The sequence below is a fragment of the Pezoporus flaviventris genome, unplaced genomic scaffold (genome assembly GCF_033815535.1).
Source record: "Pezoporus flaviventris isolate CSIRO_AGI_PZ_B2104156 unplaced genomic scaffold, CSIRO_AGI_Pfla_v1 ptg000066l, whole genome shotgun sequence".
Classification (NCBI taxonomy): Eukaryota; Metazoa; Chordata; class Aves; order Psittaciformes; family Psittacidae; genus Pezoporus; species Pezoporus flaviventris.
Window position 1 is genome coordinate 28393461 of NW_026892614.1, and position 68906 is coordinate 28462366.

Genomic DNA, 68906 nt, shown 5'->3' on the forward strand with positions numbered 1-68906 from the left:
CCACCTTGCCTGGTCTCTCAGAAGATCCCTCTGCTGTGGGGTTGCTGAAAGTTGAAGAACAACAAGTGCCAATTGCGACCACAACAGTGCACCGGCGGCAATATCGCACCAACCGAGACTCCCTGATTCCCATCCATCAGCTGATCCGTAGACTGGAGAGTCAGGGGGTGATCAGCAGGACCCGCTCACCCTTCAATAGCCCCATATGGCCAGTGCGAAAGTCTAATGGAGAATGGAGACTAACAGTAGACTATCGTGGCCTGAATGAAGTCACACCACCATTGAGTGCTGCCGTACCGGACATGCTAGAACTTCAGTATGAGCTAGAGTCAAAAGCAGCCAAGTGGTATGCCACGATTGATATTGCCAATGCATTTTTCTCCATTCCTTTGGCAGCAGAGTGCAGGCCACAGTTTGCTTTTACTTGGAGGGGTGTCCAGTTCACTTGGAACCGACTGCCCCAGGGGTGGAAACACAGCCCTACCATTTGCCATGGACTGATCCAGACTGCACTGGAACAGGGGCAAGCTCCAGAACACCTGCAATACATTGATGACATTATTGTGTGGGGCGATACAGCGGAAGAAGTCTTTGAGAAAGGGAGGAAAATAATCCAAATCCTGCTGAAAGCCGGTTTTGCCATAAAACGGAGTAAGGTCAAGGGACCTGCACAGGAGATACAATTTTTGGGAATAAAATGGCAAGATGGACGTAGACAGATCCCCACAGATGTGATCAACAAGATAACAGCAATGTCTCCACCAACTAATAAGAAAGAAACGCAAGCTTTCTTGGGTGCAGTGGGGTTCTGGAGAATGCACATCCCAAATTACAGTTCGATTGTAAGCCCTCTCTATCATGTGACCCGGAAGAAGAATGATTTTAAATGGGGCCCTGAGCAGCAACAAGCCTTTGAGCAAATTAAACGCGAGATAGTTCATGCAGTAGCCCTTGGACCAGTCCGAACCGGACCAGATGTAAAAAATGTGCTGTACACTGCAGCTGGGGAGAACGGTCCTACCTGGAGCCTCTGGCAGAAAGCTCCAGGGGAGACTCGAGGTCGACCCCTCGGCTTTTGGAGTCGGGGATACAAAGGATCTGAGGCCAGCTATACCCCAACTGAGAAAGAGATACTGGCAGCCTATGAAGGGGTTCGAGCTGCTTCGGAAGTGATTGGCACTGAAGCACAGCTCCTCCTGGCACCCCGGCTGCCCGTGCTGGGCTGGATGTTCAAAGGCAGGGTCTCCTCTACACATCATGCAACTGATGCTACATGGAGTAAATGGGCTGCACTAATTACACAACGAACTCGAATAGGAAATCCCAGTCGTCCAGGCATTCTAGAAGTCATCATGGACTGGCCAGAGGGCAAAGATTTCGGAATGTCACCAGAGGAGGAGGTGGTGTGTGCTGAAGAGGCCCCACCATATAATAAACTGTCAGAAAGTGAAAAGCAGTATGCCTTGTTTACTGATGGCTCTTGCCGTATTGTGGGAAAGCATCGGAGATGGAAGGCAGCTGTATGGAGTCCTGGACGACAAGTTGCAGAAACTGCTGAAGGAGAGGGTGAATCGAGTCAATTTGCCGAGGTGAAAGCCATCCAGCTGGCCCTGGACATTGCTGAACGAGAAAAGTGGCCAGTACTTTATCTCTATACTGACTCATGGATGGTGGCAAATGCCCTGTGGGGGTGGTTGAAGCAATGGAAGCAGAGCAACTGGCAACGCAGAGGTAAACCCATCTGGGCTGCTGCACTGTGGAAAGATATTGCTGCCCGGGTGCAGAACCTGGTGGTGAAGGTACGTCATGTAGATGCCCATGTACCCAAGAGTCGGGCCACTGAGGAACACCAGAACAACCAACAAGTGGATAAAGCGGCTAAGATTGAAGTGGCTCAGATGGACTTAGATTGGCAACATAAAGGTGAATTATTTTTGGCCCGGTGGGCCCATGACACTTCAGGCCATCAAGGCAGAGATGCAACATATAGATGGGCCCGTGACCGAGGGGTGGACTTAACAATGGACACTATTGCCCAGGTTATTCATGAGTGTGAAACATGTGCTGCAATTAAACAAGCCAAGCGGTTAAAGCCTCTTTGGTATGGAGGACGATGGTTGAAGTATAAATATGGGGAGGCCTGGCAGATTGACTATATCACACTGCCACCAACCCGCCAAGGCAAGCGCCATGTGCTTACCATGGTGGAAGCAACCACCGGGTGGCTGGAAACATACGCTGTGCCCCATGCCACTGCCCGGAACACCATCCTGGGCCTTGAGAAACAGATTTTGTGGCGACACGGCACCCCAGAGAGAATTGAGTCAGACAATGGGACTCATTTCCGGAATAACCTTATAGATATTTGGGCCAAAGAGCATGGCATTGAGTGGGTATATCACATCCCCTACCATGCACCAGCCTCTGGGAAAATCGAACGGTACAATGGGCTGTTAAAAACTACACTGAGAGCGATGGGTGGGGGAACTTTCAAGCATTGGGATACACATTTACCAAAGGCCACCTGGTTGGTCAACACCAGAGGATCTGCCAACAGGGCCGGCCCAGCCCAGTCAGAACTTTTACATATTGTAGAGGGGGACAAAGTTCCCGTGGTGCATATGAAGAATTTGCTGGGGAAGACAGTCTGGGTTATTCCTGCTTCAGGTAAAGGCAAACCCACTCGTGGGATTGCTTTTGCTCAGGGACCTGGATATACTTGGTGGGTAATGCGGGAAGATGGGGAAGTCCGATGTATACCTCAAGGGGATTTGATTTTAGGGGAAAACAGCCAGTGAACTCAATTGTATGCTGTTGCCTGCTGTGTAATGCTTTTATAGCCCATCAACTAGATGTCTCCAGGTCACCAGCGACTGGCCCTGACTTCCCTCCAGCCATCATCCCAACAGAGAATGAACTTGGAACATCATGGACCGAATGGACTCGGCAGCATTATAGGGATTGGTCCATGCACTAAGAAAATGATTTTTTTCCTCTTGGTCTGTATGTATATGGATGTATATATGTGGGAGAGCGATGGTGTATTGAAAATGTGGGATCTGAGCACGACGTGAATGGTATGGAATAAGGGGTGGATAATGTCCTGGGTTCAGCAGTAGCAGTCATGTTTTTTTTCTTTGTGTTAGCTGGTGCAGTGCTGTGTTTTGACTTCTAGTTTTGAGAACAGCGTTGGTGAAGCCGATGTTTTCGGTTGTTGCTAAGTGATGTTTACCCTGACCAAGGACTCTGTGAGGCTCATGCTCTGCCAGGGAGGAGGGGAAGCTGTGAGGAAGCAGAGACGGGGCGCCTGACCCGGGCTAGCCGGGGAGGTATTCCATACCACAGCACGTCATGCCCGGGGTGGGGGGTAACTGGGAGTTACCCGGAAGGACAGGAGCTTCCGGGTGGAACTCGTTTTCTTGGCCGGTGGTATCGTATTCTCTTCCCTTGTTATTTTCCCTTATCATTGTTTTAGCTGATAGTAGCAGTGGTGATTTGTTGCTGGACTGTTCTTGTCTCAACCCGTAGGAGTTGCACTCTCTCGATCCTCCTCCCCGTTCCTCCGGGAGCGGGGAAGGGGAGAGCCCCGGTGCAGGGAGGGGGGGGGGAGACGAACACGGACCTTGATTGTTGTCAGCTTGGCACCACTCACTGGGAGTGAGTGAACAAGTTACCTGACTGGGTTTAAACCACGACACCAACTTTCTGTATAGTTAGAAAGTTTGTTAAGAAAAGTCTTGACAACAGAAATAGCAGCTTGACATAGAGTAAGGAAGAGATGGATCTGCCATCATGAGAGATATCTCACTCAGCAGCAGCCCTCTGCATCTGCCTCTGTCAACTCCTTCCTCTCCATCTATCATTATCTGCACCATTAAGTACACCCACAACATATAGATTAATATAACTGCAATTTACCGACTTGGTACACAACAGCCTCCTATATTCTGCCAGCTCCCCAGAAAGGAGATCGGACTTCTCCTTTGATAAAAGATCACGTTTACTTTGTGTGTGCAGAACAGTGGCTGCCATTAACCCACCCAGGCTTTCTGCATCTTCAGTTTATTATGTTTGTTATTATCTGTTTCTATGTCTCTGTTACACATATACTAGTAAGGATTCTTGCTGGAAGTGTTCTCCACAGCTACCAGTGAATTAACGTATACCATACTAATATTTTAATTATATATTAATGTAAGATGTCATATGATGTGGCATGTTCTGTTACAGCTGTGAAGTACACAGACTTACAGAGCTGTAGTAAGGCATTTTGATGGTGTAAGCTTTGTAACACCACAGCTGCAGGAACACCCTGTAACAAAGCTGCTCTGCTTGCTGGCCTTCTCCCCCAGGAAGAGGAGCTGGGATCCTTGCTGCATCCCGGACGAATGAATGATCTTTCTGCCTCATCTTTCCGCATGTAAAATTTGGGTAGTGAGCATAGTTGTGAGTTATTTTGAGTGCAAGCAACATTTACATCTCAGTGAGATTAACAGCTTTCATCTAATTTAAAATGCCATAAAAATTATAATCATAGAATGTTTTATGTTGATGGGGACCTCTAGAGGCCACCTTGCCTTCCTAAGGGGGGCAGGGCCCATTTCGAAGTTACATCATGTTGCTCAGGTCCTGTCACTTTTGACTATTTCCAAAGGTAGAGATTACACACCTCTGGGTACTTGTTCCCATGCCTGATTACCTTCACAGTGAATTTTTTTTGTTCTATCTAAGCTTCCTTCATGCAGCCAATGTCCTTGGCCTCTCACCTCGCCACTGTGTATCACTGTCTTCTCCATAGCCTCCCATCATTAGTTAAAGACATCAGTTCATTCCCCCCAGCTGGGATGAATAGCTCATTCCCTCCCCTAGGCTGAATAAACTCAGCTCTTCTTCTGTTGCAATGACACTGGGACACACCTATTTCAGGACAATAGAGCCCAGTACATGCTTAACTGTAGCAGTGAGTTCCCTGCCTGCTTGAGCTGCTAGGATCCAAGTGAAGCAGCCACCACTTCCCATTTATCCCCTAGTCTTTCCAGTACCTCACCATGAACTCCACCACAGCTTACCCCTTCACTGATTTTGCCAGTGTACCAGCTCATGTACTCATTTCCTAAACCAGCCTGGTGAAAATACATCAGGAAGCTTTAGATTTAGTTGGGAAAATGCTCAAGCAAACCAGGTCATTTTGACATGTCTTTGCTCAGAGGATGACTATGTAGGCAGCTGTGCCAGCTGAGTGGAGGAGCAACTGTTGGCAAACAGGTGGGTTTATCCAGATCCTCTGGAAATCCTCACTCCCCCTGCAGGTGCAGCTCCAACTGGATGTGTGACACAGCATCAGCTACTTGAGCATACCACCTATAAGCTCAGGTTCCTATGCTTAATAAAGTTGTTCTCCTGATGCTTTGGCAAATCTGTCCAACTCTTCAGCAGAGCAGTACTTGATGATAATAACGTTTACACAGCTGTGTGAACTTTCTGTATATACTGCTCCTACTTGCCAGGCAAAATGTTATAAGGATCAATAAGAAGAAAAATGCAGCACCATGAGAACTTGATTAAAGCACTCGTGTGTTGCATTCAACCAGAGAAAACAAAATAAGCAGAAGTCTTTTCTAATCCTTAAAGGCTGAGAAGCTTAAGTCAGTCTTGCAAAGATGTCTTGTCATACCAGCCTACACTGAAAAGCCAGAGTAGAATAGAATGGAATGAAATGGAGCAGAACTAGACAGCTTCAGTTAAAAGGGACCTACAACAATCATCTAGTGCAACTGCCTGACCACTTCAGGGCTGACCAACAGCAACTTCTACAGGGAGGTTGGAGCAAGGAGATGGCTGGTGTCTTCTTCCAGGTAACAAGTGATAGGACAAGAGGAAACAACATCAAGCTGTGCCAAGGGAAGTTTAGATGGGATATAAGGAAAAAAATAATTACCAAAAGGTTGGTCAGGCACTGGAACAGGCTGCCCAGGGAACTGCTGGAATCACCATCCCTGGAAGTGTTCAAAACCCATGTAGATGAGGCCCTCAGTGACATGGTTTAGTGGTGGCCTTGGCAGTGCTGGGGGAATTGTTAGACTTGGTGATCTTAAAGGTCTTTTCCAACCAAGTTGATTCTGCGATTCTATGATTCTATGAAAGTTTAAATCATGTTGTGAAGGGCATTGGACAAATGTCTCTTAAACACTGACAGTTTTGGGGCATCGACCACCTCCCTGGGAAGCCCATTCTTCTGTGTGACCACCATCTCAGTGAATAAATCCGTCCTAACGTCCAGTCCAAACCTCCCCTGGTGCAGCTTTGAACCTGTCTGAAATATCTTCCCCTGTGCTGGTGCAGTATGTGCCTGTGGCAGTCAGAGGGAGTGACAGTACTATGGAGGAAAGTCAGGCTTATTTTGGGGTCCTCACTACCACACTGCAGGTTTTCAAAAGTGCAATACAGATGGGTTTGGGTCTTGTTCATGCCTATCCATTTTCAAATTGATGCAGTTAAACCAGTGCAAGATCTTACATGCACATTTATTGTGCCCTGACCTCTGCCACAACAGTCAGAATTAAATGCGGGTTCGCAGATTATACACACCCACTTCAAAATCTGTCCATCTCTCTCTGGCTGGGCTCACAAAACTACGTTTCCACTAATCAGCAGCTGAGCACAAGGCGGGAGAGAGGATTCAGTAATAATATGGCCTGAGAAGTCCAGCTGCTTTAGGGTTTTCAGCTGCTCTGTGTTTGCACAGAGGTGGCAGTGAAGTGGCAAAAACAGAGCAGCCGTGCTCTCAGTGCAGGAGCAGAGCAGTGCTGGGCCCTCCCATGCTCCTCTCCTGCCAGCACATTTTCATCAGAGAAGGTCAGACACAGACCATGCCAAAATGCACAAAAATAACAAACCTCCAGCAAGGCCATGACAACACCGCCATCCCCACCAAGGAGAGGGTCAGTGCTCAGACACAATCCTCAGCAAAAGCTCAGTGCAACCCTCAGACTCTGTTCTCAAGGTGTTCTTGCATTGGGCTGTACCCAGTACTACTCATATTAACTCCTAACCACTGTGGTGACAGTCATAGCAAGAGACACCAAAGGAAGTCTTTTGTACTTGAAGTTTCCCCTAAGCCGTATTTTGTGTTGCAGGTAAACCAAACTAGCCATAGAACACCTTGATTGAAGGTCTCCCCATCTTCACCAAAATGCTAATTCTGCCTTTTCTCCAGTCTGTTGTGTCAGGATACTCCTCTCTTCTACCATGCTCTGCTCTACGCTCTCTAGAAGGGGGGTGGTTAGTAGGTGAAGAGAGGTCCTCCTTCCCCTCTACTCTGCCCTGGTGAGACTGCATCTGGAATATTGTGTCCAGTTCTGGGCCCCTCAGTTCAAGAAGGACAGGGAGCTGCTGGAGAGAGTCCAGCGCAGGGCAACGAAGATGATTAGGGGAGTGGAGCATCTCCCTTATGAGGAAAGACTGAGGGAGCTGGGCCTCTATAGTTTGGAGAAGAGGAGACTGAGGGGTGACCTTATTAGTGTATATAAAGGGGGAGTGTCACGAGGAAGGAGCCAGGCTCTACTCAGTGGCAAACAATGATAGGACAAGGGGTAATGGGTACAAACTGGAACACAAGAGGTTCCACTTAAACTTGAGAGAAACTTCTTCTCAGTGAGGGTGACAGAACACTGGAACAGGCTGCCCAGGGAGGTTGTGGAGTCTCCTTCCCTGGAGACATTCAAAACCCGCCTGGACACATTCCTGTGTAACATTATCTAGGTGTTCCTGCTCCGGCAGGGGGATTGGACTAGATGATCTTTTGAGGTCCCTTCCAATCTCTAGCATACTGTGTACTGTGTGTACTGTGTAGAGGGGAAGTGAGATCTTCATTCTCCCATCACCTCTTTCATGCCTTCAGCCAAATGTCCTCACCTTACTAAGTCAGATTTCTGATTTTCTTCCCATGAAAAGGATTCGGAGGGTAATTCCTCATTAATAAGAAAATCACAATTCTTATTAAGAAGTCCTTGCTAATGAGAGATCTGCCAAACACTAGACTAATTTATACAGCACTTGTTCTCAGCAGTACCTATACTCTGAATTTCTGATGTCCAGCAATTATCTATCTGAAGCACTAGTACAAATCTTCTTAGGGCATAAACAGGCACACCACCATTTCCATGGTCTTCAGGAAACAGAGGACAGCTAAAAAAATCCCGGCTTGGCTTCCCTGCTCCCTTGAAGCTACTCTTTTCTCATTTATTCGTGTCACAGATAGGTAGCTCCTGAAAGCTCCTTCTATCAGAATCTTCCCCAAGAGCAGAAAGATGGCTGGGTGATCTTGCTGCACCTGCTGTGTAGCTGCACCACCTCCATAGGCATAATGCCTCGCACTAAGCAGTCACATCACAATGGTAACAGTATGTCCCCGGCATTCTCCAGAAAATGAGTAATGAAGCAAGGACCCTCATGACACATCTATGTGGTGCAAGGAACTTGAGCAAACTCAAGATGCTTGATGCTCCCCTGAGCAATAGGTATGCCACTGACATGCAGCAGCAGGGGCTGTTAAGTGACATTCTTTTTCCCCTTCCTTTTCCATGCGAACCTTTAAGACAAATAGCCCTCAGAAGCAGGTCACAAGCATATTATAGATGAGGGAGGCAGAACACAGAGGCAAAATAATTCAGTTCAGTCATACCCACAGTGGCCCTCTCCAGGACTGGCTTCAGCCTCTCCACGTTGCATCTCTTACCAAGCACTGAGGTGCAGAGCTAGAGTCGTGGTTTAAGCACGGTAACTCAGAACCACACAGCTGCTCAATCACTCCCCGACCTTCTTCTTCCCCACACTCCCAGAGGGATGAGAATCGAAAGACTGTAACTAACGGGTTGAGATAAGAACAGTCCAGTAACTAAGGTATAACACAAACCACTCCTGCTACCACCAGTAATAATAAGGGAAATAACAAGGGAAGAGAATACAACTGCTCACCACCGACCGACCGATACTCAGCCCAGCCCAGCACTGATCTGGCCCTTCTGGGTAACTGCCTCCAGTTTATATACTGGGCATGATGTGCTGTGGTATGGAATACCCCTTTGGTCAGTTTGGGTCAGGTGTCCTGTCTCTGCTTCCTCTGAACTTCCCCTCCTCCCTGGCAGACCATGAGACTCAGAAAGCCCTTGGTCAGAGTAAACATTACTTAGCAACAACTAAAACCCTCGGTGTTATCAGCGCTATTCCCAGGCTGAAAGTCAAAATCACAGCACTGCACCAGCTACTAAGAACGAGAAAAATGACTGCTACTGCTGAACCCAGGACAGCCAGCTTAGTGGGTCTGGAAGTAACCAGGTCCATATTCCCCTGACTGTGAGCATCCCTTCAGCCCCAGCACGAGTGACAGGGAAGAGGTGAAGAAGCAGAACAGGGACTTCCAGCCAGAGCTACAGGAAGTTAAATTCAGCAAGTTACAAGCACTGACAATTTTTAAGTGAGGACTGCGTACAAAAACACCAGGAAAAACTGTCATAAAACTTTTGTCATGAAATGCCCCTTACTCTGCAGTTAATTTGTACTCCAACCAGCCTGGCTGCCATATGGCCTTCAGCAGTGAATTACAGCTTACATAGCATTTTGCTACCAGCCAGTTGGTTCCCATGTCCTCCCCGGCTCTACGCTAAGGTCTGTAGCCTGCTCCCTTTTCCTCAGTGGCCCAGCCAGCCAACTAGAGCTGACTGCACTGAATGGAAACGCTGCCCCATGGCAAGGAAAGACTCCCATGTAGTTCAATATATTCTTTGGCAGAAAATGAGATTAAAAAGCAGGCTAAATTACTATTTGTGTAACTGGAGTATCCTGGTTACAGAGCTTGTAACCGTAACAACCATTTAAACAAAGCTTTAAAGAAAACATTTCCTCATTATTAAAATGTTGATCCTCAATTCTTATTCAGTTTCTTGATCTTCCTCTCGTCTCTGATCTCAGAGCACATCTGCCTCCAAGTCTTATAGAAGATGTAGGAAAGGAAAAGCTGTTCTCAGAACCGTTGAGTAACCTCAACTAGTACTTGTGTCCTGTGCCAATAGAATGATGCTTCCTAAACACACGAATACAAAAAGGATCAGTTTGTCATGTGGGGATTTAGAGGCCTGTGAACATTATACATCAGCTAGCAGGGATGTTTCTTAGAACAAGTCCCAAACAATTAAACTGAGCCTGCTATTAATCACATGCCAAACACAAGGTATTACTTAGGTTGGAGCCAAACTCATTTGAAAGCTCAGGCACTGAAGGAAAGTCAGAAGTATTTGGCAATTTAGTTTATTACTTAAGTCTCCCCAATTTTATGGCTGGATTACCTTCTATCTCCAAAGAATCCGTTCCACAGTTACGACTGTTGTGTTAGTAAGAGTCATGCAGGCATCACACAAAGGCAGCATTGATTTGTTATTCTGTAACTGGATAACCAGATTTTTATTTTGAAAAGATCCTGCTGGAGCTTTTTATTTTTTTCAACTGCTTGTTAAATGAGAGTGTAGCCAGGAAAATGGGACACAGCAGCAGTAAGATGGATGTGATCCACGCACATGTTTTTCTCACAAGAAAACAAGTGCACTGCATGTTTAACAAAAGGGAATAGCTTCAGGGTTACAGTAGATAATGGAGCCAGATGTAAACTTGAATACACAGCACTCCAGCAGGTGCCCTCCTAAGAGGAAACCTTTCTTTTCATAGGAGGAAGGAGCAAATTTCTCCTTGGAACATGGCTTGAGAGTTACGCCTCGATGCTGCTAAGGCTGAGAGCTATACCAGCTGTAGTTTCTCTGCACATCCCACTGATGTTGGTTGGCCATCCCTGAATGAAAAGGAAATGTGCAGGAAACCCAGTGACTAATACACATATTTAAAGCCAAAAACTTCTAACGTATTAAGTCAGTGACAAAGCACAGCAGCTGCAGCTGTTTTGGAGAGAAAGTTTTGTTTTCTACGGCCACGTTTTACTAACATCAGAATGAACAGAAGCTGTTTCTCAGAATTCTGTCAGAATAGAAATCAAATATGAATATAGCTCTGTGAAACCTGGACATGTATTTTTAGGTGCACGCACCCACACACATATGGCAGCCTGAATAGCTCATTCACTTCCTCTGATACAATCAGGGATGCCTCCAGCAGGAACATGAGCCCAGGCATGCTCCTAACCCAATTTGCCTGTGCCATCCCTACTTTAACTGCATACACTATCATGTAACAGCTTGAAAAGCTTTTTTTTTTTCAGTAACTTTTTCTTTCCTCCACATTCCCAGAATGCTATGCAGCTTCTTTCAGCAACACAGTAATTACCGCAGCAGATCAAACCTGAAGTTCTGGAGTTTAATGCTCACTACCAAAAGTGGTAACGACTGCAGTAATTAAACTTGGGGAACAGTCTTCATTAGTTCTCATTTAGTTTTCCCACACAGGCTTAAACCATGACCTAAGATCCCTTCAGCAAAATATCGATATGGAATCACTTGCAATTACTTGATGGCAACTTATTTGTAATTTCACCTCGTAAACAGATCTTTGCCTTTTAAGAGGCAGCTATCCAGAGTGCTTTTCATAATTAACACAACATACAGTTTTTCAGCTTCAAGGTTATTCAAGCCAGCTACAGCATCTGCTTCCAAAATTAGACCTGAACAGCTACGGCTGGCTCTTTAGTGTTTCCAATCCCTAAATCACACTTCTCTCTCAAGCTGTGGCCCTCCTTCCCCTGTGGCAGTATTTGCTTTATCTTTTCTAAGTCCAGATTGCCTTGATCATTTACGTCCTTCCTGAACTTCCCTGTGGTAATATGCAAGGGCTGAAAACTCATGCTGTAAGCATATGGAGCAAGGTTTGCTAAAATGCATGATTAGATGGTTAGTCAAAATACTGAAAACCTTATGCAGGAAGCAAGGATCTGAGGCTCCTTCCCTTGCAACAGAGTTTCAGAGATGAAGTGTTCAGTTGTAACGTAGAAAACCTTTTGCCTTGTGCTGCCGTATTGTGTTCCCCCCTAGAGAAGCCCTTCTGGTATTTCTCAGGCACAGGAGGGCATATTTCCATTAACAGACTCAACCAGAAGTGAAGGACTCAACACTGTCCTCTATTCATCCCCACAGCCAATGGCCGGTGCAACACACAGGTATTCCTGAATCAGCTCCTAGAGGACACACTACACTACAGGGAGAGCATTTCAATGTCAACAAAGTGAACAAGATTTCTGTTTTGCAAGGGGACACATCACCTCCCTCTATCCCTTTTAGTACAGTATGATATCAAAGCTTCATTTTAATTGACACTGAAAACCTGTCTTCTCTGTGCCCTTTAATACTTAGGGCAACTAGAGTAAGTTTCTCTATAAAGAGCAGGAGTAATAAATAGTCAAGAGAAGAAGGGGGAAAGAAGAACCCACACTGTTAGCTGTCTGGTATTTATTTACTTTTTAATACAGAGAAGTCACAACAAAATATTCTCTAACAACACACGCAAATGATATCATAACCAATTATTTTAATTTCATCAACATTCATTTGCTATGTACATATTCTCCCATCTGCAAAAGTGCAAAGAATGTCTCAACAAGAAACCTTTATGGACAAGTGTATTTTTGAGGGGTTTTCTCACCAATGACCTTACAACGTGTTTGCCCTCAGTTACCTAGTACAGTAAATTGAAGAGTACATGGGAAAGAAGGAAGAAAAAAAGAAAAAAAAAAAAAAAGGAGAAAAAGAGAAAAGAAACTGGGTTAGATGCCTCCCTTGTAGGAATATTCCCTATTTTCCCAACTAAATTCATAAGGAATACAACGCTCACTATTGGAGATGTCAATGGAAATAGACTATAGGATAGTCTATGGGCTGGCTATAGAATACTGTAGTTTTAATGACTCTGCAGCATTAGGCAGAACAAGAATTTCAGGCTGTTCACTCTGGCAGATGTCGAATTACAGATCAGCATGTGAAAGATGTCCATCATGTTAGTTATGGTTATCAAGATTTAAACACCCCACTGACGGATTAATTCATTTTTACACATCCAAAACATGAAGTCTATCTAAATGCAAGCCTCTCCTATGGAAAACAGTTAACTACTGGAAAGAAAAGCATTTGCACATGCAACTCCTATTACTATCTCAAGGAGCATCGTGCACTAAAGAAGAGTAGAATGAACTTTCGAATCCAGAGGACTGTATTCTCTTTTACAAACCATATTTCAGGTGCAATTTAATCTGATCACAGGCCCGATTAAAAAAACCCACACAGTATCAGAAAAATGAAAGGTAATGAAGAATAAACTTTAGCCAAATAACCTAAGCAAGGAACCAGGGAAATCATTTCCCTTTTGACACATTTAAAAGCTCATGACAACTTCAAGTGCTCATCAAGGCAGAAAGCAAATCAACTGCAGTCTAGTTTAAACTCTGAAGTAGCTATTAGGTCCCAAAAAAGTTACCTTTGACTTTCCACTTATGCAAAGCCCAGCTCAAACTCTCATGGCCAAAGAGTGGGCCTGACTGCTTCACTGACATCTGATGCATGTTACAGAAAATACTGCATTTTGCAGTAACTGAAGACCAGTTTTCAGTACCAGCAAGAAGCAAGGAAAGCATTCTCTACAATTTACATCAGAGTGAAAGCTCAGAGGAATCTTTCTGTAGCTCAGCTGGTTTCCATCGAGCATCATTTTTACAGTGCTACAAGTGCTGCTAGCCTCCAGTGGAGAGATGTGTTTTGGAAGAAAACAGGCATTTCCTCCAGTGGTAGACAAGATTCACTGAACAGCAGAATTAAAAGGAAAAGCTGATGGAGAACCAAATGGTTTTCTTGGATGAATTTCTACATAACTCCTTGCACTGTTAAGACTTTAAATATGCTTACACCTTCCCATTTTCTCAGTCTGCTGCGTTCTTTGCTTTGACTTGAATATCCTGTACAACCTTGCACACAATTGTGTTTTTAAAGCTAGCCAAATTCCCTTTTTCCATGTCTACTCATTCACTATTGTCACACATACATGTCTGGAGAAGCATCTAAGTACTTAAAAAACAGAATGATAAATTAAGCTACTCTAAGGAAACCAAATAAACAAGTATTTAGAAGGACTCCAGATGCCACATCTCTCCTACTGTGTGCGTTGTGCCATGACACCTCCCCTCTCCAAGTGCATAAAAAGTGGATACAGAGCACCATGTAGCCCATGTGGGAATTAACACCCTAGACTCACAGTATGAGTGACTGGCACTCAAGAACAAACACTACAGTAACAGATGTGCCCTTTAATTTTTGTCATTACAGGAGCTGTAATTGCTGTGTGATTTCAGACTGCTCGAACAGTCTACCCATTGTCTATTTGGTCTGGTTCTCATGGTACTGCCAGGCAACATGACTCCAAACCTTGTTAGCCACCCTAACTCCATCAGGTTGCCCAACGCACCAAAGCTAAAGGGCCCATCCTCCCTGAGGAGTTAATTCAAATTATGATTGTTCCCCATAAAGGAAATCTCACTGCACAGCTAACTAGGCTGTGTAACTGTACAAGATAGACAGTCGAGATGACAATACCATTAACAACTGCTGCCTGCCTTCTAAGGACATTACCACTCAAGTTAGCAGTAAGTCATCTGTACTAATATAAGCCCTCTGTGCAGCTTGAGTATTACTCAAAGAGTGGCTAACACTAGAAGGAGCTAATTCTGCAGTGAAGACAGACAGGAAATAAAACTGTGAACTTGGCATTTTTATGCACAAAGAAACACGGATATTCAGTTCTAGTTTTATAAGCACATCGATTTCTTAACTTAGCAGAAAACGTAATTCTCAGACCAGCATATGAAACACTTGTTTGGCATGTGACTTTTTTGTTTTCTCTCCCAGGGTGGCAGAGTATTAGGGCCATTTTCAGGATCATGATTTCAACAGATACACTCTTTAAAAAGATTTGTATTTGGAAATAAAATAAACTTCAGAAGAAACAAAAAATCATGCCTCATAAATAGAAACAAACCCCACACCTCTCAAGTGGACAAACACTCCATAAACACACTACGGAGAAAAGCAAAAAATAACCCCAACTCTCCTGTAAATCTCAATAGCCTCGAGAAACCAAGCAAAAGATTGATGACCTATTTTAAAAACTTTATTTAAGGAAGGAAGAAATGGGAACCAAGAAACAACAACTGCAGAGTCTACAACAACCGCAGAGTCTATAGAGCCAAGCCCTCTGATACAAATTCACTGACTAATGCATAGTCTTATTTCATACAGCACAGAGGCATATAGAAAGCAAATATGCCAAGTCTGCATAGTCTCCAAGTTTTTAAATCCTGGACTTCATGCCATTTTGGAAGACAAAGGTGCAGAAATTAATTGTTATAAAAAGCGATGCTGTATTTTGTATTCAGTACCTCTCAGCTCTTACAGGTCTGACAGCCCAGATCCTGCTTCATGGTCCTCCTTCCACACCAGCCACACCAGTCTGCAGTAGGCAGCAAAGCCCCAGCCCCAGCAGACACATACAAACACATGCCCATTCAGCTCAGCCTGTTCCCCCCCAGAAATGGCTGTGAACAAACACCTTTAAATAAAGCATTTTAAGACCTCCAGCTTGTTTTGGTATGGACAGATGAGCTGGCTGGGCACAATGACAACCCCAGTGGAAGTAGCACTATTGCCCTACGGTCCGTCAGTGAAGGCAACACACATCAAACGCACACAGCAGGAAGACACTATGCCAAAAAAATAATTCATTTCAAGATTGCATTTTCTGGCATACATTTACATTCACTTGTCACAATACCTTAGTTTACCCCATCTCAGGAAATCTGCAAGAAAGCCTGCTCAGGTGACTGGCAGCACAGGGCCAGCTTCTGTGCCCATGGGAACCGATGCAAAAGGCTGAAGGAATTCAATAGTAACAGGATGGTTTCTTTCCAGGGATTTCCCATTTCCACCAAGCTGGAGGGACAACAGCCCCTACACAACTGCCCACTTTCCAACAGGACATATTTCTCTGTCCTGTATGTCTCCCCACATCCTTTCTATAAACTGTATTACAATTATACAAAAAAATAAACCCAAATCATTTTCAGCTGAACTTTACCCCCCACCCAGGATATATTCAAAGGCCATTAAATTGGCTTGCCTCCAACCTTCAGAGAGATCTTGTCAGGAGGGTTCTGGTTTTAACAACATGTATATATACATATTAATATGTACACAAAGAAGCCGCTCTTTCAGTTAGAAAAAAAATCAAATTTCATCACAGAATGAATCCTATAAAAAGATATGTAATAAAGTTGAAATACCCATAAAATAGCTATTACTAAAGCAAAGCTTTCGTCAATAAGCCTCCAAAACTTTAAATGAAGAAAATGGCTTCACGAAGTGGTAGTCTAGATTTCCACAGTGAGGACACTGCTGGACGTTGCTGTATTCAGAGAAATACTGCATGCCAATCCGTACATCTATTACTGGCTTCCCACAGTGCTTACAGTTCAGTCGAGCCTGTAAAAACACAAAGAAACAAAAAAATCCCTTTTGAAATAACCATACTCACCGCTGAAAACAAGGGCATCACACACAGTCCCTGCCCTGCCCTCCCTGGCAGGACAAGGGGTAAGTCAGAAAACCAGCGACAACGGGATCTGAGGGTAAAGACATTCCTCACCAGGACCGGTAACTTGCAGGCGTACACAATGCTTTCCACATGAAATGCCAGCACTGAATTCTAGAGAGTAGGTTACCTCCCACTCTGACTGACGGGAGGTAGAGAATTTCAGTTTATTTATGCAAATGATTGTTTTGTGTTGCTTAAACTCTGAGAGAATTCCTCAATCCCCAGCACAAGAAGTGCTGTCTCAGTAAATCATTAATGAAGCCCCAAAGCAAAGAGAGAAATTTTACATTTGTGCCATGCAATTCAACTGTTTAGGTTGACGTTTGAACGTGATCTATGAAATACGTCAGCATTTTAATCTTTGGTTTAACAAATCTATAGCTCGATCTACTTTATCAGCACGGCATGGTTTTGTATCACTTTAAGTATCTATTTAAACATTTATAATACATATCAGGTTATACAAACTAAACACCACTTCAAAGACACAAAGTATTCTATAAAATCCAACATTAACTGGGTGGATATGAGAAATAATTAAAGGTCAAGGGTGAGGACAGACAGAGCTATTAATGTTCAGCAGTAACAAAAAAAGTAAGTCTTCAGAAGAAACCTAGCTGAGAAACCTAGCCCAGCTGATGTAAAGAAAGCAAGAGGCAGTGTGAAAGCTCAGCAGGCCATTTGAAATACACACAAGAAGCAGAAGGGATTTGAGACTGTAAAGGAGTTTAAGAGTAAAGGTAGCAAATGATCAGTGGGGGCCTGAGCTGCGCCATAGCTTAAACTCACTTAAAGCCCAGTACACTAATGAAAGCTTTAGCTCTTCACTGCAAAGAACAAAAAAACATTTTCTATGGCAATCTTGATTTAAGGAATTTTCCTAGGATGAGAAGAAGAAGAAATTATTAAAGTACTATTACCGTTGAGACAAGACTCAAAAAGAAACAAACCACCAGCTCCACAACCATCTGCTCTGCTTGAAAAGCAGAAATTTCAAGAAATACAATCTAGTACGGTATGGATTTGTAGGATTTTTTTTCAGTAAAATGTTGTTTTCCCTCTTGCTACTATCCAGCACATCAACAAGGTGCTAGTAATCTGAGAGTGGCTGCAATTCGTTATCCTACATGCCCTTTTGTAATGTGTGATTAAATACTTTGAAATAAGGTATGCAATTATTCAAAATAAAATTAGCAGGGCAATAAATCATATACCATATTTCAATGTCATTCCTCTGTATGCATGGAATCATCTGTACCAATCATGGTGAAACAATAAGGCACACTATCTGGCAATTACAGTCACTGCAGCTAATGATTTCACAGTCAGTTCTATTACTTACCATGTACTGTCACACTATCCATTAATCATATAATTAAGGCTCTTGTATAATGAGACCTTAATTCTTGTCTTGTACATTCAACAGAAGCAATTCACATTTAAATTTGCTGGCTTTTACAGAGCTAGCATATCAGCATCAGTAGTTTATCTTTAGAAATGCCTATTTTTTAAAAAAGGTTACAGTCTCAAGAGGCACTAAATTTGGAGGCAGTATCTCTGTCTTTAGTTATAATCGTTGTCAATGTCATTTTAACCAGTAGCAGCAATACCACTTGTCTTTTGAGCAACACATTTTGTTAAGTATGTTAAATGTAAAGTAAAATAGCATTTCACATACTGACAAAACGGTATTTTAGATTGCTCTGAAGCACACACATTACCATGAAGTGATCACACTTCGAGTGAGTGCGACTTTGCAAGGCTCTTGTCCTAAGTCAGTAACAATACCAAAAGCAACAGCCCTCTCCTGAGCATCTCAGTGGACCACTGAGCTATTCCCAGACAAACGCTTTTTCCATGGCTGTCTACCCCTACTTGCACAACAGAGTGCTCTGCCCATCACATGACCAATTTTCTTGGATGCCGATGATCCTGCTCCCTCAGGCAGATGTCTACTCTGCAGTAAACCCAGGCTTTGGATCTTTCTCACCCAAGGTATAGATTCAGCGAGCACTTAATGAAAAATAAGCTGCTGCAGGCTGTGCCGGAGTACCATCATGAGAGTCAACCACAGCAAAGATTAAGTAGAGCTGGGTAGTCTCTAAGCACAAAGTCACTTTAGACCTTTCCATTCCATTGGGGTTTTTTTGCTACAATTATGGTAAAACACAATTCAACCAACTAAAAAAAAATCTGCATACATGAAACATGTGCTGGAAATGTGCAACTGTTATTACAATTGTTACTACTGGAATTACACCAGATACTGAACATACTTGCTAGTGATAATCCTAAGCATCAGATTTAATTGTTAATACATTTAAAGGGGCTTTATTTAAAAAGCTAACTACTGATCACTGGCCTTTGTCTAGCTATAGGCCACTGGGCCTCATAAGTTAAGACAAAGGCACAGGGACTTGGTCAGCTGTCTTGTATTGCACTCACAGGTACAGGCTGGAAAAGAAGGATGGAAGAAGAGAAAGGAAAAGAGATATAGAAACCTTGGCTTTACTTATCATCAGTTGGAATTTCACCTTATGAGTCTTATTTCCATATGGTACTAACCTGACAACAGGGAGATGCTGCCAGAATATCGTAGGTATACATAGTTCCCAGCTGATGCCAGCTTCCATCCCATCGGGACTTGCACTTAATGCAGATAATTTTGTGAACCCCTTCTAAGCAGTCTACGCAAACAGCATAAAGGTGCATAAGCCTTCCTGCAGACAGGAAAGACACTTCTTAATGAGACCAGAACAGAAGATTAAAACAGACATTTCCTGCAATGTGTTATCTGCCCAACAGTGATACAAATCATACCTTATTAATTTTTATTCTTTTTAAGGATAAATGATAAAGTAAAAAATGTTTCTCTATGGGAAATGCATAGGGCTCAACTGAAGCTATTTTCCATGTATGTAAAACTCAGGAATTAGTCATCACCCTGACCACCCTCCTTTCCCCATTTGCTGATACAGCTTAGCAATATATTTTATAAAAGGCACTGCTGAAACTCCATGTACAGATGCCAGGTTAAGCTACATAATCAGCTGCAGTGTTTCCAAAACCAGGATTGTGCCTAGCTTCATCTCCACCTGACAGAAAGAGCGGAGAAGTGTTGAAGCTTATTAGCAAGCTGGGTATAGATTCATTTAACAACTTGTCAGCATCTTCCAGCAAAGATGGAATTAAGGACCTGATATTCCTCCTGGAAAAAAGCAACAGCAAGAAGAGCAATTTTCTTTCATGTACTTTTTTTCTGACCATTAAGTATATTTAAAAACATTATATGTATTTCACATACACAGACTTTAACATGCCATTCAGAACTACAAATCTATTGAGCCCTATCATGACCTTAGGCTTGTATGCACAGTCAATTTCAAAACCTGAGTTATACTGACTTCCGTAAAAATCAAGTGGCTCGGACTTGAAAATGAAGCATTTTCTCTACATAAATCTGACTAAGCTCACCAATGCAAAATCCAAGATGCAAATTTCACACAAAATAAGAAGTCCTGCATAAATTATGGAGATCTGTCACCTAGATTATGCACGATTTGTAGTGACTGAATTCATCTTTTTTGTTTAGTAGTTGGCTATTAGAAGTGGGCTGTCACAGAGTAGTAATCTGTAATACACCATATTTTGTACTGCTATATAAGAAAAGCTAAGAAGAAGTGCAGTTACAGATCAGCTACAAAACAGGACTTATTACTTGCATGTAATATGTGTTTACTTTGGATTGCAATTTGTGCTCTTTAGCATCAAAGTACTGATCACAACCTGTAATTTAATGAACACACACATCTTGTACCTTTTCTAGATAAAAGGGAATGAAATATTGACAATTTATGATAAGTCCATACCATATACTTTCAAAATTAATAGTTTGGGTTTTAAATTTGCTTTGGTTTTTCAACCAGTTATTTTAGAAAAATCAGAAGTAAAAACCGGATTCTTCCTAAAATATATATACAAAATAAACTTGGTAGTATGAGCTGGCAAAAATTGAGCTATTCCTCACTGGTGTGTTCAGCTCTGGAAAATGTGATGCAATGAGACTGAAGTGCAAACATAATAAACTCTGTTCCTAAAGTGAACACTTGAGATTGGAAACATTCAAATAATTTCACGGACAGAAGACTTGTGTTGTGCAGGAAGATAAAATAATATTCCCCATCTGAAGTTCTGCACTGTTCCTGCGAGTTAAAATACTGTATTCCCCCACTGTTTAAATTCTTTTGTATGCAGGAAATGAGGCACATGATATCTTAAACATGCCTGAAATAAAAGAAGTGATTTTGCATACACCCTGGAACCACACCTTAAAAGCTTAATTTCATTTCAAAGAGTACTCGTGATAATAAACCATTTTACCCAGGATAAGGAGGTAAAAATTTTAACAATTAATTATTGACAGCATCTTGTCTGAGTTTTTCAGATGTATCAGCCAATGGGTAAGGAGCAATTAATTAAAAGACATATTTTTGCAGAGTTTTTCATTCTTAGCGGGAAATGTTAAAGAATGATGAGTTTCACTATTGCTAGACCAGCTCTTAGGACTGATGAAATCACAAGCACATTGTGCATGCCTCCCCATGAAAGTAAAAAAGCACTGTTATCTCACACACATACATTCCGTTTATCCTGGAGCTTTTTTGAGCTTGCGTATTTGCCTATCACTTCTTCTCCTTAAAGTACATTACACAATGCAGAAACAATAATGTTAGCATGCATACAGTTCAGTGACTTAGTGCGTAATGATTTAGGGAGAGAAATAAAACAATACAAAGTTTGTTGAGCAAAGGAATGTTGCATAACATGTATTATGACCATGCATAGGATATAATAAATTTATTGAAAGGAGAGAAACTGAAATGTTAAAATACATTGTTAGTGCCTTCCCAACACCCTTTTCGACATATAATTCTATGTTTTTGAACACCCATACTTTCTCTAACTGACTTGAGCCATGCTGGCTACCAGCAGGATGCGGGACAGGCATGTTTTGCCATGTACCACCCTGATCACCTAGTCTGGGGCACAGCTTTCAGGAAGAGCTGATATGCATCCTAGCCCACATCCTTTTGGTCCTGTAGGAGGAGGCAAGTAATACATTCCTTGGTTTCAACTCAGCTCAAAGCTGGGGCATGATCAGAATGCAATCCAAACAGGCAGGAGTTTGGAAGTAAGTAAGTCTAAACCCCTCACTATGCCTTTGCTCCTTCAACCCACCATATTAAAAGCTTACTTTTACTATGTCTAGCCTCTCCAGGCCAGTGTTAACATAGGCCAGACTATAGTCCTTTCCATATTAAAAAAAAAAAAACAGTTTGCTATAAAACAGAACTGACATTCTTCAGTCTGAAAGCAGATGAGAGGCATCTCACCTCACCAGTGGTACAAATATAACATTCACCCACACCGCAGCACAGCATGCTTAAATAGAAAAGGTTGTTTAAAAGGTTGATGCATATCTTGGAGTAAAGCTCACAACAGATAAATCAGAACACACATGCTGCAGAACAGATTGGCTGGGAAACCTTCCCAGGATCTACCTAGAATCAAGATGAGAAACATTTTAGTTGTAAACCAAAACACAAGGCATGGATCTTTCTATACAGCATCTGCTTTTGGTGTTTGTTTGCTCCTGTTTCAATCTGATCCACGTGACTAATTTGCATGTGACTTCAGGCTCTACAGAACTGCTTAAAAATGCAGAACTGGGATGAAAACCTACAATGGGGAGTACAGGGCACAGAAGGCAGTTCCATCATTTAATGAAACCTAGCATGACTGACAGGCAACCTGTACCTTGAAGGTGACAGGGAACATCATATTCAATCTCATCATGTCTCGATGGGCTAAGGAACAGGGTCCCATCCACCAGCGGAAACTGTTCAAACACTGGCAGCGCCCTGTGGCATAGTGCACAGTTTACAACGTTCCTGTGGCTGGCACTAAGAGCAGCAAGGATGAACTTCCGAAGGTCCTCCCCTTGGCCCACCTGGGCATCATCTTCCATCCGCACATGGAAGGTATTCAATTTATGCCTGGGGATATGAGTAAGCAGCTCAGACAGATCGAGCCTTCTCAAAAACTGCACAGGGGCATCGAAGTGTCCTGACCTATGTGCTTGCAAGCCAGCTGCCCCATAATCAAAATGCGCGTTCCTGAACATGCCCCCACCGGCCATGTTCTTCTTATGGGGCTCCAGGTGAATGGCATTCTTCAGAAACTCTCCTAGGTATCGGGAGGAACGAGGGACGCTGAAATGTGTGGGCGCAAGAATAGAGTAGCCGGTGGGTGGGGACTGGCCAGGAGAGACGCAAGGCGAACGGATGGTGTAGCTGCCGCCCATGATACCCTTCTCCTGGGAGTTCTGCCGGTCCATCGAGTGCCTTCGCTGGATGTCATTACTCAAGCCTTTCTGAGGCTTGTTGGCTGGCCTGCCCTTTTTGGCCTCCTCTGCTGACTCTGCCACTGACCTTCCTGTACTCTTCTCCAACACGGACTTTTTCTTCTTATCATCCTGCATTCGCTTCACTTGGTACCAGTCAGTGTCCTTCTTTAAATGACCCTGCCCACACCGACAGGAGCAAAAGCGAAAAGCTAGGTCATAGCCCTTCTTTGTCCACATGTTTTGGCGACACTGCTTTTCATTCCAGCTCCTGGCTCTGCCAATGCAATTGAACTGGACGAGGATACTGCTTTCCCACTCATAGAAGCACTGAAGGTGCATCCAGGTGCTGTATGGACAATGCTCGTTGTTGCATATAACCTTCTGGTAGTCATCCTTCTCCAGATCCACCGCCCTTCCAAAGCTACAGATCAGTGGAGTAGCACAAGGGGCTTCTGTGGAAGATAAAACAGAAGCATTAATAACGTAATAGCCCACTTATTGCAATACTTTTTCAAACACTGTGCTAAACATGCATGTGAGCTCTTACTCATGATCTGTATTATCAAAGAGCCCACAGGCACTAGCTGTGGGTTAGAGCAAAAGGCAGTCTTTGCCAGAAAAAGTTAAGTACGTGAAAAGGGATATGGAAATGAGGGAATAAAGAAACAAAATGACATTACAGCTTGTTTAATACTCAAAGCACCTCAGAAGCATTAGCCCTCCTCAAAGGCTTGTGGATACTGTTGCAAGGCCTTAAGAAGTGAGGAGAAAGCTTTGTGGATGTTTCTGGAAGGTTGCTTTGAAGCCTGAGAGGCAGCATGGGGAGAACACACAGATGTTTGTTTGAAAAACAAGGAGGCAATACAGCCTGGCTTTGCAATCACACGGAGAGGCAGGAATTGATCTTTTCTTTGGGACTGAGCAAGAGACAATAGCTATGGAGAGAAGGAGGAAGCAGAGGACTTTGAAAAGCAAGACAAACAGCTTATGTTCCTAGTACAGAAAGGAGGGCCTTTGTTATCTTGCTTAGGCAACTATAGACTGTACTATCATCACTGACCTCTTGGGTAGCTAAATTTCACAAACCAAATAGTCCTACAACACAGACAAATTGAAAAAAACAAATGCCACGTGTTACTAGCAGCAAAGTAGCAGCCTTTGCTATATCCTTCAGCAAAGAACAGTTTATTTCAATTATCTCCCTGCAACAATATCAGCTTCTAAACAAAAAAGTTCTGCGTTTATGGACCAGTGACGTTTTCCTCTTTCTCACCAAAGTACCACAGACTATGTATGACTCCATTTGTGGCTGTTCACTGGTAGCTGGGAGGCAGAGAAAGGATAGGAAATTTTCAGTTGGAGTTCCTATTGACCTTTAGAGTTTCTAGTTATGAAGTTTTTAGATGCTTACCCAAGTATTACAAGTACTTCTCCTCTGTATTTCTGACTTCTTACTTCCTCCACTTCACCAAAAACTACTACTGCAACAGGGCTGGCAACATGCCTTTTCACCTCTATATTGCGGCATTCAAACATGAGCAGGTTTCCTCAGGGTCTTTTGTGCTCAAGTGCCACCTCATCCCATGCAAAACAGAGGAAACGGCTCCCTGCAGTTTTCCAGCCTGAGCCAGAGCTCCAGGACTTTCAAAAGAGTTAACACCAAGCCCTGAGGAGAGAGGCTGCTGTGATCCAGGATTTTAGTTGTTTTTCCTTAGGACTTTAAATTTCTCTGATAACCAGGGAAAAAGCCCACCATTTCGTTCCATCGCTTTTAATCCCCTTCTTGTCCGTGCCAGCACAAATAATCAAACATAATTTGCAGGTGTTATGCTGCTACATTTACTCAGACTCTCATTAACAGACATACTATCCAGCCTTACCCGTCTTACGGCAGTAAGACACAGACGACTGCCAGGAGGCAGGAAGAAAGAACATGCCATGCTTTACAACAACGTATCTTTGCCATGCTAGTGGCTTTGTCCCTTCCCATCAAGTTTTTGTTAAAAGGCTATGAACAAACAAACAAAATCTTCAAGGTTATTTTCTACAAATTCAAGATTATGGTAGCTCTTAAGACTTATTTACCCAGAAGAGACAAGCACAAAGACCATGAGAAAAGGTTCCCAAGCCATTTCGTGGAAGATACCACATCTTCACCTCATTTCTCTGCCTCCATTTCTAATGCCAGAAGCAGCACAATTGCAAGGAGAATCTTCTGCAACACCTTTCCTTCAGGGACTGGCCTATAAACTGCACGCAAAGCACATTCCCCCAAAACATTCCCTTAAAGCAAAAAAAGCCTATTTCATTTTAAAATATGAACTTGTTCAGTCATTAAAACCATTACCATTACCAAACTGGAGAGAACAGAGATGAGAGGCGTTCCCTAGAGACTCTTTGGAAGTTCTTTCTACACATGTGACACGGATAATCTATTTGTTTTAGGTCTCTGAAAAATCCACTAAGAACATGCAGATTTTGAGATACCTTTGAAAGCATGAAGTTTATTGGCTACCAATGACTAATCTCTCAGTCTACAGAAAAGAAGGCTCAGGGGAGACCTTATCATCATGTTCCAGTATTTAAAGGGTGGCTACAAAGAAGATGTATTACATGGAAAGAATTACATGGAAAATACAAGTGGCAATGGGCACAAGTTACTCCTGGGGAGATTCTGGTTGTACACAAGAGGAAAAACTTTTTCATGAGAACAGTCAGCCATTGGAATAACCTTTCCAAGGAAGTGGTGGATTCCCCAGTACTGGCCACTTTTAAGGTCTGGCTCAACAGGGGGCTAGGACATCTTGTCTAGGTCATGCTTACTTAGAAAGGTTGGACTAGATGATCCTTGAGGTTCCTTCCAAGCTGGTATTCTACGATCCTATGACTCATTCTTTCATCCTATTTAGGGTCTGAAAGTATAGTTCGCAATTATAGCGACCTTATGCAATTTATGTCAGAGAAACCAGTTAAACTGAAGCCATTACAGGCAAATCATCAGAAGTCAGATGTGCAGCAAAATACCGGAGGTACCAATATGAATAGTTCTCACTTACACATTTCCTGTATTCATCTATTTTCGTGCATATTCCTTTCCACTACTGCCAGGAGGCAGGACGAAAGACCATGCCAAAAATCCATTTACGGCCCGCCCCCCCCGTGTTTCAGAGTGTAAATGTTCTAGCAGTTGCAGGTACAATTATAGCTGACAGCAGAGAAAGTTACTATACAAACAAGTCTAGAGATCTCCGCTTTAGAATAAAAGCTTTACACTTGTCATCCAAACTGCTGTAGTTAACCAACTAAAAAGGAAGAGTTTCCTTGATTAGCCTTTGAACATGTTTTTGGGGTTGGATGCAAAAACGTATGATCTCCAGCTCCCTTAGAAGCTCACAGCCTCTTCATTATGTACTGGGTGTCTAGAGGCTGCTGTAAAGGTGACTTTCAACAGTATTTTCCCCCTTTTCCTGGTGGTTAATAGAAGAACTGTGGAATGCGATATTCTCCAGCTTCTCCTTGAGAACTTACAGATTTCACATTACCTGAGGAACTTCCCAAACAGCATAACTATGAGCAGGAAAAAGCTTCAAATTTTGGACAGTGATGTCATTTTCAACACTTAACTACGTGACTACTAGATGACATTGCTTCATCTGATCTTCTATCTACTCAGTGTGATTTGGCTGGTCAAACAATCTCCATAGCAAAACCAAGTCTAGAGCAGCTACAAGAAGGCAACAGAATGAAGTGCCATTCTCCGTGCAGAAGACTGAATTGTTAAATGCTGGTATAGAGATCACTCTGGAAAATATCGCTAAGAGGAGAAGCTGATCCCTACTCACCTCTTCTGGGCACTCACTTGACATTTCACTACTGTCACTAATACTTCAGAGATCCAATAGGTGTCTCTGCCACATCAAGGTTAATGCCATGCTAGCCAAAGCCCCTCCTTTCACTAATACAGTTTTGTTAGTGCGAAGTCTGCTGATTTGGAGAAGGCCTTGATAAACCATTCCACTACCTGAAAAGCATACAGAAACTTGAAGCCAACATTTGGTTCTGCCTCGTATTTCAAATTCCAGCAGGTTTATCTGTACAAAACAGACTGTGCAGGACTGAACATCCCTTGCAGACTTCTCTCCATTCATATCTCCTGTCAAACATAATCATACCACATGTTCCTACATAAATAATAAATGAGAAAAAGAAAACAAAGCATTTTCTGAGTGCATCTTTCCTAGTTAACAGCAACAGATACACCTTCAGAGCAAAAGAGACTACATTCAGATCATTTAGTATGGGAGCCACATTAGCAGATGTAAAGAGCTCATCCCATCAATTCACACCCTTGAAAGCACTCTGGGTTATTTAATCATTTTGTAAATGAGACAAAGCATTTATTAGAGAATGACGAAACTTTAAAAATTCTTGTTACAAAGCCCTTTAATTTCCCTTTTACTAGAAATGCATTTTGAAATTATTATTCACAAAGAGCTAGAATCATCGTCTTAAATGTTTTATGATAACAGCAGGATTACTGTGAAGAGAGACAACAAAGGGCAGTAAATAGAAATTCCCATTACGAAACTGCCCATCCACACCTGCAGCACCAAGCTGGTTTGTCACCTAAAAATAACTGGCTTCCAAGAAGGTAATAGCTCACCAAAGCTGTGAAACTGAACTTCAGAAAAATGAAAGATTATGAGGTACGAGAGAGCAGCATCCATTCTCCCGGCAGACCTTTGTGAAATAATACCTAAATGACCATAAAAGTACTTCTATTTTACCTCTCAGTTTCAAGATTATTTTCACTGACTAAGAGAACAAAATAAGACAGCGTGCAATTTTGTGTACCAGAACGGCTTCGACATTTTGACATAAGTGCACGGCTGTAATAGAGAGGCTGCCAAGTTGCAACTGCAATTGCACACTGCTTCTTTCAAGAAGTTGGGTTTCCACATAAAAAATAAATGCTTTAACATATTCCACTGTAGTGATTTTTATCGGTAATTCAGAAAATAGCTGTGAAGGGCAGCACATAAATGTCCTATAAAACAGAAATAACATAAAATATTCCAAACAAATGTGAATTTGAGCAAAGGTAGCTCACTGTTTAAACAAGGTAATGTTTTATGTTTGACAGAGCTACCATAAAATTAACTTTTCTTTCAGAAACAAAAACATGACAGAGTACTGCAAAGGAGCTGGTCTGGGCGTTTGGCTTTCTCTCCGTTTTTTCTTTCAGGTTTATAAACATTAATAAAAGCCAGGAATAGAAACAGATGAGATAAATCACCTTCAACAACAACAACAACAAAAAATCCGACACAGTAACTATTCTACCTTTGAAAACAAAAACAAAACAAAAACAAAAACCAGAAACAGGGTAAATGAAGACTACCATTCCTGTTATATGACCCAAAGGAAAGCAGCAGAACAACAGCTGCCAGAGGAACTTGCCTCTGATTAAGTAAATGGAGGAGAATATTGTTTACTTCAGTTTACATACCCATCATAAAAGCAAAGATGCACCCAGCAAGCCAAATGCAGTGATTCCATGACTTCAGTTTTGTGACTGCTCTCATTTGTTCCAAGCCCTCAATGCAGATGCCTAAAGCAAAATTCGCTCTTCCCCCACCACATTCCCACAGTATCCATTGTGTTAGGCACCGGAGTTTTTCAGTCAGTGGACAGAAACAGATAATTATTTCCTGTGCTTGTCAGCATAGGCTTCAGCTCAAGGCCCAGACTTGTGATTTCTGGTAAAGCTCAAGGGAGGTGGTGAGGCTGAGGGCAGAAGACAGAGAAGCATGGCTGGAAGAGGCAGCCCTACTCCCTACTATCACCTTAAAACAACTGTCAGGTAACAGCAGGTTGTTATGGATCTGGAAGAAGAAATCATTAAAGAAAAACCCACAAAGAGGTAAGGTCTTAGCACTGAATCGGGTGCAAGGCCCTTATCATGACCTGCATTTCACCTTCACTCTAGCATCTCATCATCTATGCCAAGGACACTTCTTCACTTGCCAGCACATTACCTAGGTCAGAACAGCACCTGTGGGACACATACTTTGCAAAGTAAGCACTTTTAAACCCTACCACTGCTTTCCCATGAACAGTGCTCTCTTCACAGCCCTAAACAGCTGGGAATTGTTCACTCTGCCAGCTTGAACCAGAGCCAAGTCATTTCTGTGGAAGGCTACTCCCTACCAACCATCTGCACACACTTCACTTACACTGACTTCAGGCTTGGCCTCCAAGGGAGTCTTCAGAAAAAAAAACAAAAAGGCCTAGCAACTACACAGCAGTGGGACGATGCCACGGAAAACATGAAGACTCAACTCATACCTGTCACATTAACACCTTCTAACTTACCACACAGTCAGAACTAGTGCCTGATTATGAGATCAGCAATTAGCATGTGACAGAAAGTCATAGAATCACAGCATCATAGAAAGGACCTTAAAATCATATAGTACCTATAGTACCTACCCCCCTGACGTGAGCAGGGACACCTCCCACTAGACTAGGTTGCTCAAGGCGCTGGCCTTTGAACACTGCCAGGGATGGAGTAAGTCAGTTACCCATGGCTCTTATTCAACCACCCATTTGCAGCTTCTACCATCATCTCACCAAACTAAGTCAGAAAGTCAAGAGTGGAACTGTACAAACTAAAGAGGATAGGCACTTACACGTGCAGAGTAGTTTTGCTTACACAGCCATCTGTGCTCCAAGCTGGACCAACTGCCTACACCACTTAAACCCATCATAAGAATTCACATGTTCTTGTGGAAGTCACTATAATCTGTACAGTTACCATCTTGCCAACTTCTTTCCATTTAATACCTGTTGTCCAAACACAGAGAACGACTCAAATCACCAGTTTCAGCTTTTGCTTAGGGTGTGCAGACCCTATCTGCATAGGAGAAATCTTGCCCTGGTTTGTGATGCAATACCCTCAATCCAACTGAAAATATCACTGGTTCACCAAAGAGAACAGGTCTGAGCCTCTACCTGTATCAGCACCAGTACAACTAATGCCAATGCACTCCTGATACTCCCATGTGAATTCTCAGTTGTCTTAACCAGGTCAGGCAACAACTGGTCCTCCGTGCCACAAGTAATCATGCTTGGGTCAGAAAGACTTTTCACACTCTTCAGCATAGGGTGGATTTTTCTGGTGGCCTTTATCATGGTGAATGCAGAGATAAGCGACTGTCTCAAGACTGGCGGGCATCTACATGTTTTGAACAGTGACTGTTGCTTTGTCTGCACATGAATCATCCTTACAAAAAAGCATTTCACCATTAACTTCTTTCACTGAAGCCTTCCAATAGCTTTTAATACCTTGAAACGTTACAGAAAAGTAACTCTGGTGCCTTGAGAAACAGACAGCCTAATACTAAAGCAGACTCTAATGCACCTGCCCTAGCAAGTTTTTAGTGACAAATACTAACTCATGCTGAGAATAAAGAGATAACCGTGACAAGCAGTAGATGGCCCAATACCAAACACAGATGTAAACACCACAGGCTGGATTTGCCCAGATTGAGAGCCAGCTAGCCTCAAGACCCAGCACAAAAGCACAAGTAGGGAAGAGCAAAAGGAGAAAAGCTTGAATCAAGTGATACCACCATCCATTCTACTTTCACATCTAGGGATGCTTGAGCTATCAATCTATCCTCTCCAAGTTTCAGTAGGACAGTATTTTTATTTCCCATGCTTAAAGGCTAAAGGAGCTGTAAGAAACTCAGTAGGAATCACGAGATGCAGTAACCCTAGCTGCAGTACTCAGCATCTCTGCAAGACAGCAGCTCTGGCATGTGGAGCTGTTGGTCCCAAAAGACACCTCCCTCATGATGCTGTGCTGGCTCCCAACCCTGCCCATGTGCCATCTTTGGCGTCTGTGCAGTGCACAGAGATCTCGACTGTACACTGCTCCCAAAACAGGTATCAGTACCACAGAAACGGAGACTGGGAGCGCCAGGAACACTAAATAACTACGTTCTGATTGAAGCTACCTCCAAGACAGGAACAACAGCAATATCCCTCTCAAGCCTAGGAAGGAGGGCTGACAGACTCTACCACTGCAGGAGAAACAAAGAGATAGAGGTTAAAGTGAATGCTCTCAAGATAAACATCACTAAGTCTACTGGGAAATGCCAGTACTCCACTTAAAATCTCACAAGCTTTCATATGGAATTACCCACTCTGGTGACTAGATTACTGCTTCAAAATTATCTGAATTTCCACCAAAACTGTTTAAAGAAAGCTCATGCTCCACTTATGCTGTTGTAATTTAGACACCTTGGAGATTAGCTGGAGTATTTTAGCCTGACCTGGATGCAAGGTTTATCTCTATTTTTTTCCCCTCACACACGTTGCAGGAAGAAAAGCAGAGAAAAATGGACGACTGCCAGTCATCATTGTACTATAATATCAAAGGATGTCTCAATATGCAAGGCTGACAAAACTTACAAATATTTCCAAGGACTAGAAATCGTTCTGTCACTACTTGTTAGATCATTAGGAGGAAGATATGGGATGAGTACAGGCAAACTAAAGCAATCAATTAAAAAACTATGTTTCTTCATATAAGACCTAACAAACATCAAGCCTAACCCTTATTCATGCAAGCACTACACTTGAGCAAATGACTAATCACATGAACACGGAATCCTGTCAGGGCACCGATAACCACACTGACAGCAAATAACTGACAAAAAAAAAGAAAAAATGGTGTGTACTTGCTTGCATGAAAGGACAGAATTTACTGTATCCAGTAATACTACAGCCATGATTCAATTTGCAAAGACTTGCAGTACACAAATTACATTTGCTACAAAAGCATGTAATTGCATAGTTTTAAAAATCCTAAAACTAATGTGAAAGTCCTTTCGAACCCAATTTGCATTGATACACTGAAATCCACATTCAACTGATTTCTGCAGTTAGAAGAACTCAATGGAATTATGAAGCAAAATGGTTTCCCTTCAGAAAATTAACAGGTATTAAATTTTGTACTCACTGCAACAGAACAGAAACTTAATTTTCCAGGTGGTCTCACTGATATCAATAGGACTCCCTCAAGTTAAGCAACAAGAAGGTGCCAATACTGAACATCACTAGAGTGCCAAACTGGAACTGATTGTTATATGCAGCAGGGAACATTTGATAGCAAATATTAATCCATGCCTAAATACTACAGCAATTTGTGCTCTAAAAATACATTTTTAAATATTGCACTGAGAAATTTTTTGACCTTCTTTAACAATCCTACCTCCACAATAGCATCCTTTTCTTTTTAGTAAATCTTAATTGTTGGCCAGTCACAGTTTTCAACACAGACTGTTGCACTGACTGATTTTCTTCTTCATACACTTGTCCCACATTAGCATTTTCATTTGAAAGTAACCCGGTTTTACAAATCTGTGCAGCCCAGGTGAGGAGTGAGCAAAAGCACTGCTGGCCATTTTACATCCAGCTAACTACAGATAAGTCGAGAGCCCAGCCAGCACAGTGGGCACTGCTCGCACAACCCCTCAGCTGCCGTGCCAGGAATTCCACTCCTGGGAAACTGCACCCCAGTGAGACCTGCAGCAACCACCTCCACTGGCTCCCCCACAGCCTCTTCTCCCCCAGAGACCCTCATGCCCAGGAATCCTGTACAAATCTGACCTCTGGCCACTCCACCTGACAACCTACCAACTTGCCAGCTCTGCCATGTCTGCAGTTTAAGGGCTCACTTCCGCTGGAGGGAAGAAAGTATAGTCTTAAAACAGGGGGCAGTGCATTGTAGGACAGTGATTTAGAGATAGCTATGCCATATTTTTTAGTTTAACTTAGCTGGCTCTAATGAACCCCATGTTTAAGGGGAAAAGCACAGATAAGGGGAGCCAGCTCCTCCTTTTTGCTCATCTTACAGCACCGAAGCTGGATATACTAGAGTTACAAGGACAAGGGGTGAAGCAAGATGCTAAGACAGCAACCATCAAGAAGAGGAAGAAGAAGACTGGGGTCTCCTGGACACAATGAGGCCAAAAATGGAAATAAGGCAGAGAAAATGGATGGAAGAAAGAATTTTAGGGTCAAAAACAACTACACGTGGAAATCAGTGCAAGGAGTTTGTACAATAAAGAAATAAAACAGTTGTAGCCCAGCCTCAGCAAGGCAGAAGCAGAAAAGGAATTTGCCACTCAGAGCCCCTCAGATCTGAAGTAAGCGTTTTGGATTTTTCTCTTCTGCTGCTCAAAGTACCACAAAATGTCTTGCATTCTTACACTCACTTATGCCTGCAGATGGAGATAACCTACTATTGCCACTGGGAACGCTGGTAATCCACAACGCCGGAGTCAGGGGCAAGTGCTCAATCCCATGGAGCTGCTGGTATAATTTTAGATGATGACAGGTCAGACTTTCCAGTTTGGTGATGAAAAGTAAACCAGAAAATTAGCTAGAAGACTGAACATTTATTAAGAGCGTCATTCAGCCATTCTGAAGGCAGGGATTCTAAGAAATGAGGCTGTCTGTGACACTGCATTTTAGTTTCCCTCTGCACTGTGATACTGTTAAGCTAGTCCACATACCTCCCTCTCCATGACCTGTCCCTCATTCTTTGGTCAAGAAAGATTAATCTATCATATACAGAATTCCTGTTTGGTCTGATGGTAAGATATGAAACAAAGACACAGCTACAGAACATGAATCCTCCTTGTGAGCATTATCACAACAGCTCCAGTGCAAGACAGAGATAAGCTGCCACATCTAGTCAATGGTTATGCTCTCCACCTTCCTGATTCCCATGTGGGAGTCTAGGAATGTTCAGTCACAGTTTGAGCTCAGAACATGCGAAAATTAAAACACCTCCAAAAAAACAGCATAAGCAGACGCCCTCTTGGGGCAGGGGAGAAATCAGCTCACATTTCTCAACCATCATGCCAAAACTTGAATGACAGCTGGAGGGAAAATTGTGCAGGGACTGAAACTAAATTTGTCTAAATGTAAAAGGGAACATCTTTCCACTGTAAACCTGTGCTGTAACAGCAGTTCCGTATTACATGGCACCGTTAGTCAGAGCTGCGCGGAGAAGCCCAAAGGAAATGAAAAATTCTGTTTCATTACGGCAAATGGATGAGGGCAGAAACAATACCCAGACCACATCATGAACTGTGAAGACTTCAAAAAAATTACCTGAACCACCATCCCTTCCCTGAGTGAAGCAGGGTCCTAAGGGGACTGCATAATTAGCCTGTCTTACTGAAACCATGATGCAAAGCCAAGGTTTGAACAGCCAGTCTTAATTTTGCAATTATTAAATCTGCTGCTTTCATCTCTGCGTACTTCTGTCTTGTCACATTCATGAAAGAAAACAGGCTATGTTATTATGATCATCTACCACTTTTCCAGGATGAAGTAGGAGAGTGGTAACATCAGACACATGCAAATTACTCTAGAATAACATATGGCGACGATGCAGGAGAGAAGAGTGAGCCCAGAGATGAGGGACCCACAGGACCAGTGATCCTAGGCAGCCCAAGTCACAGCATGGAGCTTAATGGTCCAAAAGCAGCAGTGAAGAAGTTCCCTGTGCCCAGCACACCTAATCCACAACCCAGAGAGGCTCCCATGAATAGGACTGACTGCATACAGCAGAACTCTATTAACCTCACAACTCACTGCAGCAGACACCTCCTCCATAAACTGTTTGGTGATCAAGTAACCAACCACAAGTGCACAGACTCTTACAAACCTCTCGACTCTAGTAATGGGATACTTGCCCCCGAGGCCCTGGCTTTACTACATGGCTTCATTTCCAATTCATCGGTTTTGAAGACTTGGGGGAATCCATTATCATTATCTAATCTTTTCCTTGCACACAAGAGCCGGACCCCCAGCTCTGCAGCACGACAGCAGCAGTTTCTCTTTTCATCTCCTGAACCGAAATTGTTGAAAGCTTTGGACTTATCAGTGAGAAAACAATTTAGTAAACATCCAGCTCAGGATAATCTGATGGGCAGTAGTCGACATAAAATAATGCTAGCAACCACATCCACTCCTCCAGCCTTTATGATTATCTAAATAAAAGATATGACTAGATGCAATGATCCTGTCGCAGCAAAGATGAGGTGTGCTGACCAGGCACTTCCAGCAAATGCTGAAGCCAGTGTTGTACCTCTGTTGTGAGAGGAGCAGGGAAGGGGAGGGGGGGAAATCTGACAAGAGCCAAGGATGTTTCTGACCACTGACGTCATATGGAAGCAGAAAGAATAAAGGAGCATCTCATGTTAGCTCTTCAAAAGGCAGCCGCAACTCCTGAGGAAGCTGGTCAGCAGAGAGGAAGGATGCATAAGGCACCTGGGACACACAGCTTGACAGCTGAAGACTGATACCCTGTCCAGCTAACAAGCTGGATCACTACCAGTGTTCACTGGCACCACCTCCAGTGGCATCTGCGCAAGGAACACCAACCACCGCACTGTCCCCAGGGGAACAGTCGCACCATAAACACACCTCTGCTTTCACTTGTGCTTGAGGAAAAAAAAAAAAAAAGGAAACACTGTTTCTCCCCACCCCAAAAACTAAACAAAAGCTGAGTGTCTGTGTGAGACACCACCTGCAAGTGGATGCCGCACGTAATACATCACCAGACCAAAGTCATAACAAAAATGCTCTAGAAATTCCCTAACTCTGGCTAGGTGTTATTTTTTTCCTTGTTTACTCACTTGGAGCAAATAGTGAAAAAATAAAAAAAAAAGAAACAAGCAAAAAAGGAAATTCTAAGCATTCTCCACGATTCTCTGGAGTAATACTCATATAAAAGCAGTCTGGCAAAGCTAAAGTGATGCGAAATTAATTGCTAATATTTCTAAGGAAAAGTTTCCATTAAATAATACACAGGAATCAAGACATTTTGAAACACAAAGTGAGATTCCTGGGACTACCTTTTGCTGACAGCAGCCATGCAAAACAACCGCCACAAAGTATAAAACCAGTTGTAGCCACCCTCCCGCTTTTTCCAAAGCTCCATGTGTAAAATGCTGAAAACCAACCTGAGGGGGGAAAAAGTCAAGAGTAGGGACTCTGCACCTCGGTTTGTAAATCTAGCAGCTGACCGAAGATTTGGGAGAGGCGGCAAGGGGGGTCGGGGGAGGCGCTGGCTTAGCAATAAAACTGCAATAAAATTCTCGCCTACCTTTACTTTTAGCCCGAAATACCATTTTGCAAGAACGCCTTCAAACATGAACAGCAATGCAAGTTTCTGCGAGAAAACACCTTACCAAAATTACTCCGAACTCAAAACCAGCCCGCCGATCAAAGTCAGCATAAAATGGTTGGTAAAAAGTGAGCGCGTCACCCTGCCGAACCCAACCGCTGTAACCGCTGTAAAACGGCAAAAACGGACCCAAGACTAGGACTCCATTTTTAATCGTGCTGAAATACAGTCGGGATTTTGCCCCCGAGCCCAGAGTTAGCCGAGGCGCTGCCGGGGGTGAGCTCCGTCCCCGGCAGCGCACCCTGGTCCGCCCCCCGCCTGCCCGCAAATACGGCTGCCTCCCGCTTCCAGCACCGCCGCCGCGGAGGCACCCGCCCTCCGGCGGGTCAGCGGGCGGGGACGCCCCAGCGAGCAGCCCCCCGCCCCGCCGCGCACTTCGGGGACATCCCGGCAGCAGGCGCAGCGCCACAGGGCCGCGGGCGGCGCCCGCCTGTCCCGTTCCCCCCCCTCTCCGGCCCCGCCACGGCTTCCCCCTGCGTATGCCTTCGCGTCCCCGCTCTTCGGGTGCCCGGCCGCCGACTGCGCCACGGCGGGCCCCGGGAGGCCGCGGGGCCCGGGCCGCCGCTCACCGCTCTTGACGTCTCCGGGCGCCGCGCCGCCCGCCGCCGCCGGGCCGCCCGCTCCGCCGCCCGCCCCGCTGCCGCCGCCAGCCGCCGCCGCCCCAGCTCCGCCGCCAGCCGCGGCACCGCTGCCTGCTGCCGCCGCTGCTCCGCCGCCCGCCGCCGCCCCGTTCTCCTGCTCGTCGCCGCTGCTGTTGGCGCGCTTGTTCTTCTTGCCCTTGCCGCCCTTCTGGTTCGGCATCGCGGGCCCGGCCGCCGCCGCGGCGAGGCCGGCGGCGGCGGCTGCGGAAAGCGCAGCCGCCGCTACCTCCGGCTCATGGCGGGGCCGTCGCGGCCGCGCTGCGCTGCGCCGCGCCCGCGGTGGGCGGCAGGGCCCGGAGGGCCGGGACGGGGAGGGCGAAAGGCGTGTCCCGCTCGGCCTGCCGCCGCCGCCCCGCTTCCTCCCGGAGCAGGCGCGGGCGCTGGCGGCAGCGGGAAGCGGAGCGCGCTGGGGAGGGCTGGGGCTGAGCCAGACGGGGGGAGCGGGAGGGGCTTATCGGGAGGGGGAAAGCCCCGCTCCCACCAGCACACGGCGGAGTCGCCGCCGGTGGCAAGGGGCGGCAGGCGCAGCGCCTCCCGGGAGGGGGCAGAGCGCTCCCCGCTCTGGGAACCGGAGCTGGAACCGGGCACCCCCAGCGGGCGGGGCGGGGCGGGGTGGGTGGTCGCCCCGGGAAGCGCTGCCGCGGGAGGTAGGGCGGCGGGTTTGGAGCGCGGGCGAGCGGGACCCGCTGGTGCCGCGGTCTCTGTGCGCACTTCTCGCAGGAGTCCCGGTGCCGGCCCGTGCGGTGAGGGCTGGGCTCCAGCTCGGCATCCCTGGCCGTGTGGATGTCCCGAGCGGGGAACTGTTGGGAAATGTCACCTGGCGGTGCAGGAATAAAAGGGTGGGAGGGTGTGTGTCAAAAAAAAAAGTAGTCTCGTGTTTGGGGGGCGGGTTAGGAAGCACAAAGCCTTACAATATTGCAACCCTGAGCTGAGATTTTTCATCTCAGGTAGTTACTGGTAGGGGTAGCTCCGTGGGTGATGGGGAGCAGGGATGAACCTTTAGAATACATAGGAGTTAGGTGAAGGCTGTCAAACTGGGCTGAAGCGGAGCTGGAAGCCACCCTGCCTCGAGGGAGGCGTTGTGGAAGGGCAGCAGCTTCAGCTTCTGTCGGAGCCCGGGCTCGGTGAGAGGCACTGCGGAACACTGGTAACGAATATTCACAGGATTCCTACACCCGTGGAGGTGAGATGCTGCCAACCAGCTGCAAAACTGGTGGTCGCGTTGGTACCTACCAGTTTATCCAACTTGAGAATAGAAAGTACAACCTGTTATAAGAACAGTGCACCAGCTCCCAGCCTGAGCAGTTACTCCAAGCCTGGCAACCTTTTTCTTGCACATAAATTAACTTTTTTTCCTTATGACCCAGATCCTGCAGCTTAGATTTCCATGATTCCCTTCCAGAAGTACACAGGCGTGCAAGAATGCGCCTTCACAGAGCAGTTATGGTTAGTGGTCTGTGACTGATCCAGGCTGCAAGGATAAGTAACTTGCATGATTTGGGCTTTAGAGGTAAAGTCAAAGTGTCAAAACCTGTAGTAAGTGAGGTCTGCCTGATGGGAAGGTGCCACATTTTGTGAGTTACAATTTATCTGCAGTGACTGGCCTGCAGATACTGATTTCCTGGAGCAGTTCCCAGATTTCTTTGTATTGGAAGCTGAATGTACATCCTGGATCATCTTGTACCTGTAGCCAGGGCCTTGGTTTTCCAAGAAAATTAGCCACTGTATTTTCAAATGCTCTTGAAGCAGCTGTCACAAGTTTTGAGTCACATGGCCTAGTTTCTTTGCCTGCAGGCATCAACATTTTAGAAAGATTTTAAGGCATTTTCTTGTGTTGGTGGAAACCCTCTGAAATGATGTGGTTTTCAGTATCTTGCATTCCTGTAGCTGAATGCCTTGCCTACCTTACTTCACAGCTTTGAAGCTTGTAAATTGTGTTTCTGTCTAGAAACCAGAGGGAGAAAGTGTGGGCAATTTCTGAGGCCACAAGTTTGGGCAAATCCTGGTCCCAGCCATCTCACAACCCACCAGCTGCCGAAGTTCAGTTTATTTTGGCAAGAGCAAATCTCACCTGTAGTTCTTAAGGTTTATAAGACCAAAACAAATGGATATCTTCCACTACCACACTTGCAGGCTCATAAACATGCTGCCTGCAGTAACAGGGGGTCAGACCTTCAAGGAAATCCTTTCAAGTCTTAATGTGCCTGTAAAACAGTGAAAACCCCATGGGTGTGCAAGAGGGGCCTGATTCTCATGTCCAGAGCATTGGACTAAATGGCTCAGTTTGAAACAAGGAAGCAGGTCCTTACTGTGAATTGGAGCAGCTGGAGGAGTAACTGCTTAAATGTTGTGGATGGGTACAAATGTGTAACATCTCAAGCATCCGTTTTGCAAAATTTAAGCTTCCTGGTTTGCAAGATGAAATCTTGCTAATGGCCAGTCAGCCTTTACGCTTTGCGAGGGTTGTGCCACGTGTAGGTGAGACTTTCTCAGGGTGAAATCATAGAAGTACATGCAGAGATCAAGTGATTCATGACACTTTTGGTAGTCATGGAGATCTGCTGTAATGTTCTGGGGGTGAAGTCTTCTACAAGTGTGGTGAGTACCTGCTGGCTCACACAGAGGAGCTGTCTGCCTCTCAGGCTTTTCTTGTTCAGATCTACTTAATGAGGTAGTCAAAAGCCCTCTGTGGGTACAGAGCACCATAAGTAAATGCATATCCAAATGAAAGGCCTCTTGTTAACAATGCTGAGGACAGATTTGTAGCTGTGTGGCAAAACATCCTGAACCAAAGACCTGTGTCAGTTAACAAAGATCAGAAGGGTTGTGAGTATCAGCAGGATGTCCTAGGTAATCACAGCAAGGTGGAATTTCCTCTCTGAAGTGGGATGATGCCACTAAGATGTCTTGGTAAAGACAAACTGGGCATCATTAAGGGTGTGTCTGTAGTCAGCACCAGAAAACCCCTATGGCATCAGATACCTTATGGCATCAGAAAGGGAGTAGCTTTATCTAGGCAATTCAGGGATTCCCATGGCTCTGAGCCAGTCGTGAACTAGTGATGTAACCTAGGACAAGTTTTTGGCAGAGCAGCAAGTAGGAGCAGGCATGCTAGGTAGGAGAAGTCTCAAGGTACATATGAGTTTTGGACAGGGAAACTCATCTCAGCAGGATGCTACCATGTATGCTGCTTAATTTCCTTTGCCTGGTTTGGCAGGGGAACTAGACTGCCACAGCCTCCTGGTACATGCACTTTCCTATTTAGCCCTACAGTTGTTTTGAAGGGTAATGAGCAAACGGCAAAAATGCAGTTGGTATGCTGGAGGGAAGGAATGCCATACAGAGGGAACTTGGCACGCTTGTAAGGTGGGCTGATGCCAACCTTATGAAGTTTAGCCACAACAAGTGCAAGGTTCTACACCTGGGTCGGAGCAATCCCAGGCACAGCTACAGGTTGGGCAGAGAAGAGATTCAGAGCAGCCCTGCAGGGAAGGACTTAGGTGTGTTGGTCGATGAGAAAATGAACATGAGCAGGCAGTGTGCACTTGCAGCCCAGAAAGCCAACCGTATCCTGGGCTGCATCAAAAGGAGTGTGACCAGCAGGTTGAAGGAGGTGATCCTGCCCCTCTACTCTGCTCTTGTGAGACCTCATCTGGAGTATTGTTGCAGTTCTGGTGTCCTCAATATAAAAAGGACATGGAACTGTTGGAACAAGTCTACAGGAGGGCCACAAGGATGATCAGGGGCCTGGAGCACCTCCCATATGAAGATAGGCTGAGAAAGTTGGGGCTGTTCAGCCTGGAGAGGAGAAGGCTGCGTGGAGACCTCATAGCAGCCTTCCAGTATCTGAAGGGGGCCTGTAAGGATGCTGGGGAGGGACTCTTCATTAGAGACTGTAGTGACAGGACAAGGGGTAACGGGTTCAAACTTAAACAGGGGAAGTTTAGATTGGATATAAGGAAGAAGTTCTTTACTGTAAGGGTGGTGAGGCACTGGAATGGGTTGCCCAGGGAAGTTGTGAATGCTCCATCCCTGGCAGTGTTCAAGGCCAGGTTGGACAGAGCCTTGGGTGATACGGTTTAGTGTGAGGTGTTCCTGCCCATGGCAGGGGGATTGAACTAGATGATCTTAAGGTCCTTTCCAACCCTAACTATTCTATGATTCTATGAGGATCCCTTCACATGAGGGTGAGGGGTCCCCACCAGCCTCTCCACAGAGGCCTTCCCATTCCCCATCACATGGGACTTAGGTGGCTTTGCTTGGGTATGCAGGTCCTTACTGCACATCATCAGCCAGGACTTGTCCTGAAGATGCATCTTTCTGATGAGTGCAGTTAGTCCACACCAACCAGTACTGCAGATTTTCTCTCCCCAGTCCAATCCTTTGCAGAAGCCTTGTTTCTCATAAGTCAGAACTAAGCATCTCTTTCTATATATAGTTCACAGGGTTGTTGTGACCATTTCACTCTGAAATGAGTTATTTTAAAAGCCAGATCAAGTAGTTACATTAGTCACACAAATTTTGAAGAGCTTAACTGGATTTCTGTTCATATTTGGATCTTTTCCATTTATCATACTTTCTCAGGAGTTCCTTTATCAGAATAGATATGACCTCCTTTAATGATTAAACAAGGAAGATGTTAGGAAAGCAAGCCACCCTTCACAGCCATATGGAATTTCTTCATTCCATTTATTTGTGGCTTTTAATATTTTATTTCTTTCCCTATTCAAAGGACTAGCCGCAGTCCCAGAAAGCTGACCTTAGCTTGCTTGATTTGCAGACATTCACAGACTGTTAAATCTCACTGAATTTTGATTTAGAACATAAAAGACACCTTGAAACCCAGTTGTAGTAGTGTGAACACCATCACATTTGTCTGCTTCAAAAGAGGTTCATACAGAAAGGATCAACAGACTTTGAGAAAATGTACTGTTTTCTACAGGAAAGAAAATTTCCCGTAAGCAATATATTCTGGGTTTAAAAAGTGAGCTTGAAAACATTAATAATAGAAAGTGGTCTTTCTCCTCCCATTCCCTGTTATTAAAGCCCCTAGCTGAGTGCCTGGGAACATTTGCACTGCAGCTCCCCTCTCCTCAGTGGCTTTGGCTGAGACTCAGAAAGTGAGAGATGAAGAGACACTGGTCCTTCAGCCTACTCTCTAAATAGTTTTGGTCCTACAAGTCACTTACAATTTTTCCTAAGTAGTGTTATATGAATATTCCAATTTTTTAAAACAATAAAGTCTGGGTTTCTCAAAGCATCTTTCTCTGTCCTTAATGTGGAGTAATGGCAAGCAGGCTGTTCTCGTCACAGCTGGTCAGTGAAGTTTGCCATGGAAAAGTGGTTTAATCACAAAATGTGAGCTTCTCAGCTCAGGAATGATCTGTGGCAGCTGGCTGAAAGCAGACCCTTGTGAAGCCCCAAGTATTTTTCAAGCTGTGTGAGCTTTAGTTCCAGAGGACAACATTCGAAGCTTTTGGAAGTACTGAGTGAAAATTAGTGGCATTTGTTACCTTCACTGCTGCTATCAGAAGTGGGTAGGTGATGAAGTTAAATGAAATTGTATCTATTTCACATAGTTATTGCTGAGATGACAGGCAGTGCACAGATTTTTCAAGGGAATATCCTGCATCTGTGAAAAATACTCATTTTGTGGGAAGTTGCAAAACACAGAATTATCCACAACCTGGAAATTTTTCTAGTTCTCCATGAAGAAGAAAGAAGTCGTTAGCATTTCTTCCAAGCATTTGTCAGCAGAAAAAGGAAACACAAGATGTAATCTGTGAGCTGTTACTCACTCTTTGAATAATGGATGCTATTCTTTGCAAAGGCCCCAAGCAACGACGGGCAAGTTTTCTCGGCATCTGTAGGAAGGTGATATAGCAACAGTTTTTGGAAGAGAAGGGATGAATAAGTCTTCATATCATTTTTGTGGTGTTTACTTTGGAAAAACTGGATTGAGTTTCCAAACATCCAGTGGGGAAGCATTTGCCATCCCTAGGATCTGTCTCCTCCATTGAGGGGAGCAATAGGCAGGTGAGTGGTCTCCCACTATTGCTAACCATGTGTAAATGTCTGGGTTTGAGGCTTTATAATGAGGTCTCAGGAGATGGGTTCTGCTATTACTAATTGCTATTACTCATTTGAACAGGAAGATTGGTTTAGACATCTGTGGTAGGGAAATTGCAAAGCGTTGCAGAGCTGTACGTGAGGTTAAGGAAAGTGGTGGTGTGTGCAGTCCCTTGTGTTCAAGTGAGTTTGGGCACTGATGAACAAAGGTGAAGACCCTGACTCCAGCAAAGCATTAGCATGTTCACTTTGTGCTGAAACAAATTCCCATTGCCCCAGACCTTATTTCACGGTACTGGGACCAGGGTGGCTGTAGCCACAGGAACAGGATTTCCCCAGCCTCCTGAGCACAGCCAGTGCAGCAGGCTTACCTGTCCCTTCCCAGTCACAAGGTAAATCCCTGCATGGTGGTAACTGTCAGTTATTCCATATTCCATGTTGGAAGACATCACTGGTGTTTGTAATGGCTGCATAAGCCCTCCACTGTAAGCAGCAGGGCAGGCTGAGTTCAGCACTTGCTTTTCTCCCACCATCCTCACTCTTAAACAGGTAGACCTCATGTACAAGTCACATCTCAGTTGCATTCAGCTAACAATCAAAATCACCACTGCGTCCACAAAGAATAATGAGGATTAGAGTCTCATCTAATGTGCCGGGAGGCTCATTTGCATTCCCTGATCTGCCTATTCCCCATTTTATCATTTCATGAAAGGACACCCCCCCCCCCCCCCCCCCCCAGTGTCTTTCTGTCCCTAAGACAAGAGAGCTAAAAAGCTTTCATTGATGGGGGGGATCAGAAGATCACGTACATCACATCTCCTTTATACATAATTCTTACACATCATACACTCCTGCCACAATTAGAGTTTAATTTATGTGTTTCCAGCAAATACACCAGTCATCTCCATGGTCGCCCTGTTTATCATCTCTGGCTGCAGGAGCCGGTACCGGCCAGGTGCAAGGACAATGGTTGGCTATTCATTTCTCTGCACCAGCTGTTCCCCTCAGCATGCACCAAGTCTGGGTCCTGCTGATGACAAACCCTGTTACGTCTGCTGCTGCTGTGAGCTTCATTTTATTTTAAGAGCTAGTCCAGACTGATCATTCTGAGAACGTGCCTAAGTATAGCGAGGGGTGAGTATATTTTACAGAAAGGCATATTCCAGGCTTCAAATCTGTCATAGAACATTTTATAGGTGTTTGTAAACTTCTTTCCCCAGATCCATGGGAGATGTGGACTGGTACAAACAGATAATGCCAGGTAGTGAATCACTACCCTGCTATTGACATCCACCATATTCTGTGTTCCAGCATATGGGTCAAATTGTGACTTAAGCCAGCAGGGATACTAGTCATGAGTCCAGTGCCTGACAAAAAATGGATGGATGCCAAAGAGGAGCCTGCAGTGTGTCTCAGCCCTGTGAAGACCCTGGAGCCAGCAGGGAGCCTGTCTCCTTGTGACCACAGGACTTGATCTGCCGCAGGCAGCCTAGAAGTCATAAGACAATGCTACTTCTGGCTTTTTTCTACATGGACCTCTAAATGACAGAAGAGGAGAAAAGAGGAAAGGAAACAAAAAGAGAGGAGAGTTAAGGAGTTCATAATGAATTGATAGGAAAGAAAAGATTTGTGTACTAAATGTCATGCGGTCTCTGAAGGACTCAGGTTGCAGTCGTTTGCTTTCAGGGGCATGAAATCCATCGTTCCCCATTTAAAAAGCACATAACTATCTGGGTTTTCAGGGAATTTCTGGTTCTGGTTTCAAGTTCTGCTGTTCACCACCACATTATCTGCAAGGTTTTGAGAAATTGCTTTGAACAAGAAAAAGGGGGAGCTATAATATGCAGCTACATGAAAATAGTGCAAAAAAAAAAGAGAAACTCAAAAAATCTTTTCTTAGCCTCGATGATGTCAGTCACAGATCTCTTCCAACTATTTTTTTAATTATTTTTTCAATTATTTTTTCAACTAATTGTTTTACTTCCAAACCTTTCACATTACTATTAAATGGAGGCAAACCCTACTGTTTTACAGCCATGGCAGTTACATTTAACTTAAAACAATGAAGATTTTCTTTCCCCTCTTTCTCAGCTCAGTCTATTATATTATCAGTCAAAATTCCCTATCAAAGAATGTACTTCTGCTTCTGAGATTTCTGCTCACTTCCTTCCAGCTGAGAGAAGGAATTTGCCAGTACTTTGACCTTTCTCTCTCTACTAATCTAACTTGAGTTACTAGATGCCAAAGGTAGCTTAGCTATTTCATATTTTTCCAGTTTTATCTGCTGATAGCCTGTCATTCTTTGTGTAGACTAGGTTCTGCAGAACAGTACATTCTGTTCTTCCACATGCCAACAAAACAAGATAAATGGGGTGCTGTAAATACAGTAATAAAACCCCCAAATAAGTGAAACTGCAGGCTTTGAGAGAGGTCATTCAGAAATAGATTCAACTCCAATAGACCTTGTACTAGTGAATCAAAATCGTCTACATAGCCAATTAAACTGATGGTTCATGCTGAGATACAGAGACGGGGACCACTGGCTATTTTTTGTGAATAATTTTCCTTCCAGGAGATCTGCTTTCTCTTCCCAGAAGTTCCACATGTTTATGGTGTGATATTGAGCAAACCATCCTCTCTCTTTAGTTTAAAATCTCCCATTCAGTAATAGAATAAGGACCATGATATGGCTGTCCTTTTCTTTGAAAGCCATGAATGAAATCAAGCCTTACACTGAAAAATCAAAAGCAGTAAGCATTTACAGAAGAGTCTCAGAACACTATCCTGAAATTATACAAAAATGCGTACATTAATGAAGGTGTGTTCTAGTCAGATAAAGCTGTCTGAAAAGGCTGTATTCGCAGTTCGTGGACAATTAGCTTTTTTCTTTTTTCCCATTTTCAGTTTGGCCCAAATCATATCAAACTCAGAATTTATTAACATTTCCCACAAATGGAAAGTTCAAAGAGGAAAAAAAGTAAATCAGAAATACCAGAGAATGATGGCTTCTGAAAGAAATTACATTCCTGAGTGAATCTTGCATTATAGACAATGGGTTGCTTCAGGCTGGGGGGTAAGGAGGAAAAGAAAATCAGTCTTGAAGGATGCCAGAAGAGAAGCAGATACAGCTTGAGTATTTAAATCACTGTTCCTCTTCTTTTTGTGTTTTAGCCCTAACACTTAACCAAAATTCATGGTACTGTAGTCATTTTCTGTTAGGAAGAGTTGTGATAAGAGAGACGGGTGCTCCACTTGTTTACAAACACTGTACAAAACCTTGCTTCCTTGAACAAGGCAGAAACCAGCAAGCTGGAGACAGCTGCTCAGAAGAGGGTCAGACATGGCCAGCCACCAGCTCTCAGCTCAGAAAGATCCCAGGATATATTCCCAGCACTGTCTTCTCTGTGCTTATTTGCACCATAACTTATGCTTGGCTTTACTTCCTCCTTCCTGGGTATGCAGGTCTCTCTGGGCTGCTTGCATGGAGGCACCATCTAGGCAGTGAGTGTTGCACCTTGAAGTCTCCCAAACCTCTGCTGCTGGCACAGTATAAAATTAATGGAGTCTGCCCCAGATAATTTCAGATAAATTTTGAAATAAAAGCTCTCAGAGCAATCTGAAAGCTCAAGGAGAAGAGAACACCCGATGTACTTTGTTCACAATAACAAAACACCATTAATGTGAGGGTGTTTATTAGTCTGGGCCTGGCTGCTGCTTTGAATGTCGAGACCAGTGATTTTCAGGAGCAGACTCCACTAGGTAACAATTCAGTACACTTCTGCCACAATAAATAATGTGGACAGGATGGGCATGGGTAAAGGTGATAAGGAACACAGAATTGGTACATGGATGACAACAGCATCTCCAGCTGGCATAGCTGTTGCCACATTCAACCTCCAAGCTATTCCTGTCATAGGCTGAAAGGTCTTTTTTGCTGTAAGAAGTCTCTTTTTCAACTCTCAGAGGAAAAGCAAAATGTGGATCACAGACTCTCACACCAGGAAACATCATGAAATCAGGGTAAATGATAATAAAAAATTGTACAGTAAAATTGTAGCATGCATGTCATTTCTAGCAGCAAAAAGTCTGCTACCAGTCAGGAAGGAGAATCTAGGAAAGAAACAAGAGGTCTTTTTCATTCTCTAATTTGCCATCATTCCTTGATTTCTCCAAGTGAGGCCGTGGACTCTGGGGTAGATCATTAAGGCTCCTTCCTTCTTTTCTGTAGTACAGATTTCTGCACTACAGAAAAGAGAATCTGGCATTATAACCTGTAGGGATGCCATGAGCTCTAGCAATTCTAGTGAATCCATAGAGAATTCATGGAGGATAGCCCCAGGCACATGATCAAAAGAGCAGAGAGTGAAGGTGGTTTCAATCTTTGGAAACACTGAGAGTAGCTGAAGTTTCTTGGAAGAGCTGAGCCTTTTTTCCTAAGTTCCCTCATCTCTAGTGACAAAAGTACTTCTGTCAGCTATTGAGTTTAGATTTAGATCGCAGTGTTGTTCACTACTCTGTTCCAAAAGTCAGATAGATTTAACATCCAGACCTGTAAATCCTTTGCAGTGAAAGAGGAAAAAAAATGAAGTTACAGAATGAAGACGAGTTAATGGCAGTGTACGCATGAATGGCCCATAGGGTTTTCTCATTAACTGCTGCACTGATTTATATTGTTGTCACAATCTTTTTGTATTATATTTCATTATATTCAAAGAATATTGTTACAATTAGATTGCAATTGTCTTCTTGGGAGGCATTGCCCCACTGAAGAATGAGCATGATATTCCTGGGCAACCTGCAATGCAATTTGCCACCTACAGCTGCCAGCTCATATCCACTGGATCTTCATCACCATGCACGGGGCCAGTCTAGAATCTGGAGAACGGTTAACAAAGTGATTTCAAAACACCCCCATCTGCACTGAGCCTTCAGGTAAGAGACAACCAACCACCTTTGTGTGGGACTGAGGAAGGGAAAACCCAGGCACCTCCCTCCCTGGTTCAGGAAGAGTTGAAAGCAGCTGATTCTGCTGGGGTTCATGGTCAGACTGACCAGAGCAGCCTTAAGATGGCCTGCCTGGAAGGATGTGCGCATACATTGCAACTAATCACACTCTGTGCATCAGGCTGCAGAAACAAAGACTAATTAATCATCATTTCACCTTGCCAAGTAACTAAATGCTACTATCCTCATCTTACATACATGAAAAATGAGTCATCGGGTTGTCACAAAAAGAGCTGGGACAATGACAGGACCGACCAGGAAACAGGTATCCAGACTCTCCAGTGCACCAGCTTTCATCCTACTCAGGCAACAAAACTGATCTCCTGCAGAGTCAGACATGAGCTACCTGCTCTGGAACAAACAGGGCAAGGTAGCAGCCAATCTGTCCTGATATCCTGTGGGCTGTCTGGGGCAGCCAGACCTGGTTCTTTGCCAGGAGAACATTGTGCTTCCTAACTTTTGGCTTCTTGTAACCTGTTCTGTGTTTGTTGAGAGGAATTCAGGGCTCAAGGAGCCCCATGCAGTAGTTCTAGGGGCTTCTGGTCAGGTTTCTATAGTAGCAAAACAGGAGGCACAAAAAATAACAGTGACAAGCTTTGAAGACCAACTAATGTTTCATTTCCATTTAATTTTCAACATTTTGTATGTGTGCATACAAACACAGGTGCAGATTAATAGCTTCTCATTTAACAATAAAAAACCCGACAGACTGGACTTGCCTTAAACTTGGAGACATCACGGTAGATGCTTCACAGGTCCCATAGCTGACTCCTTTTCAAAGACATACTGTCGTGGTCTAAACCCTGTCAGCAAGTCGGGCATGCAGTCCACTCCCTCACTCCCCCCACCTTCTTCCACCACACCCCTCCCCCCCCCAAGTCCTGGAGGGACAGGGAAGAGAATCGAAAGAATGTCACTCCCATGGGTTGAGATAAGAACAGTTCAGTAACTAAGGTATAACACAAATCACTGCTGCTACCACCAGTAATAATAATGATAAGGGAAGTAACAGGGGAAGAGAATACAATACCATCCGTCGATACCAAGCCCGACCAAGCAGTGAGCCAGCCCTTCTGGGTAACTCTCAGTTACATCCTGGGCATGATGTGCTGTGGTATGGAATACCTCTTTGGCTAGTTTGGGTCAGGTGTCCTGTCTCTGCTTCCTCCCTTCTTTGCCTCCTCCCTGTCAGAGCATGAGACTCACAAAGTCCTTGGTCAGAGTAAAAATTACTGAGCAACAACTAAAACCATCAGTGTTATCAGCGCTATTCCCAGGCCGAAAGTCAAAAACACAGCGCTGCTCCAGCTACTAAGAAGGAGAAAAATGACTGCTACTGCTGAACCCAGGACATATACCAATATAAACTACTTGCTCCTGTTGTTATAACTCAGTTCATCTTACTGATTCACTGCTTGTGGGCCCAGGAGACTGCCTGTCTTGAAATAAGCATGCAGGTATTGTTGTGCTTGCAGCTCTTTCCATCGTACAACAGAACAAAGAAAGAAAATACAATAAATAAATAAATAATTGAAAAAAACCCAACATCAAACTTGGCAGAGAAAACAAGGTGCTTAGACAAACCTAGTTCTTGGGGGGAGCTGACAGTTGATTTACCGTACTAACACAACAGTAATTCTCTGTGCTACAAAAGAACTAAAAAAGGTTTTGCTCTTTGCACCAATATTACTCTTCCATTATACCCTTGAATGGGTATATGTATATATGTATGTTTAATGTAGTAATGTGGCAGCGACGTGCTGACAGCAGAATTTAGCCCCAGTGTGATGGGATAAGTCAAAACACACAGATTTTGGCATTTATATTCAGGGTGGCTAATATTAAGGAGTAGGTCTCTGTGGACATTACTAACTCAGTGGCAAAGCTGCTGATCCAAATTCACAAGACTAGTCTCATGGATGCTGTATTAGTATGCTGGGAGAAAAGAAGGGTTCAGAGGCTGAAGTCACTGGCCCAGCAGCAGCAATTAGAGCTCACCATAGTTCTGAGGTTAGATACACCAGCAGGGACTCCAGTTGTACAGGGAAACAAAAGTGCAGTAGAGCAAAAGAAATATGATGAAGAGACAAGGATTTGAAGCTGTCTGGAGGAGTCCATCTCCAGACAGACCCAGCATGCGTGAAGGTGGTGTTTATGTGCACAATGGTAGAAGGGACAAATATTGTGCTTGCAGCTGGTAAAGGAAGGGAATAAGCTCTGCCTTTTTCTTTCTTCAAAGTCAAAGGATAGGCTGTTCTGCATTCAAAAATAAAAGGAAAACAGGAGAATTTATGCACTGGACTGTTCCTACTCCACCTGTGCAAATATCTTTGTATCCACTGGCAACAAATCTGGAAGATCAGTCTGTGTCCAACTGACCCACCAAGACCCAGTGATCCAATTTCACATGCTCTTACTCTATGTGCCCTCATTTTACCAGATCATAGAAACGAGGAGGAGAGAGAATCCAGTGGATTTACTCTAATCCCTGAATGCAGCTTTGGATCTGCTTTGTATGGTCTCAGAGCCATAAACAATGTCCTGTGTTGAAAAGACAATTCTGTGCAGCCCATGGAGAAGCAAAAGGAGAGAGGAAAGGGTAATGAGAAACAGAGACAGTATATAGTGTAGGGAAGCAGAATATTATAGTGGCAGAGTTTGCATTTTATGACAAAAAAAAAAAAATCCCACCAGTTTTCTTGGGATTTTTTTTACTAGAACTTGCTGAAGTTAAGAGGCAGAGAATAATTTCACAGATTCTGACATGTTTAGCTGACTGATAGAGCAAAGAGCTTGGGAAATACCTTTCACATTCAAATATACAGAGTAATACATTCGTGGTTTGTATCAGCCTGGCTTTCTACATGCCTAGGATTTAAATGTAAATCTTTGCAAAGCATAAGGAGTTTTTAAGGGTGTTAATCACATAGCCCTTTTTACAGTGTGCGAAAGTGATTTGAAATCACTGGGGAGCATTAATACCTTGCGGGGAGAGTTCCAGTCTGGAAGACTGCAGTTTGCAGCACTGCTAAGACATACAAATCACTTCAGCTAGGGTGGAATATGATTACTTGAAACCATTGAGTTTGGAAATGAAAAAAAAAAAAGCATGATCTTGAAAGATTCAAACAGCTTTGACTATGCTGAACCCAGTCCTGATTGAGACATATTCAACAAACATCAAAGTACAAGCTGCAAGATCAAATACTTCCTGCTGGAAAACTTCCAGTAAAACTTACGCTTTCTAGCTCTGTTAGAAACACTGGACCTAATGTACACCAGTTTGCACTGGGCGTAATCACCTGCTGTTGTGCAAACTAGCACAAACACCTTTTCTGATCTATAATAATTGTACATAATTTTGCCATCTTTGTGAGGTGCAAAGCCACAGTGAACAAATGATTTCTACAAGCAGAAAGAAGTTGGAGAAGCAATTTTCTTGCTTCAGCAAGGTTGCCAAGCTATAATAAGCAGATGGAAAATGAAGGACACCCACAGAATTGTGGAAGTTAATGAAATGGAAGTAGAAAAACAATGGAAGCACATTAGCTTCATTCCTATGATCAACATCAGCCAGACAGTAGGAAAACATTATCATGTTTGCCATCTTGTCATCTAACCTTGCTCACAGGCAGTCTTGAGGACTGGAGAGAAAACACAGCTTGTATCCAGTTATGTATTATTTATGCTGGATCTGTACTGCCTGAGACCTAGTATTGTGCTAATAGGAAATGTTGAGAAAGAAGAGCTCTAAAAAAGGATTTAAGAACAAACAGATGTTGATTGGTGATGCTCAGTAAGATGTAATTAGTGACACTAACAGGATGTGTTTTAACACATCCTATAGGATGTGTTTTAAACATATAGGATGTGTAAAAGACATTGTCTCTCCACAGAGAAAAGAATAAAACACATTTCTAAGTTTACTAAATTTCTAAGCTTGCCAAATTCATTCTTCTGAAGTTTCCCTGCCTTTTGCCATGACTTAGTTCAGCAGTAAGGATGATATGAGAGAGCAAACTGGACTTGTATGTTCAGGTTGTGAGGAGTTACATATTTAGCTTGATTAATATTTGCTATTGCAAAAGATATCTGACCTTTTTTGGAAGAGCTTAGTTGCTACCTCTGCCTCGTAGCAAGCCTTTGCAAGTCTGGAGGGGAGTGGTGACAAGTGCTCTGCTGCCTTCCATGGAGCTCCATTCAAGCTTGGATGACAAACAGCTTGCTTTCTTCACGTTCCTGCGGTCCTTCTGCCATCTGCATTTGCACTGCCAAGATCCTGACAATATAATTGAGCATAAGCCCTTCCAAAGGGGGAGGACAGAGTGTGCTACAGGAATAACTCATACACAGATCCAGAGCAAGACCGTCCTTATCTATCTTCCTCACAGAGCACTCGTGTGTATACACGCTTATCAGTATAGAGATAATACTTATCAATATGTATATATGCTTGTACACACAGCCCTTATACAATATGCTCTAGACTGAGGTTAGACTCTAGAATTATAAATGACACTTTCCATGCAGCTTTAATTTGGTTCCTTGTGTATGTGCAATGGAAGATAACCTTTAATTAAATGTTGTTCTTCCCTACTTTTTTTTTCCCATGGAGAGCTTGTCATATGGTGAGAACAGTGAAAAGAAAAAGGAGCAAGACTGGGTACTAATGAGGCTGCTTGCTTCATTTGCTCCACCATGTAGGAAATGAAACTTCTGCAAAGAGCAAATGCAGGACACTGCAGGAGAGAGCATGTCTTTTGGAACAAAGCAAGTGAATATTACAAAGTAAAGTAAAACTCAGCTGTGTCACTGCTGCTGCCACAAACTTCCTGCTTGGCCGTAACCACAGTTGCCTCAGTCTGCTTCACAGACAGTGAATCAGCAGCTTAGACACGACAGGGTGAAAAACAAGTGTGTGGGTCAGTATAACACAGGCTGACATTAGATTGCCTGGCAGCTTTGAAAATAAAAATAGTCTAAGTCTTTGTAAGAATAGGAAGGCACAGAAAAAGGACATGACACCCAGCAGGATTATGTACCTATTACTATCCTAACTCTATGTGAGATGGTATAGTCCTTCCATATCAGAAAATTTGCATCTAGCAGAGTTCCCCTTGGGACAGTTTTGTATTTCCACTCCAACTCGTGAAACACCCAAGTTTTCTGAAAGACCAGTACTCCACTTGAAAACAACAGAATGTACTTCCCCGATTCTTCTTCCCGTTAGCACTAGTAGATTAAATGACTTCATTTTGAAGATGAGCCAAGGGGTAGCTTAACAGCTTGTTAGAAGGAATAAACTAAAGATTTGAAAGCATCTGTGCAGTGATCCTGACCAGGAGACCTGCTGTACAGACCCCTTGGCCATGGGGCAAACTCAGCTACCTCATTGTAACAGAGGAGCCTGTGGGCAGCTCCTGCCTGGTGCCAGCAATTACACCACCCGCCTGGCCTTGTCCTTATCTAAAAGTGCAGTGAGATGATCTCACGCAAACATCCTTTAGGAATAGAGTTGTTTTCTCATAAGGAAAATATTTAATAGCTCGAAGGACCAAAAAGTAAAAACCACTCCTTGGAGGGATCTTCCATGGGAAAATCCACCTGAGGCCTGTCTGATGTGGGGCGCCCAGTGCCTGAAGGGACATAAGAATTCCTCATTGTGTTCCTCTCTTTATTCTGTGTTATTAAAATGGTTATTTTATTAATCTCTCTGTTGTTGGCTGTTCTTACTGACATCCATAAAGACCCCTGCACCATCTTTCTCTCTCTCCACCTTTCTCACCTCACCACTAGCCATGGCACAAAACAGAGCCTTATATAGATGTCTTAAAAAATGTCTTAAAAGATGTCTTAAAAAGTGTATAGATGTCTTAAAAAACTGTGCTGTATTTGTGGGAAACAAATGCTGATGTGAAAAAATTATTTGAAAACTACTTATTAAATATAAGTTCAGTTGATACTATTATTTACTCCATTACATCAGTAAAGCAGGCATTCCAGTCAGAAGAAGGTTAGTGATGCATAACATGCATGGACAAATTCAAAGAAATAATACTTACTCTGGAGAGTTTATGCCAAAAAGCTGAAATGCTCTGGAGAGCCACAGGGACGGGCTCTGTGATCAGATGCCTTTACAAGAGTTTTTTCCAGAATGTATGGACTAAGACCTCTCAAAAGGTTATTTTGTCTACCATTTGTTATGGTAAGATTGAGATATTTTGCAAGTATAACAAGTAGGATTATGCCACTTGGGCTTTAGGGGATGGAAGACATCAAGGAGAGATGTGATTCTGTTAAATTCTTTACCCTAGAGATACAAACTAAAAAAAGAGACCTGTAAAATGCACTGCTGTTGTTACAATGCATTGGGTTTGCACTCAAGGTTTTAGTGGGGGGGGGGGGGGGGAAGTGCGGCACAGGGATGGTTTCTGTGAGAAGCTGCTAGAAGCTTCCCCTGTGTCTGATGGAGCTCATGCCAGTCAGCTGCAAGGTGGACTCACTACTGGCCAAGCCTGAGCCCATCAGCAACAGTGGTAGTGCCTCTGGGATAACATGTTCAAAGAGGAGGAAAAAGCCCTGCAGCAAAAGAGAGGAGTGAGAATATGAGAGAGCAAAAGCTTTGCAGACACCAAGGTCAGTGAGGAAGGAGAGGAGGAGGTGCTCCAGGCACCAGAGCAGAGATTCCCCTGCAGCCCGTGGTGCAGACCGTGGTGAGGCAGGCTGTGCTCCTCCAGCCCATGGAGGTCCATGCTGGAGCAGATCTCCACCTGCAGCCCATACTGGAGCAGCCTGCTCCTGAAGGACTGCACCCCATGGAAGGGACCCACCCTGGAGCAGAAGAATAGTGTGAGGAGTCCTCCCCTGAGGAGGAAGGAGTGTCAGAGACAGTGTGTGGTGAACTGACTGAAACCCCCATTTCCCATCCCACTGTGCTGCTGGCAGGGAGGTTATAGAGAATTCAGAAGTTAAGCAAGGAAAGAAGAGGGGGGGGAAGGTGTTTTAAGATTTGGTTTTATTTCTCATTATCTTACTCTGATCTGATTGGTAATAAATTAAATTAATTTCCCCAAGTCGAGTCTGTTTTGGCCATGGCAATAACTTCTGAGTGATCTCTCCCTGGCCTTATCTCGACCCACAGGCCTTTTGTTGTATTTTCTCTCCCTTGTCCAGCTGAGGAGAGGAGTGACAGAGGAGCTTTGGTGGGCACCTGGCATACAAAGAGGGCCAACCCACTACAAAGAGAGAGACAAACTCACACTTTACTTTCTCCAAGAGACAGTCACCCTTTCAGATAGCCACCTACAACGCCACATCTCAGAGCGGTAGGAGGCCCACTCCTCACACTGTGGACTGCCAAGTGAGGAGGAGCTATACGGATGTTTCCTGGGTAGAGGCAGCAGTGTTGCCATAGCAGAGTCCCATCCTGCAACCACGGACAGTACTGGGCTGAGCACCCAGCGGGACCTCAGGCACACTCAGGAGCTTTAGTCTGGGCCTCTCCCTCAGGATTGCTGCCTTCCGAATCTGGAGAACCAGGTCACCCAGCAGTCTTCACACCTGTACTACCCCAATGAGACACATCTCATGCCACGTGTGTGTTTTTTAAACAGTAATGTTAATGGGTTAAAATGCTAGTACAAACTTCTCTCATAAGAGAAAAGTATCTAGAATCTGACTGTATGTCCAAGTTGTAGCCTTAGTACCATCTGGTCAGTGGTGTGGTATCATTGGCTACTAAACATTTAGAGAAATAAAGGCCCTATGAAATGCAGAAACATTCTTAGAAATTTGATGCAAAACAAAATGCTTTTCTCTTGTGGCCTCAGCTTAACCATAGACTGCCCTCAGATTTTAGATTTAATAAAAACCTTGCCCTTGGGCTGCAGACAGTGGTTTGGAAATATGACCCATTCACAGCCAGAATAAAAGAAAGGCAAAGAAAAGCACCTCAAGCAGTCTTTACTTTCCAAAACCTCATCTTTGCATCAGCCTCTCGCTATTTTCACAGCGTGACTCATAAAATGCTGAGTGTGTGTGGGAGAGTAGAGTGGGAGCGAGGGGATGGCACTTCCATTTTAATGATTATTATAAGTAGATAAAATGCCAACTGTCTGCATTTTACCCTCAAGACATCATTAACTGGCCAAGATTATTGTTGTTGTCTATAACTAATAATGCAAAGATGATTAGTTTTGTTTCTTAAATTTAACGGAGAGTGTCATAAGGCTTGACAGCGACACATTCAGCTTGCAAGCACAGCTCAAGTCATGGTTTTTCTGGACTGTTCAGTGTTGTTTCTGTTTTTGTTTAAAGTGGAGGTTATCAACACCGTGATTTAAAACGTGCTTGTATGATCACTAGCATTTGCAATCAAACAAAAATCTGCAGTATCGTTTACTTTGCACTGTTTATACCATTTGCTTCCTCTTGCTTCTGCCAGCATGAACTGGTTTCGTTTTTCTGCACAAGTGCAGGGTGTGTTTCTCCCCTGGCTGTCACCCACCACTACATCCTGCCAGCACTCAGGCTGCAGACCACAGAGTGGAAGGTTTGACTTTCACATCCAAAAGCAAAGCCTGCTGTCTTTGGCTGTCTAAAAAATGTAAGTGAAGCATGCTGGGTAAAAGCCTAAACTTGGTGATGACAGTGGCACTGGGGTAGTGTCATTTATTGGACTCTTCACCCTTCTGGGCCACTGTTACACTTCTAAGACAAGATGCATCCAGTAATGTCAACACAGCTCTCAAGACCCTTATGACAGTGCACATCTATCAATGGGCTTCCAAGCGTGGTTAGGAGCTCTTTCTTTCACTGTGCAAGGCATCTGAGAGGGAACCAAGCTGATGTGTGCTTCAAACTTACGGGTTCCTTCCAACTTGAGATATGATTCTATAAAGTGCCAAATGTGTTTGTAGAGAGGAAAACAATTCTGAGAAGTCCCACTACGGCAGTTCACCACTATCAAGCCAGCTGGCTGGGCTCGCTTGAGTGCAATACAATATAAATGTAAGCACACAGGGTGGTATTGTTTTCCACAACACAAAGTAAGACACAAGTTAGGGATTCTTACTCTTGGCTCTGAGCAAAGTGTTCATCCTCGGTGCTGCTAACACAGAAGCACAGACCAACTTCCCAAGGAGCCCGAGGCAGTTTTTTGCACAGTGATTTCATCTGCTACCACGGTTTTCAGCACACCATGTGCCATGTAGGGGGTAAGCACACAGGGCCTAGGAGCAACTAGCGCCCACTCGCTGCAGATGCTCCCACCCCCTTCAAGCCAGAACCATTTGCCAAGATAACAAAAGGTCTCTCAGTGAGGTCTTAAGAAGAAAATTAAGAGACATTTCTGCACAGGGCTGAGGACTACTCAGTGTCTATGCTTCCCAGCACAAACCCTGGGGGAGTTCAGGCATCAGTGTGCACTGATGCCCTGTGGACATAAGTCTGAGATGGGCACTTTGGCATTTAGCACACACAAGGTGGCAATGCTTCTGGGCATATGGAGGCTTGCTTTTAGGTTCCCAGAAAAGCTTCGCAATCAAACCTTAGATGCCCGTGGACTTGGAACTGCCAGAGTACCTTGGAGATGTCACACACTTGAAGTACTCCAATGCCACTGAAGGTACCTATAATACAATTATTTCCATGTCTTGATCTTGACTCCATGTCAACTTCTAAACAGCACTGAATGCCTGCTGAACACTGGCAAGTGTCTACAACTGCTGTTGCCTTTATGTCATTTTTATTTTTCTAAGAAAATTAAAAGCAGATTTCCAGGAAAATCATACTGTGCTCCAAAATACGATTCTATAAAGGAAACTTTTTAGAACATTAGCTGCAGAGACAGACCAAGGCCCCTCGACTAATAAAGACCTGGCAATAATATGTCTTCCACCACCAAAGCTTCATAAAAGACCTAATTCTGCAAGATACAAACCCTCAGTTAATGTTTGTGATCTTCTATTTAGCAGACTTAGCAAAGACCAGAAAATGCAGCTCACTATATTCCCATTCAAACATAATTGTCATTTACTTAGTATTTCCCCACTGGGGTAAAATAGTCATGTTTTGACTACCTGTTGTACCACTACATATGCCTAATATGCATATGCAAATAGATGGTACATACTATTATGTGTTCTGGTGAACAGCTTTAAGCATGGCAAGGTGGCTGTAAAAAGCATCACTCAGCTTACAGTGGTTGTGCGGGCATGAGCTCCAAGGAAGAGCAAGGTCATGGATATCATGCTGCTGTATTTGTGAAAATGCTCAGGTCTGACACTAAGCATTTCTTTGAAATGAGGTTTGATCTAGATCTGATCTGACAAGACTCAGGAGTATGTTTGTGGATTGCACTACTCCCTCCCCAGGTTACCAGCCTGGTATTCAACCTCCCCAAGTTGCTCAGGTGCTCTGGCAGAGATAAGCATAATCTGTGATGACATCTAGGCTACACTGCAAGATAATGCGTCGAGTGTACTTTTCAAAATACCTGCCACGAGACTAGCTTCAGCTACTTAAACGTGCATCTACAGTGCATTTGAGGCTAAAGCTGTACTCAGAGCGGCAGAACTAAACCTAACTGCGACCCTCAGGAAAACAATTTCACACTAAGCGGTTTATGTAACTAGTTCTTAAATACACTGGCTTTCTAGAAACACTGTCAAACACTTAACCTTAGCTAACCCATTCAGGTTTGGTTGTTGTTGGGGTTTAAGAGTACCTGGAAATACTGACCATAGCGATTCCTTGAAATCATTGAACATTTCAACCTGCTATTGATTTTCTTTGAGAACGCCATTTCAGATCAAAACAATGAAGAACTCTTGGCTTGAAAATCAGACCTTAAGAGATCTAAGTTTGTATGGGTACTGGACCTTTGAGCAAAGGCAGACTGCTGGTTTTAGTGTCACCTGTAACATGAACAGTCTTGACTTGGAATCTGCTTGCCTGTATTGGAGAGCACTAAGCAGTTCTTTTGTCCTTGTCTTTTTCTCTTGTACACAATAAACACACCAAAGGGACTATCTGGGTCTTTTCCAAACTGTTGGGACAGTTTCCAGAGTGAAAACTGAGTGGTCTGTAGGAAAGCAGGAAAAGAAAGCATTTTGGCACACACCATCACCTTTCGGGTTGCAAACCAAAGCATGTCATACTGACTTTTGTTCTGAAAGGTATTCAGGCTTAAAAATATGTCACAGGGTCACCAAACTCATTTTCTTCAACCCAGCCTGTTCCAAATAGCTGTCAGAGCACTGAAACAGTGTTCTGTATATATGTATATATATGTACACTGTTTTATATATATATACTGCTATACAAATATCTATGTGTAAGTACATATAGATATTTGTATAGCAGTGCATTTTCCTTCAAATTGCTTTGTTTATATTTAGTTCTACCCTTCATGGATGGCTTTGGAATGAATATCTTTCTTAGGTATCAGAAAAAAAGATTCTGTTACAGACTGAATGTTTTCTTGAGGTGGAGGTGATACACAGGTATCATTAACAGTTAGAGTTTTGATATGAAACCATAAGGCCAGTCCCGTGACACTCATCAGTCCGTGCTGCATAATTTTAGCAAAGGCTCTGCAACTGTTTAAACACACTTAATACTCACTTTGTGCTTCTGAAAATCTCAGCCTATTTCTAAAACATCAAACTATCTTTAAATAAAATTGCTAAGTATCAGTGGCAATATAATCGGTTTTCAGCATGCAAGAACTTCCTGCTCCTCTTACATTTGTTCTTTCCTTCAACTGTTTTTTTTTGTGACAAAGAAACTAAGTAAAGACAACGAACTTTACACAGATATGAATGGCAAAAGTGACATTACCGCCACTGAGAGAAGTCCCTTGAAGTGCAAGGAATGCCTCCAGCAAAGCTTTGAAGGGAAGAGGAGAAACAAGCAAAACACAACATGCGCTTTCAAAATTCATTCCAACATGAGAGGCACGTAAAAGATACAGCATATACTTCAACCCTTCCTTTGCTCAAGTTCACAGAGCAAACCTATGCTCACAAGACAAATGGCTACAAAGTTTAAGATGTTAATACCCCTCACTAGAGGTTACACAAACCTGCACCTCAACACCTTCACAGCTTAGTAAAAATCACTTTGAAAAGCACTTTCATCTCCAGTCACCGGATTTTGCATGGAAATAGCTGAGGTGAGGTGAGTGCATACACTCCACTCCACTGGTTACTCTTAACAGTCCCTGCTGAAGACTTACAACGGTAACATCTTAAATTGCACCAGCTAGATTTGCTTGGAGCTCATTCAACTTGAGGTTCCATGATGCTCTCAGATATTATATAGATGAAGACTGAATTAGCTAAGCTACTTTTTCACTAATTTCCTAGCACTATCACAGACATGTAACAATCCTACTGATAACCCTTTTAAACTTTTGTCAAAGATCTCTGTATCATCCTACTTCCCAGGAGTCAGGAAATTGACTTGCTGTTTTGGAACTACTGGTGCTCCTGGCTGACCTAAAACTTCCTCCGGACTCATGGCTGGCAAGGTCATGAACCCATTACAGGGGCTGCTTATCGTTCTGCTGCTTATAGGTAATGCCTTCCCCATAGTTAGCTTTTCTATTATTGTGTCAAGCACTCCAGGAACTACATCTTCTGTCCAGGCCATTTGCTGCAGTCATTATTTCCTTAACAGAGATGTGGTCCCATGCATGTGAAGTCATGTTATTACAGTATTTGACTTCCTCTGAAAAAAAAATAACAATTAAAAACAAAGTCAACAGTGCTTGTGTATAACCTGACGTGAAGAAGCCCATGGAGCTCTGGAGCCAGTAGATGCGTAAAGCATTGCTCTGAGGGCAAGGATATACATCCTTCTTCATGTTGTTCCTCTTCTGCTTTCAGAAAGAGAGGGAAAACGAATCTCAGCTCCCCTGGGCAGTACATTGTCACATTCTCCTCTCGTTGCTACAGATTTTAGTGCCAAGTTTCTCTCTTTTTATGTGACATTCCCAGAAACTCCAAACACATTTATTAGCATTATTAAGAGGATAAATTCAAAATGAGAGAGATGTAAAGATCTCCTCATAGTCATGTCTTGGATCCAACTCAGCACTGAGCCTGAAATTAACTGGTTTGGGTTTTTCTGAGGGGGGAGGTTCACTACATTTTCGAGACCAAGTCCCCTTCAGAGCTTAAAGAGCTGTTATGAACATGCACAGAGAACTATATCCTGGCTTGGGCATGCTGGTGCCCTCCCATACCAAACCCAGCATCTCATACAATCACAAAGCACTCCACATCTGTCAGCATACTCAGGCTATCCTGTGAACCCAGACAATGACTCAGGCTTTCAACAAAATAGAGGCAGAGGAAAAAAAACTGTGGCTATCTGGCAATGCAGAGCTGTCTGATCTTACCTCTAATGCAGAGGGCATGGTCTTGGCCCCCTTTCTTTACACCTGTGGAGTGCAGAGGTACAAGCACCTGTCAGCTCAGGTCTGGAAGCAGAATAGGTGCACTGGAGAAACAGGGCACTGAAGCCAGTAAACTGTGCTGAGCTCCTGCTCTGCTTCTCTGCTCCAGCTGGCTTGGACCCAAGACAGCTCAAGTTTCTCTGTGTATCACTTCCCTGCTCTCCAGATTCTGGGGCCAGCACAGGCAGAGGCAGCCCAGATCTGTTTGCACACAGGATTTAAGTTGTTTTCCTGTTGTGCGAAACAGAGCAAACATAGATGAAAGGGGCAGCAGCTGGAATTACACAGCTTTGTGGAGATTCCATAACCATGCATGCATTTCCTGTATCTGGAAATAAGGAGACACTTTCCAAGCATTCAGCACTTGTAAAAGGCTGCTAAGTAAAGGGAAATTCACCCATCCTGCAACTTTAAGAGCTGCAGCTGCAAAGTGGAAGCACAGACCAGCAAGCAGTTTGCTTACCCACTGCTGGTTTTCTCATGCAGCAACCTTTACTCCATACTGGAGGGAGCATTTTTATATGCTAAGAAGAATTAGCAGTAAGCTAGAAAACAATCAAAAGGGCTTTTCTTTCCTCCCCTCCCACTTTCTGCTTTGAGTGATTTAGAAAAAGTATGACTCCTGTGAGTAAAATAATCAAAATCTGACCCTGCTGTACCATCTTCCAGTTAACACTGCATGAAGGCATTCAGTGAGTTCCTCACAGGCTTCCTTCAAAATTCTAAAGGACAGAAAAACAAATGCATATTATGCTGCCAGAGATGAATGAGGTACAGCTACCATTCATGGCTTTTTGTGCACAATCTGGTCACTCCAAAAGATGGTCATTCTTCAACTGAATTGTTCCAACAGTTCCATGTCCTTTTTATGTTGAGGACACCAGAACTGCACACAATACTCCAAATGAGGTCTCATGAGAGCAGAGTAGGGGCCAGGATCACCTCCTTCAACCTGCTGGTCACGCTCCTTTTGATGCAGCCCAGGATACAGTTGGCTTTCTGGGCAGTGAACGCACACTGAAGCCGGCTCATGTTCATTTTCTCATCAGCCAACATGCCTAAGTCCTTCTCCTCAGGGCTGCTCTGAATCTCTTCTCTGCCCAACCTGTAGCTGTGCCTGGGATTGCTCTAATCTGGGATTGCCCAGGTGGAGGACCTGCAGTTGGCAGTTGCATCAGCCCACCTCACAAGTGTGTCAAGGTCCCTCTGGATGGCACTCCTTCCCTCCAGTATATCAACTGAACCACACAATTCAGTTTGCTTTCATTCCAGATTGCAAATAAAAAAGAGAAACAACAGCAATAAGAATTACATAAACTTAAGCATGTGCTTTTATTTTACATTTTCATGGCACGCTTTGATTTGTAAACATTAAATTACTGGTCCTCTTCTTCATATGCTGAAAAATAAACACCAGACATTTGAGAGCTTTACCTGAGATTTGGAAAAAAAAAAGGAGCGATATGCCATCTTTTACCTTACTCACATACAGTACAATTTTAGGAAGAATTACAAAAAGGAATGTTTTCCAAAATAGGACAGTTTCATTTTAACTATAAAGATGTAGAAAATGCATCAAAGCACCTTAGAATGATCAGCCTTACTCAAAGGACGTTGCAAGTCATCATCTCAAACAATTCCATTAATGCATAGCTGAAACACTGCATCAGTCCTGCAGCAGCATGATATCAACATCATCATGAACGCCTTGTAAAAGTAGTTCGCCTTGATAAGTGATAATCTTCCGTCGTTTTGCAGCCTTAAGAGTTCCCACTAGGGCTTCAAAGAGGTTGGCACACTTTTCATCAGCAAAGAGCACACCAAATTTCACGCTGACTTGTCCATCAGCGTCTAAATCAAAGACACAACATGAAAACACATGCAGATTTTCTTTCAGTTAGGAGATTACTGGGGAAACAAAGTGACATGCTGTCAGAACATTGAAAGTAAACCCCATGGCGTTTCCCAAGGTACTGGGGAGCATACTATGAATGCTGATGATAAAAAGTAGGCAGAACTCCTGCCTTTTTTCCAGAGACTCATATCAAGGACAATATATCTGCTATGTTTATTTTTACTGATGACTTTCTGAAACCTATTACCAGCACAGGCTATTCCTCCTCAAAGCATAAGGAGCAAATAAACTTAAAATAATAAAAATGGAGCATTTTCCCCATTTTTTTCACTTTTTAATATTTAAGGTTCACACTGAAAAAGCTGCAATGTGAATTTATTTCTCATGCAAAGCAAGGATTTTAAAATATGTGTTAAGATTGGCTAGATTATTCCTAAAAGGCAGATGCAGTCACACAAAATGCAAGACATACATAGAATCATAGAATCATAGAATAGTTAGGGTTGGAAAGGACCTTAAGATCACCTAGTTCCGGCCCCCCTGCCATGGGCCGGGACACCTCCCACCAAACCGTGTCACTAAACCATGCACACTTGCTTAGGTTTTGAAAAACAGAACCAAAGGCAATTGAATCAGAACTGAAATATACAAGCAGGTAGCGCATCCTTTCTGGAGAGGGACTTTTTACAAGGGCATGTAGGGACAGGACAAAGGGGAATGGCTTTAAACCTGACAGACGGGAGACTTAGGGTAGACCTTAGGAAAAAAATTCTTCACTCTGAGGGTGGTGAGGCACTGGCACAGGTTGCCCAGAGAAGCAACATCACTGGCAGTGTTCAAGGCCAGGTTGGATGGGGCTTTGAGCAACCTGGTCGAGTGGAAGGTGTCCTTGCCCATGGCAGGGGGGTGGAACTAGATAATCTTTAAGGTCCTTTCCAACCCAAACCATTCTATGCCTCTATGATCCACAAATTGCACAAATATTTCTAAAGAAAGAGGACTTTTAACACTGAAAATCAATCTTAAGAGAAAAAGCTACCTCCTAAGCAAATTCACGGAAGGTTGGCACTATGCCTGTAACTCCTAGATCAGTTCTAGGCATACAGATCAATTCCAAACACCATGATGAATAGAATTGAAGGGTATGAATTCTGAAGTACAGAAGTTACGTTACTAGAAGGAGATGGAAGGAAAAGGAGATGCAAGGAAAAAGTGTAGCTTTCTTCTTTGATGGTTGCTGCAAGTGTTGGAAACCTAAAGGAAAGGGTCACTTTGCAGTTTTATTTTTGTGGGAGCTGGATTTCAGGCCAACATTCTCTGTGCTTCATTTAACTTCATAACAGAACCACATTACAGGATGGGACACAGGGAACACCACAGAGTCCAACATTAAGTGTATATGCATGTTTTCAGGTTATCTGAGCTTGCTTAATTAATTTGTCAAGTTCACACCTTGATATGACTACATCTGTTTGACATGTATGTATAACATAACTACATCTGTCTGTATGGTCAAGAGAAATTACAATACTTACTTCTGGTTCCCAACCGCCGAATCTCCTCAACTAAGAGGCTAACTTCATGTTCCACGTTCATTGTGGTCTGAAAGGTAAATTAAATTTTGATAAAGTTATTAGGAGACCTATAAATCCTTTGTGCTGTCCTGGCCTATTCTCAATTCATCAGGAATATCACAGCACTTTGTAAATCCAAGTAGCCTGGAGACAAATGGCTCCAGGGCAACTGAGATTTCTACCTTGAATGGACAGAGTGCCTCCACACCTCCATATTGGAGGGGAAGTGACCAGAAACTATGACCTCAGTACATTCTAAACATAAATGTAAGGAGCTAATCTCCAAATATGAGAAATGTGAAAAGGCTGGGGGGGAAGAGGGAGGGGGCAGGGGCAGGAAGTTGTTTCAAAGCAAGAGCGTAGGCTGCCACAGAATCAGAGAATCCTGTTAACGTCACAGGTCTTCAGAGGCCTTGCAACTTTGCATCAGTGCCCTCAATAAAAATGGAACATCTTCTATTTTAACACCTCGCTGGGATATGTGGTAGATTTGGTTTTTTAAACCACGCTACAGCTTTCCAGTTATCCTGGCAAGACATTTCCGACATCCATCTGGTAACAGCAGGTAGATGCACGCAGTGCCTGAAAGGACAGCAGCTACCACGTATCTGCTACCAAGAGCAGAACTGAACCAGAGACAAACTATACAAGTGTCCCAAACCAGCCAACATTTATTTCCATTCATAGTGATCCCAAGGAACTACTACACTGCCAAACATCCTGTGCACCCCCTTTCTGTGAAACACAGCTATTTTCATCAACCTGCACCAATGCCTTGCAACAGTTTGCCTATATGAAACTTGGTAGATGGCAACACTACAGTCACACAAAACACTATTTGGCTATAAAGCACCCAGAGTTGTTAACTGCAGGCACCTGAAACGTGTTTTGGGATTTATGCTGTGCAAAGCCGAATAAACACAATGAAAATGTTACATGTAGAACTCCTTAGGCAAAATCTTGTGTCAAGATAAGCACAAGGAACTGCCCCCCCACCCCCCCCCCGGAGTAAAGCATCAAATGCAGCTTCCACAGGTGCTAAGGATGCAGTTGGGAACAAAGGTGCTAGAGATTTTGCACTGAGTGCCTGATAGAGCTCAGTGAGCACCAAGACCTTTACTGTGGTTCAAGAAACCAGGATTTCTGCACAGATCTGGTAAAGAAGCAGAGTTAAAAAATTGACATCTGGATGCACCACAAACTCTTCCCCTTGTTTCTTTTTTTATTGAGTTAAAACTAAGTGACATAGTTCCACCCCCTGATGCCTGACCTATCCAAAAGGTAAAAAACCTTCGTAACAGAGTCTGACTTTCAGAACCCAAATTCACTAGCAAAAATATAGAATCATAGAATCACAGAATCGTTAGGGTTGGAAAGGACCTTAAGATCACCTAGTTCCAACCCCCTGCTGTGGGCAGGGACACCTTACACTAAACCATATCACCCAAGGCCTCATCCAACCTGGCCTTGAACACTGCCAGGGATGGAGCATTCACAACTTCCTGGGCAACCTATTCCAGTGCCTCACCACCCTAACAGGAAAGAATTTCCTCCTTATATCCAATCTAAACTTCCCCTGTTTAAGTTTTAACCCGTTACCCCTTGTCCTATCACTACAGTCTCTAATGAAGAGTCCCTCTCCAGCATCCCTATAGGCCCCCTTCAGATACTGGAAGGCTGCTATGAGGTCTCCACGCAGCCTTCTCTTCTCCAGGCTGAACAGCCCCAACTTCCTCAGCCTGTCTTCATACAGGAGGTGCTCCAGCCCCCTGATCATCCTCGTGGCCCTTCTCTGGACTTGTTCCAACAGTTCCATGTCCTTTTTATGTTGAGGACACCAGAACTGCACACAATACTCCAGGTGAGTTCTCACAAGAGCAGAGTAGAGGGGCAGGATCACCTCCTTTGACCTGCTGGTCATGCTCCTTTTGATGCAGCCCAGGATACAGTTGGCTTTCTGGGCTGCATGCGCACACTGCCTGCTCATGTTCATTTTCTCATCAACCAACACCCCCAAGTCCTTCTCCACAGGGCTGCTCTGAATCTCTTCTCTGCCCAACCTGTAGCTGTGCCTGGGATTGCTCCAACCCAGGTGTAGGACCTTGCACTTGGCATGGTTAAACCTCATGAGGCTGGCATCAGCCCACCTCACAAACGTGTCAAGGTCCCTCTGGATGGCATTCCTTCCCTCCAGGGTATCAACCGAACCACACAGCTTGGTGTCATCGGCAAACTTGCTGACGGCGCACTCAATCCCACTGTCCATGTCAGCGACGAAGATGTTGAACAAGACCAGTCCCAACACCGATCCCTGAGGGACACCACTAGTTACTGGTCTCCAGCCGGACATTGAGCCATTGACCACAACTCTTTGCGTGCAGCCATCCAGCCAGTTCTTTATGCACCGAGTGGTTCATCCATCAAATTGGTGTCTCTCCAATTTAGAGACAAGGATGTCGTGTGGGACAGTGCCGAATGCTTTGCACAAATCCAGGTAGATGACATCAACTGCTCTACCCCTCTCCATCAGTTCTGTAGCCCCATCATAGAAGGCCACCAAATTGGTCAGGCAGGATTTCCCCTTAGTGAAGCCATGCTGGCTGTCACCAAGCACCTTGTTGATTTTCATGTGCCTTAGCATGCCTTTCAGGAGAATCTGCTCCAAGATTTTGCCAGGCACAGAGGTGAGACTGACTGGTCTGTAATTCCCTGGGTCATCCATTTTCCCCTTCTTGAAAATGGGGGTTATATTTCCTTTTTCCAGTCATCGGGAACTTCACCTGACTGCCATGTTTTTTCAAATATGATGGCCAGCGGCTTCGCAACTTCATTTGCCAGCTCTTTCAGGACCCGCGGATGGATCTCATCAGGACCCATGGACTTGGGCACATTCAGATTTTTAAGATGGTCTCAAACCAGTTCCTCTCCTACAGTGGCCCCAAGGTCTTCATTCTCACAGTCCCTGCATCTGCCTTCCAAGACTTGGGTGGTTTGGTCAGAGCATTTGCCAGTGAAGACTGAGGCAAAGAAGTCATTCGGAACCTCAGCCTTCTCCAAATCCTGCGTAGCCAGCTCTTCCGAGAGCTTCCTGAGGGGGCCTACATTCTCCCTAGTCTGTTTTGTATTTGCTATGTACCTGTAGAAACCGTTCCTGTTATCTTTAATACCTCTAGCTAAGTTTAATTCTAACTGAGCCTTAGCTTTCCTAACCTGGTCCCTAGCTTCCCGGACAACATCCCTGTACTCTTCCCATGCCACCTGTCCTTGCTTCCACTTATTATAAGCCTCTTTTTTCAACTGAATTTTCCACAGCAGCTCCTTATCAATCCAAGGAGGTCTCCTGGCCCTCCTGCTGCACTTCCTTCTAGCTGGGATGCAACACTCCTGAGCCTGCAGCAGGTGATCCCTGAATATCAACCAAGAGTCCTGATAGCGTTGATATTCACGCTACCGTGATTAATTTGTCAAACTGCCAGTTCTAATATTAGTCATTACAATAGCATAATTAGCTTCTCAGTAAAGATGTTCTTTTAATTCTAAAGGCTTTTTTAAACTTTCTAAATTCACATCAATTTAAAATTATTTCACCTCAGCTACATACACTGCCAATTTAATCAGATAGCAATATTTAGAATTAAAAAAAAAAATAGTTCTACATTATTATGCAAGACTTTTGAGATCAGAGAACCGCAGCTGCATAAGGAGTGAAGAAGAACGAATTCTAGGTATTTTAAGAACACTGAAATATTTACTTTATGCCGTCACATACTGGGCACACCAACTATCAAGAGTGCATGCCAACTACTAAACTCTTAACATTTCTGATGCCACTACGCTGCTGGAAGCCAGCATGTTTTTTCCGTACACCTACCTAAACTTTTCGCCACCCGCTGGCAATTCACCTCACGGTGATTTAGCACCAGCACACCTCCGCAGCGCCGCACCGAGCTCTCCCGCTGCAGAGCCTGCCCGTACCGCAGAAGATGGCTCCTCGGC

The 68906-nt window shown here is 43.8% G+C and overlaps 2 protein-coding genes and 1 long non-coding RNA gene across 3 annotated transcripts in view; 1 reads left to right on the forward strand and 2 right to left on the reverse strand.

The window, feature by feature from the left end:
* Window positions 1–8429: 8429 nt before the first annotated feature.
* LOC133278641 (uncharacterized) lies at window positions 8430–10867 on the forward strand. The gene is made up of 2 exons (XR_009746618.1): window positions 8430–8519; window positions 10720–10867. It is a non-coding gene; the product is annotated as an uncharacterized LOC133278641 (long non-coding RNA).
* A 4264-nt stretch (window positions 10868–15131) lies between these two features.
* On the reverse strand, window positions 15132–37209 carry HECA (hdc homolog, cell cycle regulator). Its single transcript, XM_061471708.1, has 4 exons — window positions 36875–37209; window positions 22444–23484; window positions 19192–19346; window positions 15132–16514 (listed from the first exon to the last, which is right to left on the reverse strand). The coding sequence occupies exons 1-4, from the start codon at window positions 37104–37106 to the stop codon at window positions 16350–16352; spliced, it is 1593 nt and encodes a 530-aa protein (XP_061327692.1). The 5' UTR covers window positions 37107–37209; the 3' UTR covers window positions 15132–16349.
* A 25585-nt stretch (window positions 37210–62794) lies between these two features.
* Window positions 62795–68906, reverse strand: part of ABRACL (ABRA C-terminal like) — a 6422-nt gene continuing 310 nt past the window's right edge. Inside the window, exons 2-3 of the mRNA XM_061471710.1 lie at window positions 64872–64938; window positions 62795–63332 (exon numbers count right to left, since the gene is read on the reverse strand). Coding sequence (XP_061327694.1) covers window positions 63148–63332; window positions 64872–64932 — 246 coding nt within the window. The 5' untranslated portion in view covers window positions 64933–64938 and the 3' untranslated portion in view covers window positions 62795–63147. The remainder of the gene's footprint in view (window positions 63333–64871; window positions 64939–68906) is intronic.

Excerpts from the sequence above, each read along its gene's own strand:
- HECA (XM_061471708.1), bottom strand. The coding sequence starts at position 37,106 with ATGCCGAACCAGAAGGGCGGCAAGGGCAAGAAGAACAAGCGCGCCAAC. Across the intron at positions 23,485-36,874 it reads GCCCGGAGACGTCAAGAGCG|AAGCCCCTTGTGCTACTCCA; the intron begins GTGAGCGGCGGC and ends TATCTTCCACAG. Across the intron at positions 16,515-19,191 it reads CAGCATCTCCCTGTTGTCAG|GCTCGACTGAACTGTAAGCA; the intron begins GTTAGTACCATA and ends GTGTTTTTACAG.